This window comes from Impatiens glandulifera, chromosome 5 (genome assembly GCF_907164915.1).
Source record: "Impatiens glandulifera chromosome 5, dImpGla2.1, whole genome shotgun sequence".
Taxonomy (NCBI): domain Eukaryota; kingdom Viridiplantae; phylum Streptophyta; class Magnoliopsida; order Ericales; family Balsaminaceae; genus Impatiens; species Impatiens glandulifera.
In genome coordinates, this window is record NC_061866.1 from 41,306,112 (window position 1) to 41,371,577 (window position 65,466).

Below are 65,466 nucleotides of genomic sequence, written 5' to 3' on the forward strand. Positions count from 1 at the left end.
TATGAACATTTTATCGTTCAATTTGAGTGCAAGTATGAAAAATAGAAAAACATGAAAGGATACTTACATATAAATTCTCATGTTTATACAATCAAACATACATACATAAAATTAAATTTATAAAAAAAACAAAAAACTAAAACAAACAATTAAATCACCACAATCTAAACTAAAAAAATATGTTAAATAGAACAAGACAAGCCAAATTTTGTTAAACAGACTAAAAAAAGTATTAAATTAGTCAAAATATGTTAAACAAGTAAAAAACATGTTAATTGATATATAACTAGTCAAATATTTTTTAAATGAGTTTAAAAAAATTGTATTAAATAAGTCAAAAATATGTTAAACAAATAAAATAGGTGTTAAACAGAAAAAAAAAATTAAAAAATAGTTTGAGTTATTCATCCCATATCTGACACAATTCATACTCAAACCATATTATTGGGTTGAGTAAATTTAATTTGGGTTGAGTATTGTTTGGATAATATATGTTGGGTTTACCCATTTGCACCATGCCCGTAATAATGTATTAACATATAATCTTTAGCTCGGTGAAAAAAATAATTTGGATTCGCCATTGCCGTGAACTTACCCTAGACCAACCCTGCCATCAAACGTTGCTTTATTTGAAATAAAACATTATCCCATTTGCAGCTATAGAAAAATATGTGGGTCTTCATTAAAGAATGAACAACTAACTTCTGAATTGGAAATCCAAACACCTAGCTTCATTAATAACAAGAACTTTGTCGCAAATAATGTGTTGTGAAAAAATAATGAAAGGAAGAGAATGCATCATTTATAGCTTGTTTAATCTTTGGTTTTGGATAAAAAAATATTGTTAGATGAAAAATGAAGTCATTTGAGTTTTTAATTAATAAAATATATTTTTATATTTATAATTAATAAAAATAAAGTAATGTATTGTAGTATATTAGTTGATAAAAATGATTTATTTAATTATTAGAATAATAGTATATGAAAATGATTTTTTTAATAAAAAAAATTAGTAAAAATTTAAGAGAAAATAATATCAAACAAATTCAAAAAATAAAATGCCCGAATTGTCAAATTTCAAATTTGAGGGCAATTGAGATTTTAGACAATTTTTTTAAATCTTACAATTTGTGGTATTTATGTATGGTTAAAGTTATATAAAACGAGAGATTGTATTAACAATTTTAAACGTTTTTGACTTATTATTTACATGACATTTATAAATAAATAAATAAAATACTTATGTCACTAATTTAACTACCGAATTTCAGCGAATTGAGAGTTTTGACTATTTATTTTTTGAATTTCGGTAGTCAAAATTCACAATACGCTAAATTTGGTAGTTAAATTAGTGGAATAATTTATTTTTATTTAGTTATAAATGAAATTTAAATAATAAGTCAACGACGTTAAAAATCGTTAAGACAAAACAATCGTATAACTTTAACAATAAAGAACTTCAAATTATGAGGTTCAGAAGAAGATGGCTGAAATTCCAATTGATTCCCAATAAATAGTCTCAATTGACTTTAGGGTGTATTTGGTAACCATGAAATTGGAATTGGAACGGTAGTTGGAGCAGTAATTTCAATTTTAAGATTAAGAATTAGAATCGAATGGAATTCAATCTAATATGTTTTTACAATTCTCAATTTCATCCTTTTTAGTTCGGAATTATAATTTCAAATATGTTTTTTATATTTTTTAAATATAACATCTTATTATTTTATCATTTATAACAAAGTTAACCATTCTAATTATAATTTCAATAAAAAAAAACGTCACTCATTCAAAAATTAACACCTACTCGTCTTTTTATAGGATGAAATTGAAATTGAAATTGAAATTCTAATTCTATTTTTAATTTAAAAAAATTTAAAATTCAATTATTATGTTTGAAAATATTATTATAAAATTCTAATTCAATTTTAATTTGTATGTTTGAAAAAACTATAATAAAAATAATTTAAAATATATTATCTGTATTATTAATATATTTGTTTGACAAAACTAATTAGGATAACTTAATTGTTATTTAGAGATCGATTATCATTAACAAAAAAAAATATCGTTTCGACATTTTAACTTACTAAATAAATACAAAAATCAGTTCGGTATATCAACTTTTAAATTAAAAAAAAATATCGGTTCAACATGTTAATTTTCTAAATAAATAAAAAATAGTTCGAAATGTTAATTTACTACATTTTTAAAAACAAATATAAGTTCGATATTTTAATTTCTTTCATTCAAAAAATAAATTATCGGTTCAACACCTTAACCGTGTTTTAAATGATAAAATAATAAGATATTTTTATTCAGACAATATAAAAAAAATATTTGAAATTAAAATTCCAAATTTAAAAGAATAAAATTGATAATTATAAAAATAAGATAGTTTGAATTTCATTGAAATTTTCTTAATCTTAAATAATTTATCAACTTAATTTTAATGGTTATAAAAAAAAAAAAAAAAGCTAAAAATATTCTTAACAATGATTTACTCTACTTATCATCACCTCCCAATTCTCATTATTTCAATTTAAATAAGAATATTTTTATTTTTAAGTAAAAGTAGAATTTAAATTTGGTAAGACTTTGAATTTAACCTTTTTTTTCCCTTCAATTAATAATTATATTTATAACTTTATGAATAAACTTCTAGATATTTTCTTAACAATTTTTCAGCATAAAATGAAATATAATAATATTTTTGTGTACCACACAATGGCACATGTGAAGTGATGGTAACTAATTTGGCACATCTGTCACACCACCGTTATGTCTTCTTCAATTGTCATATAGTTTTGCAAGTTGAAAATATTAAATTTGATATCTACAAAATTGCATGAAAAATATGTATAAAGTGTTTTTGATTTGTTGGAAAATAAGTTGCAATTATAGGCATCTAAACTTGGATGGAAAGTAATTTGTTATTTTTTATTGAAGTATGACGTGAGTCGTTTTTGTTACATGAGTTTCAAACGTTACATCGTGTTATTTTATAATCGAACTTTGACATATTATAATTTTTGTTTGTGTTTTAAAAGTAATGACATATAATATATTTTGCTAGATGAAAAATAAAACAAACCAATAGTGTCCATGTCCCTATTATCTTACAGCCAACCACATAAAACCAGTCAAGTCTTGCTTTTTTTTCTTCCTTTTTATTGCTTCTCTATGGACGTACCATTTGAGTGGATGCATGAAATTTAATGGAGATTGTTTTCTTCTAAAAGAACAAATCAGCCACAAGTTATTTAGATATTGTTACCATATATTTAAAAAAATATAGATTTTCTTTGTTTCTTTTAAATTAAATAGGGGAATGTATGAACACAAGTAAAAGGTATAAAAAAAAATTAAAATCAAAGTTCAATTGGTTGAAAAAGCTAGTACTATCGTACAACGACATGCATATATATGAATATCGACACAATTCGAATGGCAAACCATATTACTCACATTGACTATAGGGCTAAATATAAAAATCTCGATATATTATGGTCGGATGAGTTTATTTAAATAATCAAGTAAATTTGTCCCGGAATCAGGGGAGGAGCCAAGTACAAGCCGGCCGGCTACAGGGTAGCCCTAATTATCTTGTATATATTTATCAATAACGACGGTAAATCACCGTTGTTGATTATTTTTTGTCGTTAAAAAACACTATTGACAATAAACTTAGTTTATTTTGTTTGTTTATTTGATATTATTATAAAGTAACCCGGATAGATTTTTTTATAAAAAATTAATCCGGGTAGGTTTCAAATCCTGGTTCCGCCCCTGTCCGCAATAAAAATATAATAATTAATATTACAATTAACGAATAAGATCCACAAAAAAAAGTTATTAAGTCCATAACTTCTCAACTGAAATTATACATTCACAACTTAATTTATAATAGAAACATTAATTAATTACACATTAGTCTATACTTAAACCGACCCGGCCGGTTCAAATTCAATTAACACCATTAGTAAATTGAACCCCATGTCTATTCGAATCATTCTCATCTTCATAATAAGCATAAGCAAACCCGCCATGCCTAGTAAGATCCATACCCGCCATCTCATCTTCGGCCGAGATCCGAAGAAGTTTCAATTTCTTAAGAATCAAAAAAAGCGGACCCATCGTAACACTAACCCACCCGAATATAACCAAAATCTCGACCACATTCGCCCCCAAAAGCCCCCACCCACCACCCATCAATAACCCAAACGGCCGACCCACCTGACCCGGATACACTTCATTAACATACTTCTCTTCAGCAAACAAACCAGTAAATATAACACCCCAAGTACCACACCCGCCATGAAGTTGGGCTGCCTCAAGCGGGTCATCAAATTTAAACCGCTCCGCCAATTTATTAAACCCGATTAAAACAAGAGACGCTATAAACCCACATATAATAGCTGCCCATGGGTCAACCACGGAGCAACCGGCGGTTATCGCCGCGAAACCGCCTAGTAAACCGTTACAGACGTCGGTTACGTTCCAGTGGCCGGAGAGTAACCGTTTTATGAAGAGAGTTGTTAATCCGGCGGTGGATCCGGCTAGGGTTGTTGTCACGGCGGTTCTTCCGATCGCACTCCATTGACCGTAGGAAGATGGATTTGGATTTGATGTGTATTTCTTCAGGATTTGATTGAATGAACCTGGATTGAATCCATACCAACCGAACCAGAGAAGGAATGTACCAAGAACAACGAGTGAAGCGCTATGTCCACGGAGAGCGATTGATCGACCGCTGCGATCGAATCGGCCGATTCTCGGTCCTTCAATTAGGGCACCGTATAAACCTGCGATTCCACCAACCATATGAACAACACCTGAGCCTGCGAAATCGATTACTCCAGATTTGAAAAGTAAGTTATCTGATTTGAAAGGGGAAGCCCAACCGGTTTCAGACCAGAACCAATGAGAAACTAAAGGATATACAAATCCAGTTAAGAACGATGAGTAAATCAAATAAGCAACGAATTGAGTTCTTTCAGCTATAGATCCACTTGTTATACCCGCAGCGGCGATAGCAAACGCCCATTGATATAAGAAATTGCTGTAATCTAGTTTCTCGTTAGGAAATGAATGTAGAGCGAAGTTATGATGACCGATGAACTCATTTGCTGTTCCGTTTGATTGAACGCCGAACGCGAAGGCGAAACCGAAGAGGTAGTATGAGATTGCTCCGGTGGCGGCGTCGAGGACGTTTGTGAGCATGATGTTCATTGTGTTTTTTGCTCGGACGGAGCCGGCGCAGAGCATTGCGAAGCCGAGTTGCATTGAGAATACGAGGTAGGCGGAGAAAAGGAGATAGGTTGAATCTACGGCGTAGGTTGTGTCAGTGAAACGACTTGAAAAGGAATCTAGTCGATTGCAGATATAGGCGGCGGCGGCGACGGCGCCGGAAGAGTCAGTTGTGTTGGTGCTGAATAATCCGGCGAGTTTTTCCGGCGAGCATGTTGAGAGCTCCATTGATATTTTCAGTCTGTTGCAGGTGGGTGGTAGTGAGCAAAAGAGATGAAGTAGAATCCTATTTGAATGAATGGTTGAAGTAACATTTTATAAATTATTTTTAAATTATTAAAATATTTTCACTTTATTTTCTATAGTATTTTTAAAATTTTAGGTATCACATAATTTAAAAAATCAAATCGAAACAATTAATATATATTTTTTTAAGTAAAATGTTCAAAAATTTAAGATTTGACTTTTTAAGTCATTAATATTTATTCTTTATAACTATATATTAAATATTTTGTTTATATAGTCACATGTTATTAATGATGATATTAATTCTGATTACATTTAATTTTAATAATATTTTAATAAATAAAATAAAATATTTTATTTTATTTAATTAATAAAATATTGAAAAATATAATTTGTTTAAAGACAACGAAAAGAAATTAACCTCAGACAAAATTAAAATATAGAAAGACAAACAAAGAAAATAAATTTCAAAAACAAAATATAAATTGCACTTAAATTTTTAAGAAAGACTATACAACCTTCTCAAACAATAATGAGATAGATTTTTAAGTTTTAAATAATGTCATAATAATGGATTATATGCATTGGTTGATATAATTACTAAAAGTGGGACAATATATTTATAGTTAAATAGTCGAACAAAAAATAATAAAAATAATAATTCAGACACGTCAAATATAATGTCTCAATTCAAACCTCTCAATAACTATCAAGAGACTGAGACATCATTCATTGAATTTCCACTCATGCTCTAAAAAGACTGTAAGTCGTTCCACGACAATGATGCAGAAGAAAGTGAGACGTCGTTTCAACCTCTATATAAAACACATTAGACAATGAATAAAGTTATCCCATCTTTTAGCCTATCGACAACAAGAGTTGAATATTCTCAACCTCCTTAAGAGGTCCTGAGTTCGAGCTCGCGAAAAGACAAGTTCTGCATTTTGTTAATTAGTTAAATGTGTTTGCGGATTATGTGTTTAACCCTATTGTGGTCACATTTTTTACCCCACCAAGGTAGCCTAGTGGTAAACGTTGGCTTAAAGACCAAAAGATCACGAGTTCAAATTTATCTAGAAGCGTTTTGAGTTTAAACGGAAGATTATGGTTGTGGAATGTCATGTTAGTTCTTCTTTAATTTCAAAAAAAATTTTATTAAAATTTTCAATTTTTTCTCCCTTTAAGGATTTCAAACTTTTTTTAATCATAATTCTATCATATTTTTAGTATTAAGAGATTTCTAATAATAAAATAAAATGTATTATAAAATAGAAAAGAGGAGTATTAGTTTAAATATATATATATATATATATATATATATATATATATTTTTTGATTAAAAATTATAATTTAATATACAAATTAAAAAAATATTAGTATTTATTTTAATTACTTTTTATTTAATATTGAATATATTAAATTTATTAATTAATTATATCAAACAATTTTAAATACTAAGTATTTAAAATTTAAATATTCTTATTTGTTAATTCAATTTTTATCTCTAAATATATAAGTTATTAAATACTTAAAAATTATATATTAATTTTTAATTTCATCCTACACTGTCTTAGTTTATAATAAAATAATAAAAATTTATTTAATAAAAAACATTTATAAATTCAAAGGCTGTATTACTTATTTTCTCTATCAACTTTAATTCCTATCTCTCCACTGGAAATAATTTAAAAACAAATTATTGTGATACAGCCAATTCTAATATATTTTTTGTAATAAAATGTTCAGAAGATAAGAGTTTGACTTTTCTATATGCCATTAATAGTTAATTCTTTATAACCATATATTAAATATTTTGTTTATATAGTTGCATGTTATTAATGATGCTATAAATACTAATTACATTAAATAGATAATTTAAAAAATATAATATTTTAGTTATTTTAAAAGATAATAATAAAATATATAAACAAATGCAATTAATACTTAATTTTAATTTATTTGATTTGGTGGTTAATTTATTTTATATTGTGTAATCTTACAAAAACAAATATAACCTTTTAACCAAATAAACTAATAAAATTAGAATTCTGGATCCGATTTCATAAATAGAGTATAGAAAGTAGATGAAATTTCAATAAAAATTATCATTTATTATATAATAATATAACATTATGTTTCCCTCCATTAAAAATTAAATACTAATAAAGCATATTAAGTGAACCATCACTATACAATTTGTATAATTTATTCATATAGGAAAAATAAATATTCATAAGTCAATTTTGGAAAATTTGATTAAATGCCCATCATTATACGCCTAATTTAAAAAGTAGCCCGTCCTATATTTCTACCCCTTAATTAACTCCAAAATTACTTATTTATTCTATCACTTTTATATATTTACCTTTCTTATTATATTTATTTTATTTATTTATTTTAGTTAATTATTAATTTTTTTTATTAAATATGATTAATTAATTAATTTTTAATAAGTTTTTTAACTTTATTTATTTAATTAAAAATACAAAAAATATTATTATTTTTATATTATAATTATTTAAAATATATTAAATATTGAAATGTGTACTAATTTAATAAAATATAAATATTTAATATTTTATTATATTAATTATATATATATATATTTTAAAATACTTATAAAAATTAATTTTTTTATAAATAAAATTATCTAACAAATAAATAAGATAAAGTCTTTAATATATTATATATTAATAATTAGTCAAATTAAATATAATGTTTTACTTAATAATATATACGATAACATTGCATAATATTTTTAATAATATTTTTTATTAAAATATTTCATATCTAATTTTTTAAAATATTTATTTTATATAAAATTATTATTTTATTTTAATTAATTTATTATAATTTTATTATTAATATATTATATTTAAAATTAATTATATATCTTTTAGATTTCTTATCTTTTAATTTCTTAATATTAAGTATTTTAATATATATATATATATTAAAATATAATAAAATATTAAATATTTATATTTTATTAAATTAAGACACATATTTTATATATTTTAAACAATTATAATATAAAAATAATTATATTTTGTATTTTTAACTAAATAAATAAAATAGAAAAAAATATTTAAAATTAATTAATTATATTTAATGATAAAAACTTAATAATTAAATAAAATAAATAAAATAAATAAGATAAGAAAATAAATATATAAAAATGATAGAGATACATAAGTAATTTTGGAGTTAATTAAAGATTGGAGCGGGGGTGGGAAAACTAATTTGCTTTAAAAAAAGGCCCACGGATAAACCTTGCAAAAAGGGCCTTTTGCCATGTGAAATGTCGTTCATACCCCGATAACACATTTACGGTTGATGTGCGAACATTACAAATGCGAGAATCATGTAATACTCGCACATCATCATGCGAGAATTACAAGATTCTCGCACATCATCATGCGAGCATTACACGATTCTCACACATCGTATAATGATTGCACATCAGAGTATAAATTCTAATTCTAATTTTACCCTCATTTTAATACGTTTCAAATTCGATTTCTCCACTCTCCATGACTCCACTCTCCAACGTCTCATTTCAACCTGCACCACTTCAATCGAGAATCGTCCGTCCGTTCGTCCGTCTCGTTTCATCATCGGTCGTCAGTCTGTCCTTCCGTCCGTGTCGTCGTTCTATTACAGGTCAGTTTAGGGTTGTGTAATGTTCTTATTAATGGATAACTTAAATGTATGCTTATATATTGATGAATAATCCTTACTCTTTAGGGTATTTGTAGCTTTTAGGATTTATCTGTTTATATTGATTGTATATGGTATATGTATCCGCATCAGTTCACTCACGAGCATTGTATATTCACGAGCATTGTATATTCACGAACATTGTATATTCTAATGTTGCTTAGTTTTTCCAATGTTGGGTTTATGTGTAATATTATGGTTATTGTTAACTTACGATTATTGTATATTCTCAACTCTATTCGTTCAAGTTAAGCAGCTGAAGACCCATGACTCTTCGTTCTCAAATCGGTTCTCAAATGGTACGTTTATTTTATGTGAACCAATAACAGAACATTTCAATACGCATATAATCATTGAAATGTTTTCAATTGCAGCTCAAGTACTTCTTTACCTTGATGGAGAGTGGAAAATTACGGATTGTAATACTCATTTTGTTCCAAAGTCAACCAGAGGTTTGAATGTTCCCCTAAATTTTACATATGCTAAATTAGTTGATATGATCTATTCTGCTACTAATGTTGATAAATCTAGATATGATTTATTGCTTCAAACCAAGTATAATACTCCGGGTATGGATGACAAATTTTCCTATATAACTGATACCAAACAAGATATGGATGTGAAGTTCTTTTTACTTGAAACCTCGATATCACTCCACCATCGCATTGCATTGTGTGTATCTTTAGTAGAGAATTCACTACCTAGAAACCCAACAAACCCAACTCAAGAAAAGTGTAGTGGTTCCAGCAATTGATGATCCTGACGTATTCCTAAAGTTTCAGCAGCAGGAGACTGTCTTTGAAACTCAAAATGACATAAAAGAAGACCCATGTTTGCGTCTGAATGAGGGGGTTGATGATTGGGTTCCTAGTACACAACCAAACAATGCTTGGGTTGCTAGTACCCAATAAAGCTGCAGTGATTAGGTTGCTAATAACATACCAAGTAGTGAAAATCCGATACTTGAGGCATTAACTTGCAAAATCGGATTGGAAGTCAGTAAGTTGTTTGAGAATAAAAAAGAACTTCAACCGAGGTTACATAAATATGCGATGAATAATCATTTTGAATTCAAAGTTGAGAAGTCAAAAAAAATATTTGGGTGGTTAGATGTTTGGATCAGAATTGCAAGTGGAGATTGCGTGTTGTGAAAGGAAAATCCTCGGAAATGTTTGAGATTCGGAAATTTGTGAAAGATCATACATGTTCAATTGTGACGAGGCAAGAAAATAAAAGGCAAGCAGCATCATGGGTTTTAAGAGAATGCATGAAGAGCAAGTACATGGACCATCACCATGACCACATGCCCAAAAAAATAATGGAAGACATGCAGAGAACTTATGGAATAAAGATGACTTATAACAAACTTGGAGGTCCAAGGAAAAGGCCCTAATGGCGGTGCGAAGAACTGTAGAGGATTCCTATGGTAAATTGCCATCATACTTGTACATATTGGAGAAGAATAACCTGGGTATCATAACAGACATCAAGACGGATGAGCTTGGCCATTTCAGGTATATGTTCATGTCCCTAGCTAAGCCTCTCAATTAGGGGTTTCAAAGCCTCTTGTTGTCCGATATTGTGCGTTGATGTCAGTTATCTTAAGCACAATGTTGGAGGTCAGCTATTGGTGGCGATAACATTAGATGCAAATGAACAACTACATCATGTTGCATTCAGCGTTGTTGATTAAGAGAATAACAACTCCTGGACTTATTTCATGCAAAAACTTAGAGATGCAATTGAATTAGTTGATGATTTCGTCTTCGTATCCGATAAAAACCCAAGCATCGCCAATGCCTTGTGCTTAGTTTTTCCAGAAGCATATCACGGTGCATGTACATATCACATAAATATGAATATTATGGCCAAATTTAAAACTGATCACTACCACTTAGAATTTGATTTGACTTCTCGTGTATACACAATCTCGCAGTTTAATCGGCATTTTGACAAGATCAATGCTAAGGACCCTCGTATTTTCATGTATTTGGAAGATATTGGGTTGGAGAGATGGAGTCGTGCCTTTTTCCCCGGTAAACGATACAATCAAATGACAAGCAATTATGCCGAGAGCTTTAATAGTCAAAGTAGGGAGGCTAGAAAGTATCCCATAACAACCTTAGATAATTATTTAAGATTCACAATACAAGAATGATTTAATAATTGAAGAGAAAAAACGTCCAATCATAAGGAACGTTTATCTCATTATTATAAAAAGTTCTTACGTGATCAAGCTGAGAAGACCAAATTATATAACGTCAATCCATTTAACCGATTCGAGTTTATGTGCATGACGGTGAATCTGATTTTAAAGTTGACTTCAAAGGATTGACTTGTAGTTGTAGGGTATTTGATGTATCTGGTCTTCCTTGCACTCATGCCCTGGCTGCTGCCCGTACCCGTAAATTGGATGCTTATAAATTCTGCTCAAGGTAACGATTTGCTGTTGAATCTATCTAACTAACTAACAAATTGCTCACATGTTCAATTATTATCTTTTTCAGGTATTACTCAATTGAATCGTGGATCAATGCATATGCGGAGACATGCATTAATGTTCATCGTCTCATCAACATCATGTAAGAAAATTCATCTCCATATATCTACTCAATTGAATTAACTCATCTCATAAATTTCTAATTACATTCAAAATATTAAAGAACAATTAAGTCATTCCTCAAATTTTAAACACGATTCAAGGTCATCCAAGTATAATTATGTCAAGATTCAAATCGAGCTAAGAATTATAGAAAACAAACTTACAGATGTTCACGACAAACAAATTTTAGGTGGAATAGCTTCTAGATTTTCTCGCTTGTGGATAGAAAATCCGGTTCTTCGACAATGGATAGGCCGATCTATCAAACGTGGGTCTTTATTCGAATTTGACCTATTATGAGGGCCATTTGATCAAATTTCAGAAAACCAACTGAATGGGAAATCGATAAGAATATTACACATAAAACCAAACCCTAAACCCTAAAATCTACAAATACCCTAAAGACTAAGGATTATCCATATATAAGCATACATTGGAGTTATACATAATATCCAGACTAAATAAGAACATTACACAACCCTAAACTCAAACCCACACCCAAATCCTAAATTGACCTGTAATGGAACGACGACACGGACGAAAGGACGAACGATTCCTGGTTGAAGTGGTGCGGGTTGAAATGAGACTTTGGGCGACTTTGGAGAGTGGAGTCGTGGAGAGTGGAGAAATGTAATTTGAAACGTTTTAAAACGAGGTCAAAATTAGAATTAGAATTTATATACTCTGATGTGCGAGCATTAGACAATGTGCGAGAATCGTGTAATGCTCGTGCGAGCATTACAGACGCGAGAATTGTGTAATGTTCACACGAGAATCGTGTAATATTCGCATGATGATGTGCGAACACTACACGATTCTTGCATCTGTAATGCTCGCACATCAACGATAATGTGTTATTGGAGACATGACCGTCATTTCATATGGTGATCAACCGTGGGCTTTAGACAACTTGTTTAAATTTTTATATTAAATAAAACTATTGTTTTGAAAGTGAATATTGATTGACTTTCATTTCTTATAAAGTTTGGTAGGATAGTACAAATTATATAAGATACTTTTATAAAAATATAAATTATAATTAGGTATAAATAGTTATGTTTATTGATTTAAATTATAAGAAAGTGTATAAGTTGTTATAATTTTGTTTTTGAAGATATAGTATAAAATAAAATGACAATTTTATTATTTTAATTTATTTAATTAAAAATATGAATTTAAAATTAAATTTATATAATGAATATTTTATTTATTCTCTTAATTTATTTATTATTATAAATTATTGTACTATTATTATTTAATATTATTATTATTATACTAATGTAATTTTATTTAAAATATAAAAATTAGCTATAATACAAACTTTAAATTATAATTATATTATTTAAAATTTGTATTTTTTAATTATAATATTTAACTATTTTAAAAATATATATAATATTAAAATTATTATATATAATAATAATAATATTAAAATTAAATAAAATATATTTAATTTATTAGATAATAATAAGTTGTATATAATATTAATAAAAGGTATACTGAAAAATTAAATTTAATAATATAAAAAAAATATGTATGTAACTAGATGAACTAGTTACAATTTTATAATATAAAAAGTATATAAATTTATATCAATGTTAAAAACTTAACTAGCATTATATTAAAACACTGTATAAATTTTACTATACAATTAGTGTTATAATAGAGTACCATATGAAATTCCACCTTAAAAGACTAGTTGTCTTGTAAGTATGTTGATTTCATTTATATTATAAAAAGTATTATAGAAAGTAAGATACTCAAATTCATCATTGTAAAAATCTCATAATTAAACCTTATTTTATTGTTTCAAAATTTCATAAAAATTCTTGTGATATATTTTTAAAATATAAAATGTTACTAATTTAATTTCACGTGTAATATCTTTATTTACAAATTCTTCACAAGTGTAAAAACAACCGAAAAAAAAAATGAATGAGTCATTGACCAAGTCAAATTTGTTTTTATTATCATTCATGCCAACTTACAGTTTTTAATTTTAACTATAAGAGCCCAGAATAGATATCTAGTTTAATTCTAATATTTTTAAAAGACCTCTTTTAACATTATAATTTATTGATATATTTATTTATACATTTAGTAAATTTTAATATTATATATATATATATATAAATCTTTTAAAATAATAAATCAAATTGTTAGAAACTGCCTAATATTGGAACAAAATAATTATATACAAATGCACTTTTTAGGGTTTTTGCATGTTGGGTTGTGCTTTCTTTTGTCCTTTTTTCAGACTTATGCATAAATAAAATGAATAAAAATATATTTTAAATATATTGGTGGAGGTCCAGTTATTTTGGCCCAGGCATTATTGGGCTGATAAATTTTAATCAAATTCGAAGCTATGACGAAAAGTTCCAATATTATTTTGGTCTAAATATTTTTAAATATGGCCCAATCCGGCTAAATTTATTTTAATTATTATTATTTTTAATTTAAATTATTTAAATAACTAAAACTAATCCAACATCTTAATCTTTATTCTTTATTGTAAATTTAATAATTCTCTCTTATTATATTATTTCTTTACAATTTTTTTATCATATATTTCCACTCTAACATTTCTTTTATAGTAAATTTCATCATTCAATTTACATATTTTTTTAATTTTATTTTTTTTATTATATATTAATATTTTATATCTTTTCACTAATAATATATATATATATGGAAAAAAAAACCACTTAGATCTGATTAGCTTAAAAAAATAATAAAATTTTTTCTATCTACTCTTTTTCTTATATTTTTTTTTTCAAACAATAATAACGTGATTCAATATTTCTCCAATTTCCTCTCCATTTCCACTCAATTATTCTCAAAATTACACATATCATTACTATTTTATTAACCCAACTTTTTGAAAAACTGAACAGGCTTTGCCTTTAAATTATAATTTTATTTAATTTTTCAGAAAACTTAACACAATGCACACAATACATAGTCTAACCCTCCTCCAATCCGTTTAAACAAATAATTTTTCATAAAATTAAGCAAAATGAAAAAATAAATTCAACTAAATAAGGTAAAACCTATGACTTTCTATTTATAAAACACACTTTATCTACTAAAGTTACATGTATTTTTAAATGACCCGACTCATATATAGCATGTAGATGCATAGAACAAACATATGAGTTAAGATTTATCGCAAAAGAAACAAAGGGTTCCCCATTAATCGAATATACCACTACTATATAATCGAAACAAATGTGTCATTTGGTTGTGACATATATATAAAAGAGGTAAAATTAGATATCATTTCTCATATTTGTATTAGATAACAATGTGACAGAAGAACACAATTTGTTATTTGAAAAGAAATTCAAATTAGCCCATTTCAATTCATCATGATATATGCATATATATACTTACCAAGATTCAAGAACCCTTTTGTTTAAGTTTGCGATGTTATGAAGCTGTTGTTGCATTCTTTCCCATTCGTTGTCTAGCTCGTTCCATCTTCCTTTTCCGCCATTCTTCCAAAGCTGAAACCAAAATCATTGACGATAAAACAACACATCCATCGTCAATTCAACCAACCAACCAAGTTCGAATCATCAATTGTTATGATCTAGCATTTGCAAAATAAGGTTTCATCACCTCAATTTTTATACCTTTTAGGCTATCATTGTCTGAATAAGATCTGAAATTATTCAATCTCATCATTACATCAACAGCAGCGGTCTGTTTTGTATCCTTTTGCTGCTGAACTATGCCTTGTTCTAACCTTCCTTCTTGTTCAATTTCCCTTACCTATTATCAGAACTCAAAAGCATTGCCTTTTCAATGTCAATGAAAACTAATAGTCTGAATTTGATAAACAAGAAAAGAAAAAGAGGGATCTGACTCTTTTTATTAATTCTACAGGCTCCATTGAACGGCGTAACTCTTCAGATTCCTTTTTGTATCTAAGATTGACTGTATATAAATAGATAAAATTGAATCAGAATATAAACCCTAATCGAGAAAAGTAGAAAAATGTCTGTTGTTGTTAGCTAGAATCAACATAATTGAGGATGATAGATCAGATATGTGTTTATGAAATACTGGAAAGGAATGAAAAAAGGAGAAGAAATTGAAGGGGACGAACCTGAATTAGCGTAGTTGGGATAGAATTTGCGATTGGAAGCGGCGGAGAGAAAACCCTGTAGCAATATTATCGCAGTAATGAGATTGAATAAGCAAACCGCTATCGTCGCGTTCTTGAAAGAGAATCTCTTCTTCCACCATTGCTGCTGCTCCTTTTCCATCGCCATTTCTCTCTCTCTCTTTCAGACCAACTTTGGAGAAAAACTTAAAAAAAATCAAAACAATGAAATGAGAATTTACATTTTTATATAGTAGAATCAAGATTTAGGTATTAGTTACTTAAAATTTAAACTCATTTGAGTTTCACAACGATAAAGGCCTGGAGCGAAATTGGGTTCTATAGGAAATCATATATTTTTAGTTTTCGACATCATTGTCACATTGTCGATGAGTTGGTAAACAATATCTAAAAATGTTAGGTCAAGTGATAACAAACTATTTACCTATATATATTCGAGAAAACTTTACCAAATAATTTTAGAGTGTGTTTGGTAACCCTGGAATTGGCATTGGAATTGGAATTGTAGGGTCCAATTCTAATTCTTATGTTGGTTAGACACTTTAATATTAAGAATTTGAATTAGAATTATCTCAATTCTAATCTTTTTAGGTCGAAATTGTAATTCCAAATTAACATGTTTTTCACGTTCTTGACATATTTAACACGTTTTCACACATTAAACACGTTTAACACGTTTTTAATACGTTTTTAACACGTTTTTCACACGTTTAACATGTTTTCATGTTTGGCACGTTTAACACATTTTTGGCACGTTTAACACGTTTTGGCACGTTTAACACGTTTTTGACCACATTTAACATGTTTTCACGTCTTAACACGTTTAACACAATTTTCACGTTTTTGACACGTTTAACACGTTTTTGACACATTTAACATATTTTTCATATTTTGGCACATTTTGCACGTTTTGACACGTTTAACAAGTTTTTCACTATATTTGGCACGTTTAACACATTTTTGATACGTTTAACAAGTTTTTCACGTTTTTGACACATTTAACACGTTTTAATAACTTTAAAACGTTTATCATGTTTTTGGCACGTTAAACACGTTTTGACACGTTAACACGTTTTTTTTTTTTTTTACGTTTTTTGACACGTTACCATATTTTTGACACGTTTAACAAGTTTTTTCACATATTTGGCACGTTTAAACACGTTTTTTTGACACGTTTTCATATTTTTAACACGTTTAAAATATTTTTAACACATTAAACACGTTCTAACACGTTTGTTGACACGTTTCACATATTTTTTTTATGTTTTTTGACAGTTTCACAATTTTTAACATTTTTAACACGTTTTGACTACGTTTAACACGTTTTTTTTAACATGTTTTGACGAAGGTGAACATGTTTTTCACAGTTTTATTTTACGTTTTTGACAATTTAACACATTTTTGACACAGTTTAACACATTTTGACACGTTTTTCACGTTTTCACATTTTTGGTACGTTTTACACGATTAACACGTTTTCATGTTTTTGACACATTTAATACGTTTTTAACAAGTTTAACATGTTTTTGACACGTTCAAACAATTTTAACACGTTTTGACATGTTTTAACACGTTTTAATACGCTTAATACGTTTTCACATTTTTGACACATTTAACACATTATTGATACGTTTAACATGTTTTTCATTATTTTGGTACGTTTAACACGTTTTGACATAATTAACATGTTTAACACATTTTGACAAATCTAACACGTTTAAGACATTTTGACACATCTAACACATTTTTATCACGTTTAAACGTTTTGGCATGTTTAAAACGTTTTTGGCACGTTTAATGAATATTTAACACATTTAACACGTTTGACACGTTTAAACATACCAAAAACGTGTTTAATCGTGCCAAAATGTAAAAAACATGTTATATGTGTCTAACGTGTATAACATGTCAAAAACGTGTAAACGTGCTAAAAACGTAAAATGTGTGTAAATGTGGTCAAAATGTGTTAAACGTATCAATAATGTGTTAAACGTACCAAAAATATGAAAACGTATTACCATGTCAAAACATGAAAAACTTGTTAAACATGTTTAAAAAGTGTTAAACATGTAAAAAAAACGTTGAAAAACATGCCAAATGTGTCAACGTGTTGTATTTGTAAAAAAATAGTTAAACTTGTCAAAACATGTATAATGTGCCAAAACGTGTAAAATGTCAAAAACATATTTTTTTTTTTGGAAACAACTGTCAAAAAATGTTAAATGTGCAAAAACGTGTTAAACGGTGTTGAAATGTCAAAAATGTGTTAAACATGGCAAAAACGTGAAAACATGTTAATATAATAAAACATGTTAATGTGCTAAAAATGTGTTAAATGTGCCAAAAACTTATTAAACTTGTCAAAACCTGTTAAACAATGTTAAAACGTGTTAAATGTGTCAAAAACGTGAAAAATGTGTTATAAGTGTGAAAGATGTCAAAAACGTGTTAAATGTTCCAAAAACTTGCTAAACTTATCAAAAACGTGTTCGATTGTAATTGAGATCAACGTAGTAAAAATCAATAGAATATATTAAAGTTGAAAGATGGTTAGTTTATATTAGATTAATAAGAGAGAATTAAATTAAATTTAGGTAATTTGGGTAACCCTAACCTAACCAAACCCAAATAAACTCAACGCAACCCAAATTAAACTCAACCCAACCCAAATTAATATTTTAGGTATGGGTTAGAGTTAGGAATTGGGCTCAACCCTATTTATATCTTGTTTGATTACCTGATTAGTTTAATTGGGTTGGTGTAATTATTAGGTTAGTTTAATTGGGTTGTTTAGTTGACTAGATATACAGGGGAACACATTAAAAAAACGCGTACGTCGTACGCGTCGTGATTAAGATGGCGGGAAAATAAGTAATTGGAATGTTGTTATTATTAGGTTAGTTTAATTGGGTTGTTTAATTTATTAGGTTAGTTTAAATGCAAATAAACGTAATAAGAAAAGCTATTATGAAGTTGATATAGCTCCTCTACTCTCCACGTAAGTACATGAAGGATCGATCGGAAATGGTGAAAGCTTGTCCGTCGACGTTGAAGAACATGAAAAAGAAAACTATGGAATTATCGACGCTGTGTAGCGTTGATGTGTGCATCTTATCTTTCTCGGTCGACGGAAGACAAGTGGAGACTTGGCCGAAAAATCCTAACTAACTCAAACCCATTCTCAGGCGATACAAGGAACACCGATCCAAATTACTTAATAATAATAAGAGTGGAGTTGTAGTCGAAGTCGTAGGAACAACTGATCAATTTCGACGACGAACAAGTCCCCGGCCCTGTTCTTGGAATAGAGATTCTATTTTATCGTTGGTTAATGGATTGTCCTCAAATTCTTTAAAGATTTTTTTCGACCAAATCGCAGCAAAGTTTCAGATCATTAATTCCAAAATGGAGTTCCTCAAATCGCAGCAGCAAAGCTTCTCGAATCTTTATAATTTAGAAAATAATGATGGTTATCAACCATTTACAACTATTTTTATTCCGACATTGATTCTAGAAATAATATCACTTCTTGATGGATTCTACCCATCGTGTCAGAAACTATTTGCGTTCCTCCTGTTGTTTCTGATGATCTGTCGTCATTGCCCTGGGCAGGGGACATTATTAATGGTGATTGGCAGATGCACATGAATCAATATCTCAATTTCAATCCTCAAGTCCCCTCCTTCTCAAATACAATAATAAACTAAGCATCATCAAACTAGCTTTTGTCATCTCTTTGTTTTGATGATCAGATGCAATTTGCACCGCCCGCGCAACAATCACAACAGGTCTCTGCATTAATGGACGAGTTTTTGCGCGAATGTTCTTAAGGCGCACCATCCAACTCTTCCATGTTATTAACTTGAATGAGGATCCAAGTTTGATTTTTTTCCCTTATGTACGTTGATTGTTGTATGTATGCTTTAAGGCATTGTAATTTTTCTTCTAATCATAGTTTTCTTATTTGTATTAATATGTTGTAAACGCGTTTAACTAATCAATTGCTACCGGAAATTGGGTTCTACCGGAAATCATATATTTTTTAGTTTTCGCCATCATTGTCGCATTGTCGATGAGTTGGTAAACAATATCTAAAAATGTTAGGTCAAGTGATAACAGACTATTTACCTACATATACTCGAGAAATCTTTGCCAAAATAATCTTACGGATATGAACAAAAACTACCCATCAAAAATTGAAAATATTATTCGAAATATAAAACTTAAAAACGAAAATTACGATCCGGTTAACAAATTAAGAACGAAAAATAAGATTCGATTAAACAATATATTGAATCAAACAAAATACACCATATACTCAAATATGAATAATTGAAGAAAAAAGGAGACACTTTCTCATACTAAAAATTCAAAAACATTATGATTTTCTCGTTTATTGATAAATCAGAAAAACTATTAAGAAGTTGATATAGCTCCTCTACTCTCTACGTACGTACATGAAGGATCGATCGAAAATGGTGAAAGCTTGTCCGTCGACGTTGAAGAACATGAAGAAGAAAACTATAGAATTATCGACGCTGTGTAGCGTTGATGTGTGCATCTTATCTTTCTCGGCCGACGGAAGAGAAGTTGAGACTTGGCCGAAAAATCCTAACCAACTCAAACCCATTCTCATGCGGTACAAGGAAAATCGATCCAAATTACTTAATAATAATAATATAAGCGGAGTTGGAGTCGGAGTCGTAGGAACAACTGATCAATTTCGACGACGAACAAGTCCCCGGCCTTGTTCTTGGAATAGAGATTCTATTTTATCGTTGGTTAATGGATTGTACTCAAATTCTTTAAAGATTTTTTCCGACCAAATTGTAGGAAACTTCAGATCATCAATTCCAAAATGGAGTTCCTCAAATCGCAGCAGCAAAGCTTCTCGAATCTTTATAATTTAGAAAATAATGCTGGTTATCAACCATTTACTCTCGATTCGCCGCCGGTGACATCTCATTTTTATTCCGACATTGATTCTGATGAAATAATATCACTTCTTGATTATCTACCCATCGTGTCAAAAACTATTTGCGTTCCTCATGTTTTTTCTGATGATCTGCCGTCATTACCCTGTGCAAGGGACATTATTAATGGTGATTGGCAGATGCAAATGAATCAATATCTCAATTTGAATCCTCAAGTCCCCTCCTCCTCAAATACAATAATAAACGAATCATCATTAGACTGACTTTTGTCATCTCTTTGTTCTGATGATCAGATGCAATTTGCATCGCCCGCGCAGCAATCGCAACAGTTCTCTGCATTAATGGACGAGTTTCTACGCGAATATTTTTAAGGCGCACCATCCATCTTCCATGTTATTAACTTGAAGGAGGATTCAAGTTTGATTTTTTTTCCTTATGTACGTTGATTGTTGTATGTATGTTTTAAGGCATTGTGATTTTTCTTCTAATCATAGTTTTATTATTTGTATTAATATGTTGTAAACGCGTTTAACTAATCAATTGCTACCGGAAATTGGGTTTTATCGGAAATCATATATTTTTTAGTTTTCGCCATCATTGTCGATGAGTTGGTAAACAATATCTAAAAAATGTTAGGTCAAGTGATAACATACTATTTACCTACATATACTCGAGAAAACTTTACAAAAATAATCTTACGGATATGAACAAAAACTACCCATCAAAAATTGAAAATATTATTCGAAATATAAAACTTAAAAACGAAAAATACTATCCGGTTAAACAAATTAAGAACGAAATATAAGATTCGACTAAACAATATAATGAATCAAACAAAATACATCATATACTCAAATATGAGTAATTGAAGAAAAAAGGATACACTTTCTCATACTAAAAATTCAAAAACATATGATTTTCTCGTTATTGATAAAGCTCATCTACTCTCTACGTACGTACAGGAAGGATCGATCGGAAATAGTGAAAGCAGGTCCATCGACCGTTGAAGAACATGAATAAGAAAACTATGGAATTATCGACGTTGTGTAGCGTTGATGTGTGCATCTTATCTTTTTTGGACGATGGAAGAGAAGTTGAGACTTAGCCGGAAAATTCTAACCAACTCAAACTCATTCTCAGGCGATAAAAGGAACACTGGTCCAAATTACTTAATAATAATAATAAGAGCGGAGTTGTAGTCGGAGTCGTAAGAACAACTAATCAATTTCGACGACGAACAAGTCCCCGACCTTGTTCTTAGAATATAGATTCTATTTTATCGTTGGTTAATGGATTTTACTCAAATTCTTTAAAGATTTTTTCCAACCAAATTGCAGCAAAACTTCAGATCATCAATTCCAAAATGGAGTTCCTCAAATCGCAGCAGCAAAGCTTCTCGAATCTTTATAATTCAGAAAATAATGCTGGTTATCAACTCTTTACTCTCGATCCGCCGCCGACGACATCTCATTTTTATTCCGACATTGATTCTGATGAAATAATATCACTTCTTGATAATTTACCCATCGTGTTAGAAACTATTTGCGTTCCACCTAATATTTCTAATGATCTACTGTCATTGCCCTGGCAGAGGACATTATTAATGGTGATTATGAGATGTAGATGAATCAATATCTCATTTTCAATCATCAAGTCCCCTCCTCCTCAAATACAATAATAAACTAAGCATCATCATACTAGCTTTTGTCATCTCTTTGTTTTGATAATCAGATGCAATTTGCACCGCCCGCGCATCAATCGCAACAACTCTCTGCATTAATGGACGAGTTTCTACGCGAATGTTCTTAAGGCGCACCATCCATCTCTTCCATGTTATTAACTTGAAGGAGGATCCAAGTTTGATTTTTTTTCCTTCTGTACGTTGATTGTTGTATGTATGCTTTAAGGCATTATAATTTTTCTTCTAATCATAGTTTTATTATTTGTATTAATATGTTGTAAACGCGTTTAACTAATCAATTGCTACCGGAAATTGGGTTTTACCGGAAATCATATATTTTTTAGTTTTCGCCATCATTGTCGCATTGTCGATGAGTTGGTAAACAATATCTAAAAATGTTAGGTCAAGTGATAACAGACTATTTATCTACATATACTCGAGAAAACTTTACCAAAATAATCTTACGAATATGAACAAAAACTACCCATCAAAAATTGAAAATATTATTCGAAATATAAAACTTAAAAACGAAAAATATGATCCGGCTAAACAAATTAAGAACGAAAAATAAGATTCGACTAACAATATATTGAATCAAACAAAATACATCATATACTCAAATATGAGTAATTGAAGAAAAAAGGAGACAATTTCTCATACTAAAAATTCAAAAACATTAAGATTTTCTCGTTTATTGATAAATCAGAAAAACTATTAAGAAGTTGATATAGCTCCTCTACTCTCTACGTACGTACATGAAGGATCGATCGAAAATGGTGAAAGCTTGTCCGTCGACGTTGAAGAACATGAATAAGAAAACTATGGAATTATCGACGTTGTGTAGCATTGATGTGTGCATCTTATCTTTCTCGGCCGACGGAAGAGAAGTGGAGACTTGGCCGAAAAATCCTAACCAACTCAAACCCATTCTTAGGCGATACAAGGAACACCGATCCAAATTACTTAATAATAATAATAAGAGCGGAGTTGTAGTCGGAGTCGTAGGAACAACTGATCAATTTCGACGACGAACAAGTCCTCGACCTTGTTCTTGGAATAGAGATTCTATTTTATCGTTGGTTAATAGATTGTACTCAAATTTTTTAAAGATTTTTTTCCGACCATATTGCAGCAAAGCTTCAGATCATCAATTCCAAAATGGAGTTCCTCAAATCGCAGCAGCAAAGCTTCTCAAATCTTTATAATTCAAAAAATAATGATGGTTATCAACCATTTACTCTCGATTCGCCGCCAGCGACATCTCATTTTTATTCCGACATTGATTCTAATGAAATAATATCCCTTCTTGATGATCTACCCATCGCGTCAGAAATTATTTGCGTTCCACCTATTATTTCTGATGATTTGTCGTCATTGCCCTAGGCATGGGACATTATTAATGGTGATTGGTAGATGCAGATGGATCAATATCTAAATTTCAATCCTCAAGTCCCCTCCTCCTCAAATACAATAATAAATGAAGCATCATCTGACTGGCTTTTGTCATCTCTTTATTCTGATGATCAGATGCAATTTGCATCGCTCGCGCAGCAATCGCAACAGCTCTCTACATTAATGGACGAGTTTCTGCGCGAATGTTTTTAAGGCGCACCATCCATCTCTTCCATGTTATTAAGTTGAAGGAGGATCCAAGTTTGATTTTTTTTTTCCTTCTGTAAGTTGATTGTTGTATGTATGTTTAAGGTATTATAATTTTTCTTCTAATCATAGTTTTATTATTTGTATTAATATGTTTTAAACGTGTTTAACTAATCAATTGCTACCGGAAATTGGGTTCTACCGGAAATCATATATTTTTTTGTTTTCGCCATCATTATCGCATTGTCGATGAGTTGGTAAACAATATCTAAAAAATTTAGGTCAAGTGATAACAGACTATTTACCTACATATACTCGAGAAAACTTTACCAAAATAATCTTACGGATATGAACAAAAACTATCCCTCAAAAATTGAAAATATTATTCGAAATATAAAACTTAAAAACGAAAATACGATCCGGCTAAACAAATTAAGAACGGAAATATGATTCGACTAAACAATATATTGAATCAAATAAAATACACCATATACTCAAATATGAGTAATTGAAAAAAAAGAGACACTTTCTCATACTAAAAATACAAAAACATTATGATTTTCTCGTTTATTGATAAATCAGAAAAGCTATTAAGAAGTTGATATAGCTCATCTACTCTCTACGTACGTACATGAAGGATCGATCAGAAATGGTGAAGCTTGTCCGTCGACGTTGAAGAACATGAAGAAGAAAACTATTAAATTATCGACGCTGTGTAGCGTTGATGTGTGCATCTTATTTTTCTTGGCCGGCGGAAGAGGAGTGGAGAAATCATAAAAGCTATTAAGAAGTTGATATAGCTCCTCTACTCTCTACGTATGTACATGAATGATCGATCGAAAATGTTGAAAACTTGTACGTCGACGTTGAAGAACATGAAGAAGAAAAATATGGAATTATCGACGTTGTGTAGCGTTGATGTGTTCATCTTATCTTTCTCGGCCGACGAAAGAGAAATGGAGACTTGGCCTAAAAATCCTAACCAACGCAAACCAATTCTTAGGCGATACAAGGAACACCGATCCAAATTACTTAAATAATAATAATAAGAGCGGAGTTGTAGTCGGAGTCGTAGGAACAACTGATCAATTTCGACGACGAACAAGTCCCCGGCCTTGTTCAAAAAATAGTGATTCTATTTTATCGTTGGTTAATAGATTGTACTCAAATTCTTTAAAAGATTTTTTCCGACCAAATTGCAGCAAAGCTTCAGTTCATCAATTCCAAAATGGAGTTCCTCAAATCGCAGCAGCAAATCTTCTCGAATCTTTATAATTCAGAAAATAATGCTGGTTATCAACCATTTACTCTCGATCCGCCGTCGCCGACATCTCATTTTTATTCCGACATTAATTCTGATGAAATAATATCACTTCTTGATGATCTACCCATCGTGTCATAAATTATTTGCGTTCCTCCTGTTGTTTCTGATGATCTGCCGTCATTGCCCTAGGCAAGGGACATTATTAATGGTGATTTACAGATGTAGATGAATCAATATCTCAATTTCAATCATCAAGTCCCCTCCTCCTCAAATAAAATAATAAACGAAGCATTATCAGACTAGCTTTTGTCATCTCTTTGTTCTGATGATCAGATGCAATTTGCACCGCCCGCGCAGCAATCGCAACAGTTCTCTACATTAATGGACGAGTTTCTGCGCGAATGTTTTAAGGCGCACCATCCATCTCTTCCATGTTATTAATTTGAAAGAGTATCCAAGTTTGATTTTTTTTTCTTCTGTACGTTGATTACTGTATGTATGCTTTAAGGATTGTAATTTTTCTTCTAATCATAGTTTTATTATTTGTATTAATATGTTGTAAACGCTTTTAACTAATCAATTGCTATCGGAAATCATATATTTTTTAGTTTTCGCTATCATTGTCGCATTGTCGCATTGTCAATGAGTTGTTAAACAATATCTAAAAATGTTAGGTCAAGTGATAACAGACTATTTACCTACAAATACTCGAGAAAGCTTTACCAAAATAATCTTACGGATATGAACAAAAACTACCCATCAAAAATTAAAAATATTATCAAAATATAAAACTTAAGAACGAAAAATACGATCCGGCTAAACAAATTAAGAACGAAAAATAAGATTCGACTTTTAAACAATATATTGAATCAGACAAAATACATCATATACTCAAATATGAGTAATTGAAGAAAAAAGGAGACACTTTCTCATACTAAAAATTCAAAAACATTATGATTTTCTCGTTTATTGATAAATCAGAAAAGTTATTAAGAAGTTGATAAAGCTCCTCTACTCTTTACGTACGTACATGAAGGATTAATCGGAAATAGTGAAAGCTTGTCCGTCAACGTTGAAGAACATGAATAAGAAAACTATAGATTTATCGACGTTGTGTAGCGTTGATGTGTGCATCTTATCTTTCTCGGCCGATGGAAGAGAAGTTGAGACTTAGCCGAAAAATCATAAACAACTCAAACCCATTCTCAGGCGATACAAGGAAAACCAATCCAAATTACTTAATAATAATAATATAAGCGCAGTTGGAGTCGGAGTCGTAGGAACAACTAATCAATTTCGACGACGAACAAGTCCCCGACCCTGTTCTTGGATTAGAGATTCTATTTTATCGTTGGTTAATGGATTGTCCTCAAATTCTTTAAAGATTTTTTCCGACCAAATCGCAGCAAAGCTTCATATCATCAATTCCAAAATGGAGTTCCTCAAATCGCAACAGCAAAACTTCTCGAATCTTTATAATTCAGAAAATAATGTTGGTTAGCAACCCTTTACTCTCGATCCGCCGCCGACGACATCTCATTTTTATTCCGACATTGATTTCAATGAAATAATATCACTTCTTGATGATCTACCCATCGTGTCAGAACTATTTGCGTTCCTCCTATTGTTTCTGATGATCTGTCGTCATTGCCCTGGGCAGGGGACATTATTAATGGTGATTGGTAGATGCAGATGGATCAATATCTCAATTTCAATCTTCAAGTGCCCTCCTCCTCAAATACAATAATAAACTAAGCATCATCAGACTAGCTTTTGTCATCTCTTTGTTTTGATGATCAGATGCAATTTGCACCGCCCGCGCAGCAATCACAACAGGTCTCTGCATTAATGGACGAGTTTTTGTGCGAATGTTCTTAAGGCGCACCATCCATCTCTTCCATGTTATTAACTTGAATGAGGATCCAAGTTTGATTTTTTTTCCCCTTTTGTACGTTGATTGTTGTATGTATACTTTAAGGCATTGTAATTTTTCTTCTAATCATAGTTTTCTTATTTGTATTAATATGTTGTAAACGCGTTTAACTAATCAATTTCTACCGGAAATTGGGTTCTACCGGAAATCATATATTTTTTAATTTTCGCCATCATTGTCGCATTGTCGATGAGTTGGTAAACAATATCTAAAAATGTTAGGTCAAGTGATAACAGACTATTTACCTACATATACTCGAAATATTATTCGAAATATAAAACTTAAAAACGAAAATTATGATCCGGTTAACAAATTAAGAACGAAAAATAAGATTCGATTAAACAATATATTGAATCAAACAAAATACACCATATACTCAAATATGAGTAATTGAAGAAAAAAGGAGACACTTTCTCATACTAAAAATTCAAAAACATTATGATTTTCTCGTTTATTGATAAATCAGAAAAACTATTAAGAAGTTGATATAGCTCCTCTACTCTCTACGTACGTACATGAAGGATCGATCGAAAATGGTGAAAGCTTGTCCGTTGACGTTGAAGAACATGAAGAAGAAAACTATGGAATTATTGACGTTGTGTAGCGTTGATGTGTGCATCTTATCTTTCTCGGCCGACGGAAGAGAAGTGATGACTTGGCCGAAAAATCCTAACCAACTCAAACCCATTCTCAGGCGATTCAAGGAAAACCGATCCAAATTACTTAATAATAATAATATAAGCGGAGATGGAGTCGGAGTCGTAGGAACAACTGATCAATTTCGACGACGACGAACAAGTCCCCGGCCTTGTTCTTGGAATAGAGATTCTATTTTATCGTTGGTTAATGGATTGTACTCAAATTCTTTAAAGATTTTTTCCGACCAAATTGTAGGAAAGCTTCAAATCATCAATCCAAAATGGAGTTCCTCAAATCGCAGCAGCAAAGCTTCTCGAATCTTTATAATTTAGAAAATAATGCTGGTTATCAACCATTTACTCTCGATTCGTCGCCGGCGACATCTCATTTTTATTCCGACATTGATTCTGATGAAATAATATCATTTCTTAATTATCTACCCATCGTGTCAGAAACTATTTGCGTTCCTCATGTTGTTTCTGATGATCTGCCGTCATTACTCTGGGCAAGGGACATTATTAATGGTGATTGATAGATGCAGATGAATCAATATCTCAATTTGAATCCTCAATTCACCTCCTCCTCAAATACAATAATAAACGAATCATCATCAAACTGACTTTTTTCATCTCTTTGTTCTGATGATCAGATGCAATTTGCACCGCCCGCGCAGCAATCGCAACAGTTCTCTGCATTAATGAACGAGTTCCTGCGCGAATGTCCTTAAGGTGCTTTATCCATCTCTTCCATGTTATTAACTTGAAGGAGGATCCAAGTTTGATTTTTTTTTTCTTCTATACGTTGATTGTTGTATGTATGCTTTATTTAAGGCATTATAATTTTTCTTCTAATCATAGTTTTATTATTTGTATTAATATGTTTTAAACGTGTTTAACTAATCAATTGCTACCGGAAATTGGGTTCTACCGGAAATCATATATTTTTTAGTTTTCGCCATCATTGTCGCATTGTTGATGAGTTGGTAAACAATATCTAAAAATGTTAGGTCAAGTGATAACAGACTAATTACCTACATATACTCGAGAAAACTTTACCAAAATAATCTTACGAATATGAACAAAAACTACCCATCAAAAATTGAAAATATTATTCGAAATATAAAACTTGAAAACGAAAATTATGATCCGGCTAAACAAATTAAGAACGAAAAATAAGATTCGACTAAACAATATATTGAATCAAACAAAATACATCATATACTCAAATATGAGTAATTGAAGAAAAAAGGAGACACTTTCTCATACTAAAAATTCAAAAACATTATGATTTTCTCGTTTATTGATAATTAGAAAAGCTATTAAGAAGTTGATAAAGCTCATTTACTCTCTACGTACGTACAGGAAGGATCAATCGGAAATAATAAAAGTTTGTCCGTCGACGTCGAAGAACATGAATAAGAAAACTATGGAATTATCGACGTTGTGTAGCGTTGATGTGTGCATCTTATCTTTCTCGGCCGATGGAAGAGAAGTTGAGACTTGGCCGGAAAATCCTAACCAACTCAAACCCATTCTCAGGCGATACAAGGAACATCGATCCAAATTACTTAATAATAATAATAAAAGCGGAGTTGGAGTTGGAGTCGTAGGAACAACTGATCAATTTCGACGACGAACAAGTCCCCGGCCCTGTTCTTGGAATAGAGATTCTATTTTATCGTTGGTTAATGGATTGTCCTCAAATTCTTTAAAGATATTTTCCGACCAAATCGCAGCAAAGTTTCATATCATTGATTCCAAAATGGAGTTCCTCAAATCGCAGCAACTAAGCTTCTCGAATCTTTATAATTCAGAAAATAATGTTGGTTATCAACCCTTTACTCCCGATCCACCGTCGGCGACATCTATTTTTATTCCGACATTGATTCTGATGAAATAATATCACTTCTTGATGATCTACCCATCGTGTCAGAAACTATTTGCGTTCCTCCTGTTATTTCTGATGATTTGTCGTCATTGCCCTGGGCAGGGGACATTATTAATGGTGATTGGTAGATGTAGATTGATCAATATCTCAATTTCAATCCTCAAGTCCCCTCCTTCTCAAATACAATAATAAATGGGAAGAATGTCAATTTTATTTATAAAGTTGGAGGGAGGTGTCAAATTTATTTACAAAGTTGTAAAATTCTATTTATGTATACAAACTTGTCAAAATGTGTCAAAATTATTTGACATAACGAAATGTTTTAAACGGAGTTAATTTTTTATCCACGTGGATATTTATTTTATATTTTGTTTTAACTTTTTTTTTCAATTCAAACAGACTTTTTCTTTACATTTAATAAATAAATAAATAATAATTTTATTCTCTCTCCTCCTTCACCCGATTCATATTCTTCTCATTTAAATCTTAATCTCCAAAATCTCATCCACCATTTCTAAGACCCACTTTGTCTTCTCTCTCTGAATTTCACCCTATGTTCTTCTCAATTGATGTCAAAGTAATAGGTTATATATTCAATGCGAAACATCAAACTAGAAATTCTAGATTTCATTTGAATAATTTGCCTGCAACTAGAGGATTAGAACAATAAGTTTTTAGCGGATGGTTAGAATTTTGAAAAATAAAATTGAGATTTTGATAAGTTAAATGTGATATGTCACTTGTTTGTCATTGTTTCTGATTGTTCTTTGTGAAGGAAAAACTAGTTCCAAGATCGCTTCAGCTAGGGTTTTTAAACTCATTTAGTTAGATCCTCAATCACAGAGTTCAATCGCAGATAAACAAGGTTTATTACAGATATTATATTGTTTGATCGAAAATGGTCCATTCGATGATCAGATCACGAAACAAATCTGTATTATCAGGCCTAACAGTAATATCAAAGTCTATGAATGATCTAGTTAAAAAAGGAATAGCAAAAACAGCCTGCGACATCCTCTGGAGATTGAGATTCGATTTGTTGAGTTCTTGAATGTGAATAGATTGGTTGCGGCGGCTGTGAAAGAGAGGGGATGAAGATGATGGTAGGTAGAAGAAGGAAAATTTTATTTATTTAATTTTATATATTAAATAGAAAAAGAAGGTCTGTTTGAAACCTAAAAAATAGGTTAAAAAAATATAAAAAAATAAATATCCACGTGGATAAAATTTAACGCCGTTTGAGACATTCCGTTATGTTAAATAATTTTGACACATTTTGACAAGTTTATATACATAAATAGAATTTTACAACTTTGTAAATAAATTTGACACCTCGTTCCAACTTTATAAATAAAATTGACATTCTTCCCAATAATAAATGAAGCATCATCAGACTGGCTTTTGTCATCTCTTTATTCTGATGATCAGATGCAATTTGCATCGCTCGCGCAGCAATCGCAACAGCTGCATTAATGGACGAGTTCATGCACGAATGTCCTTAAGGTGCTCCATCCATCTCTTCCATGTTATTAACTTGAAGAAGGATCCAAGTTTGATTTTTTTATTTTTTTTTTTCATCTGTACGTTGATTGTTGTATGTATGCTTTAAGGCATTGTAATTTTTCTTCTAATCATAGTTTTATTATTTGTATTAATATGTTGTAAACGCGTTTAACTAATTAATTTCTACCGGAAATTGGGTTCTACCGGAAATCATATATTTTTTAGTTTTCGCCATCATTGTCGCATTGTCGATGAGTTGGTAAACAATATCTAAAAATGTTAGGTCAAGTGATAACAGACTATTTATCTGCAAATACTCGAGAAAGCTTTACCAAAATAATTTTATGGATATGAACAAAACTACCCATCAAAAATTAAAAATATTATCAAAATATAAAATATAAAAACGAAAAATACGATCCGGCTAAACAAATTAAGAACGAAAAATAAGATTCGACTTTTAAACAATATATTGAATCAAACAAAATACACCATATACTCAAATATTAATTGAAGAAAAAAGGAGACACTTTCTCAAACTAAAAATTCAAATCATTAAGATTTTTTCGTTTATTGATAAATCAGAAATGAGTTATAAGGATTTATGAAGAGAATTAAATTAAATATTAATTTAAATAAAACAATCTTATCAATCTTACATTAATATATATTCACATTTAAATTAAGGATGAAAACAATTGTGTACATTGTGTTTTAAGAAAAAATAAACTTTATTCTCTGGGTTTAAAATATACCCAAAAAAAATTACAACATGAAGTCTCATCTATTGATTAGTAGAGAGAATTCACATATGAAAACAAAAATTGTGGTTGGAAAAAAATATTATAGTTTCAGATATGAAGAACAAATATACTTTGAGATAAAGGTCGAACATAATAAGATCGTTGTCAAAAACGTTAACCGACGCAAAACTCACCCCTTCGATAAAAAAAAATTAAATTGTCATGGATCATGAATGATCTAAATATAAAGAAAATATCATATACTGCTTTTTTAGAATCCATGTAATAAGTCATTATTGTCTAATAAAGAAATAGATGAAAATCATCTTATTATAAAAGTTTATTATAAAAGTTACGGAAATATATTTATAAAAATGAAGAAAATAGATTGAGAGTATGTCGATTAATTTGTCAAATCATCTTCCAAATGTAATTGAACTCGTGACATTTTGGTCTCTTAAGCCGACTCTTACCACTGAGCTACCTTGGTGGAATATATATATAGTTACAATTGCAAATAATTTATAGACGATATAAACAAATGATATAAACTGTGTATGAAGTGAAAATTGAAATCGCAAGGTAAGGTAATACGAATTTACCAGTAAGACTCCAACAAGAATTTCAAAAGAATTGTCAAACTTCTCAGAACTAGGATATACAACAAGACTCCAACAAGAATTTCAAAAGAATTGTCAAACTTCTCAGAACTAGGATATACCAACTCATATTAATCAGTTCGTTCTCTAAAAAATTGTTAAAGTGTGTAATTTGGCCGAAGATAAAAACATATATATATTTAAATATTTTTTAAACGCATAATAAAATGTCGATCACTTAAAACACAAATTACTCAAATATCTTTATCCCTAAAATTAATAACATATGTTAAACTTTAGATTTAAGTTAAATGTTTGAACTAGGTGAAACATAAAAGAAATCAATGTGAATAATTTTATATTTATTAAAGTTGGTGAAAAAAATACCACTTTAACTAATTAAATATCAGAAGATATTTAACACATTTACAGTCATCTTCTTCTCTAGAGAGAAAGAGACCTGAATGGCTCTATCTTATCCATCTCTTCTACTCCCATTGGACAAAATCTCTCCACATCATCTCAATTCGATCTTCCATGCCCACTTTTGTTTTTAGTTTTTACAGACTAAGGCCCCTCCTTCCCATCATGTTCCATCCATAACCCAACAACTTTAACACTCACTCCCACCGCCCGGCGACCTGAAATCCGATTCTCAGGTGAAATGGCCGCCGCAGCAGGTTCCTCATTCTCCACCTCCATGCATATCCGTTCCAACAAAACCTCTGCAATCGATCCCCTCCTACTCAAAATGGCATCTTTCCCACCCATCTCAACTTCACACGCTTCCCGGAGATGGAAGATAGGCCGAAGAATAGTAGCAGCAGTAGAGCTGGAACAAACATCAATAGACCAAATTTCATCTCAACAACAAGAACAAGATGAAGAAGAAGAAGAGTCTTCAACTGGCGGCAGTGTTAACACGAAGCTTTACTTTGGTAATTTGCCTTACAACTGTGATAGTGCTCAACTCGCCGGAATTATTCAAAATTACGCCAGCCCTGAACTGATTGAGGTACCAATCAAAGCAAAGCTTCATCCTTTATGCTTATGATTGATTTTTCCTGATTAAGTAAACTTACAGGTTCTGTACAATAGAGACACGGGAAGAAGTAGAGGATTTGCTTTCGTGACTATGAGTAATATCCAAGACTGTAATGAAGTAATCCAGAATCTAGATGGATCTGTAATAACCCATTTTACACTGTTTCTATTTTCTTTCTTTTTTACATTACATTGTTAATTAAACATGAAAGAATCTAACTTGACAGCAGCAATATGGAGGAAGAACATTGAGGGTGAACTTCTCAGACAAACCGAAACCCAAAGAGCCATTATACCCAGAAACAGAGTACAAGCTCTTTGTCGGAAACTTAGCATGGTCAGTTACATCTGAAACATTGACTAAAGCATTCCAAGAATACGGAAACCTGGTTGGAGCTAGAGTCTTGATCGATGGCGAAACAGGAAGATCGCGAGGTTATGGATTTGTCAGTTACTCCACCAAATCTGAGATGGATGCTGCTCTTGAGGCTATGAACGAAGTGGTAAAATTTGATACTATTTTCTCTACTACATCATCTTATCCTATTGTCTATCTTCAATTTTGATATATTTTTTAAAATTTTGTTCAGGAACTAGAAGGGCGAGCGATTAGGGTCAGTCCAGCAGAAGGTAAGAAGGCAGTAACAAACTAAAATAATATGCAATGTAATCGATACGGGCTAATAGATTGAATCATATCAATACATGTTGGTTTCGTCGAATGTTTGAGTTGAGTTAACAAATGGTTGTTCTGGTTACATGTTCAAGACTTTGTATAAACATTATTTGTTAACCTTACCTCAAAATTCAAAATACAGTTTCCATGCAACGAAATTCTATGGGAGTCAATTATAACATAAGAATATTCATTGAATTTGCTAAATACACATTAGATAACTTCTTCACATTCTAAACAAACAAAAAATAATCTTCCTACTAAGTGAGCAAATCCAATACACTTTCATGAATGAGAGCTGATAGGATCTAACCTCTCACAAAGAAGTAAGAACATTGCCCTCCTTTAGAATCGAATCCACCTTCATATTTCAATAATCTGCAACAAAAACGGGCTAATATGAATCAAAAATTGAATTGAATGACCAAATGTGGCATATTACCCAATTACTTACCATCATGCTTCTTCTTCACAGCATTCTTGAGAACAAGTAACAAAATGACTAATAACCCAACTCCAGCTAATGAACCCAAAATAATAGCTACAGTCTTCTTTGCATCTGTCCCTGACCCTACAAATATCAAATACATAATCAAATATTATAAGGTCTTTATCTTTCATTTCTAAAATGTCCCTATTTGGAAACAGTTAACCATAAATTTAAGACAAAAAAAAGTGGAATTCTTTCATTAAATACAAAAGAAAGACAACAAGTGGGTCTAATTAATAATACACTATGGTAGCAAGCTTACAAAGGAAAAACATAATTTATAGTTTAATTCACTAACCCTAATTCCTTTAAGAAATGATAAAAAAAATAAAAGAAAGCAAACCTGATGAGGAGGAAGATGAAGAATCAGATCTCTTTGGGGCCCCATTAGGATAATAGCTATAGCTAATAAAGCATTTATGAAGATAAACCTGTCCTGATATAGAACTTCCACATTCAACCTGAGAAGTCTGTACAGCACTCTTAACACAATCCCCACAATCCCCACTTCCCAAATCACCTTCACATTGACCTAAAACATACACAGATTCATAGCTGGTCATGTAAAATCCATTCCCATTTACACTTACAATCCCATTCTCAAGAGATGAAAGTGCAGTGTCCCTTCTCTCCTCAAATCCACTCCCCTCTACGTTTTTCCCACTGCATGTCTTGTAAAGCATCTTCATGCCTGAAATCTGAGGAAACCCAGAAACTTCGTAGAGCATATAGCAACCCAAAAGCTGAATTCTAGCGGAAACTTGCTTTCCACATAGTTTGTCGGTTAGGGTTGGAAGTTTACTCACACAGTTGTAACAATCCATGTTGGTTAGGTCACCTCTGCACTGAAATAGACCGGAAATGGTGGATTGAGCGTTACCTGCAGTGGTTTGGAAGAATTTGGTCTTTGAAGACTGAGAAACTAATGAACCGAAAAGGGTTGAGAGGGATTGAGAGTAAACCCCAGATGGGTCTGATAAGGGTTGGCTAGAACAGCCTTTGTAAACCAAGGAAGTGTAGTCAGAGTCGGATTTAGACATGGGGATGAGCTCGAGGTTGGTGAAGAAGGCTAGGAGAAGAGAGATGAGGGTAAAGGGTTTTGAAAAGAAACCCATTTGGTGAAATGAACTGAAGACGACACACGGCAGAGGAGAATCAAACCATTCTTTTTATGGGTTTTAGGTGATGTTTTCTCTTGTCTAGAAATTGGCGAGCTTTGCTCATTTTATCAACTTTTTTTCTCAATACAGAAGGTTTGATATATTGTTGGTTCTCATTTGTATTAATGAAATAAATTTTTTTTTAGCATATTTATTGTTCATTTTTATAGTATTATTTTCACTTTAACATAAGACAGTTTTAATAAGAATATCAGTGTTCTATTAAACTATTAAATTTAACTCATTTCAAATTTATTTATTTTGAATATATATTAAATATGTAGAATATAATAAAATAATGAATTTATTCACGGTGAAATTCTTATGAATTATATGTGTATGAAGAAAATTGTATTATGGTTAGTCATTCTCGTTTGTGTTACGAATGACTAATCGGCAACTCACTTATTTTTGTATTGTTGAGGGTGACTAGTATTTGAATTTTTTTTTGTAGAATATTACTGAGATTTATTGGGTGATGCATGAGTTTTTGGATTGATGCGAATGATATGACAAACTTTCATATTTATGTTATCCAGAGCCGGCCCCAAGTTTTGGGCTGCCCCAGCCCCAATAGAAAAAAGTCAATATATTTTTTGTTAACCTAGGTCAAGTTTAAAAAATTGATAAAAAAATGTTCTTGGTGAGGTTTGAGCCCATAATCATATAAAATTTAAGTTTGCATATTAAACTACTAAGCTACACCATTTTACATTTAAAATTACAATGGATTTTAGTAAATACCTTAATATTTTTAACAAGTGGGCTGCCCTGGGGAGTGGGTTGCCCTAGCCCGAGGGCTTGTCGGGCTTACCTCAGGGCCGACCCTGAGGTTATCATCCTAATTAGTTTATGGTGGTTTATCTCGTTTGAGAGAAATCTTCAAATTTTAAATGATCGTAGTCGTCTAATGCGTATGGTTCATAATTATATTATTATAACGTTTTCTGAGATTCGTTTCGGAATCGAAAATTTAAGAGTTCGATAACTTATTGAGTACCAATTTTTTTTTCATTTTAAGTCATGTTTTTGTTATTTTTTACTTAAACGATTTTTTTAATATGAACATAGACCTCTTTCAAAAAAAATTACAAATAAATATGCAATTACATATAATTAATAAAGTTTCAAATGGATATATTTGAAGTTTGGATACTAATGTATAAATATTTATATTTTTGGTCAAATAGTCAATGGAGATAAAATATATTTAAAATGTAGATTGAGTTGGGAATGTTCGGAGTGGCCTTTAGTGCATCTATATTATTCTTTATATGGCAACATTGTAATTAAGATAAAAGAACGAAGGCAATATTGTAATTGAAATAGCTGGATTGTGATTTTCAAATAAAATGGGACTATTCCCATTACATTCCCAATACATTCATTTAATAATTTGCTATTAATTGTTTACTCTAAAGATCTGGTTTAATGTTGGTTATTTGGATTTTTTCATTAGATTTAAAAAAATAATAATAAGTTATTTAGATTTTTAATTAGTTAAAATTTTTAATGTTTATTTTTATTTATAATTTAAATTTATAAAAAATTAAATAAAAATATTTGATTACTAAAAAATATAAAATTATTATTATTTTTTGTAAAATTCATTTTTCTCACTTTATTTAACAAAAACAAATTATTTAAAATTATTATAAATATGTTAAGTATTGGTGTACTTTGAATAACTATTAAAAAAAATAACTTTGTGGAACCCAATTTAAAGTTTGAACACAATAAATAAGAATTTTAATCTAAAAGTCAATATTTATGATCAAAATTTTATAACCAATTAAAAACAAAAATAATAGAAATAAAAACACTGAGTTCACTTAAAATCTCTTTTGGTTGTAAACTCTTAAAATTATAAAAATTAGTTTTAAAAAATATTAATTATATATTATTATTATTTATATATATAATTAAATATTTTTATTTATATATATTTATAATTAAATATTTTATACATTAATAATTTAAAAATAAATATGATAAAAAATTATTAATAATAATAATAATAAATAAATTACATTATAAAAGGTTATGTTTTCAATATTAATTTATTTATTTGAATAAATAAATCAAAAATTATAAATTTAAATTTAAAAATTATGTAAAATCATAAAATCAAAATTATTTTATAAACTCGTAAAATTTTATTATCGTAAATTTAAAATTATAAGAATTTTATCATATCATTTTATAAAATCATAAGATTATTATATGTACCTAATAAATTCGAAAAAAATCATCCCTACAGATAACACAAAATAATGATCAAGAAAACATCCTCGTCACTACTAGGCTTTTGACCAGGATCCCCTCTGTTAGAAAACTATTATGTAAGTTAATGACGAATGAAGCAAAAATCTTCATTATTAATATATATCTTTTGCTAAAATTATTAAATATTAAATAAATAAAATTGTCTTTTGATAATATCGTGTTTTTTTTTGGAAATTGATAAAATCATGTTAAATAAGTCACTAAAATAAAACAAGCTTAAATTAAATGGGTGTAACATATAAATCAAAGTGTTAACTAATTTAAAAAAAATAGTTTGAACATTTGACAAAATAAAAATACAATAATAATAATAATCAACAAATATTAGCAGTAATGCAGTATAAAGACAATAAAGAAACAAAAGTTTTCTAGTCAACATACAAATCATAGAATTTGATAAACAAAAAATAGTGTGTTGTTCCATTATAACCTCCTACAGAAAAACCAAGAGAAAAAAAGACAAATGTTATGTATGTTCTTCTACTCTATTCACCTCATATAATAATAATAATAATAATAAGCTGTTAAAACAAAATCAAATTTATGTATGTTTTCGAATAACCTCTTCTTCTTCTCTATTATCTCCCGTATAAGCACACGAAAAACGAAAGAGAGCAGCAGGCTACTTACTTACTTACTACAAGGAACTTCTTCTTACAGTTTGGATTAGTCAATTCAAATTCTAGCTCTCTTCTGATGGAGCCTCCCCTCCTTCTGGAAGGCCAAATATGCGAAGATTTCGGTCCATTGATCCAACAGCTATGTACTTTCCGTCATCCCCAAACTTAACACAAGTTGCCTTGCCTGTAAAGAAGACAGACCAGACCATCCATCATGCCCACCGTAAAAAATAATAATCAGAAAGAATGAAAACCAAATTAAATCTACAAAAGAAAGAAAGAAAGAGTGAGCACCTGTGCCAGACAAATCAGGGAATGTTTTTATGCAATTCCACTCGGATTTCACATTTGCAACTTGATAAACCCTGAAAATGTTCATGAATGAAGCTTTCACTATTAAATGCCAAAGGCTTGTCTGTTATCGGGTTATTTCAAAATAATCAAGCTTCTTGTTTGACATAAAATAAGTGATTTTAGTTTATTTGGATTACTTTGGTTAAATGATAAAGTATTAGATAGAAGAAGTGACTAATTGTTGATGGGAGAGTGGTTAAATCCAAATAAACCACCATATGAAAAAAGCCCTTAATTTGTTACCTTGTGTCTGCGCCAGCAATTGCAAGATAGCTTCCGCTGTGGTCAAAATCCACTGCAAAATCAAGGAAAATACCTCTCATTGTAAATTGAAGAATTACATAGTTTAACCAAGAAAAGAAAGTGAAATTGATAATGAGAATGAGAATGGAGCAGAATACCAGACTGAGTTGGCGTGTTCTCATCATACAATGAAAATGTTCGGAAGTTCCTTAATTTCCGCAAGTCCCACAGTTTAACTCCATCATGGGCAGCTGTCTGAGCTTATAAACAAATAGTATATAATTCATCTCTATAATACCCAGTCTTAAACAGTCGAGTGGATTAAAAGGCATACCGCTAAGAAGTAACCATTCTCCGAGAAAGATATAGCAGTAACCGCTCCAACATGGCCATCAAAAGTGGCAGCAACCGTCTGCAAACTCTCCCCGAAGGGGGAACTAGATAAGCAGAATAAAAGATGGGGCTGTTTTTTTCTTAAAAAAAATAATGCCGGTCCAAAATCATTTGCTATGTTTGCCAACAATTGCAGTAATTTTAGAAATAATTAGAACATGATCCAAAAATTAATTTGATCATGTTCGAGAAAAGATATAGTCAATAAAAAATGAAGCAAAACATTACACTAAAATTAAGAACATCATATAGAAAATAATTTGTATATCAAATGAAGCAACAAAAATCACATTATAATCTGGATCATGAGCCAAAAAATAATATGATCATAATATAGAAAAATATCTTATACCAAGCGAAAGAACACTTAGAATTTTAGATTTGACGATTTCTCAATAAGGTCCTTATTGTGACAAAGATTGACAAAATACTAGTTTCCAAATAGGCTCAATATGCAAGTACTACTCAAGAACTTCAATCAAAGGTTCAGATTTATACCTGTGATTTTACATCCCAAATTTTAACACTTGCATCTGAGGTGCCAGTTCCAAGGATAAGACCATCAGGGTGAAAAGATGCAGCTGTGTAACCTCCGGATCCAGGACTTTCAACCTACAGGTAGTTATACAGAAAATAATAATAATATATCTATGTATATATAATCGTCTCAATTCCATGAATAAACAAACAAATATGCATACACAAAGAAGCAAAGGGAAAGAAGGGATACCTGAGTAAGGCATAAACCAGAAGAAAGGTCATAGAAGCACCATGTATTATCAAGAGAGGCCGTCACAAAGTAGCTGTTCGTGGCATGAACAGTGACTGCTTGAACCTGACAGAATTAAACAGACGTCATAACAAATAATAATAGGTAGCAATAGCTGGTGAACTAACGACACAACAAACTCCCATCCAAATACATGCAAATTATCACAAAATGTTTGTAAACCCATTACAGAAATGTATGAATTTCCTAAGATCACTAAAAGAAAGATGAAAATATTTGTCCTACGGTTTCCTTAAAATAAAACTTCATTTTTAAGACCAGGGACTTTCTTTTCCTAGAGGAGGCTAGTAGAGCATCTCAACCCCACCACTTCAATCAAGGTGCTTTCATTGGGAATCAAACTTGAGACCTCCTAAAAAGGCTTTTTACAAGGCTCGCAGCAAATATAATCACCCATGCTTCCCAATAGAGTTAATGCCAATGTGTGAGGACAATTATAACTTCATTACAACAGAAATTCCTTGTAATTAGCACCTCTAATACACAACATATAAACAAAAAAAAAGTTGGTAACCTAAAGTTAAGCTTAGAAGATAACAGAAAACAACATGAGCTTGTTTGATGTAGGGTTCTTTTGAAATATTCGACTTTTTGAAAGAAACTAGTTTGAAGTGGAGTATTTGAGGTTATTTGGGCTAAATGACTCAAAAATATCTTTTGTATTTAATATTTGAAAATGTTATGAAGATAAAAGTAAGGGTATTTTAGTTGATGATTTGAAATGATGATGAAATAAAGGGTTATTCTTCATCAAACACATGTTTGTCAACTGCATTTACCATTTTCCGCTAATGACTAGAAGTCTATCCCTCTCATCATGTGGTGGACGATTTGGAAAGAAAGGAAATGTTCAAGGGAAAAATTATGGCATTGAAAGAATCAAAGCTTTATTCTTCATGTTTTCCTTCAGTTCGAGAAAGAAGGTTTCGTATGGAATGAGATTTTTTTTATCTTATTGCCATCTAGCTTTTTGTGTTCTCGCTTCCTTGTTTTGTTCTTTCCCCTCATCCACCATCTTTTTGTTCCAACTCTCCTTGCGTTCCTTTTTGTTCTATTGAAAGTTGACCGTTTTTAAAAAAAAATAAATGAATGATGGTCTTTCACTTTATATACCCAAATACAGGCAATGTTTGCCAAGGTGATATTAGCTCACTTTGCTGATTTAAAACTCATACTGAAGTCAAAGTGCTTGAGATTTCTATATGTCCAGAACATTGCAATCATGACAATTGATATTTGGTCTTTGGTAGTTCTTGAGAACTAGTAGAGCACATAAAAGGATGATTAATAGAAAATTATAAGAAAACGTATTGAAGCTAATCTTGTCGTCAAGCCAATATATTTCTGGTAGTCTAACAAACAAAATTACCTCTGCAGTATGATCCTTCAAGACATGCCTGCAATCATAGTTCCCTTGTTCAGATTCTTTCCACACACGAACAGTCTGTGAGGTCACCATTTAACAGTAAACAGTAAAGACTAAAGGCAAGCAAACCAATAAACTTATTCAAATTAATGTTAAACCTAATTGCATACAAGGAAATACAAATATTAATCGATGGGTCATATGTCAAGCACAATTCTAAGGAACAAAATTCAACTACCAATAAATAAAGGAATCTAAAATATATTTTCATGATGCAGAACATAAGCACACTTTCTTTTATACCCCCAAACAAAAGTTTCCTCAATCTTAATCATTGCTTTGATCATCGGTATGCAGAACAAGATAGTAGGTAATCAAAGTGAACACTGTACTTCAATCTTTGCAGATAATATTCATGATTCAGGTGTATTCATCGTTCATCTTTTCTTAGGTCCTATTGACTTTTGTTAGACATGTCAACCAATCAGTTATCTTCTTCTTTGAGGTTTGACCTTTGACATTCCAATTCTGCAATAGGTACTGATGCACTTTTTTTAAATGCATTCAGTAATCCACCTTTCTTCTGGTAAAAGTTTGATCTTTCATTTCAATACCCTCCAATAAGTCGCTTAATATCGAAAATCAACTGTCTAAAATTTTCTGATATTTTACAGCATTTATCACACTTTAAGTGATTCAAACATGATTCTTTATGTTCCAAAATATATAGAGAAAAAATTACTAATGTAGAATATTTTCTAATGTAGCTTTTATACAGGCTTCACCTTAAACACGTGAATCCCAAACATGTTTCATAAAACAGGAGGGAAGGATTACCCATTCCCAACAAGCATAGACATACCCGCATCTACTTCAAGATATGATAACATCAGTTACTGTATTTCAGCAAACAACTCATACGTATACCAGACTAACTACATTCATCTGATTTACCTCAGGCAGAACAAGCATTGATAACATAATAATAATGTTCTAGTTATTTATTCTGGTGAGATAAGGAATAATAATCATAATATTTTCAAACCACAAGTCAAATTTTCAGCTCTTACAGCTAGCTAACCTTATCTGCTGAGCCAGTAACAACTAAATCAGCCCGAGACACAAATTTAACACTTGTAACCTGCAAAAGTAGTAAATGCATAACTGAGAAAATGGGATCAAGTGGAATAACTCGTATACTAAAACCATATCAGCAAGAAAACAATAAAAATACCTTCTTTGAGTGACCGCTAAGTGTTGATAAGACAGTCCCTGAAGGTCTATCAAAGATTACTGCATTTGCATCAATACCAGCTGTTGCAATAATATCCTGCACAAAATAAATAAATAAATAAATAAATAAGCAACTCTAGATAGCAGCATCCAGGAATCTGGAACCATCTTTATCACAAATATATTAATTAATCAAGAGTATCCAAAATTGATGCAAATTTTTAAAAGAAAAAAATGTGAACTAAAGTCTAACTCCATCTACATTCTACATGCATGATTTGGAAAGTAAAACGTGCTAGGTCTATACAACTTCCATGAACATTTGCATGGAGGAAATTAAGTGATGGGTGAGCAAATTTCATTATTATAATGTGGCAACAGAACCTAATGGAAAAAAAACGAACAATTACAGATCTATGGATGTTATACAAGCTCATATTTTAAGAATATTAGCATAATAAAATAATTCAAGTGACATATAATTTGATAGAATAAAAAGAACCAAGAGATCTGAACACATCTTATACTATTGGCTTACCTTTGAGGAAAGAATATCAAGAGCTAAAATGCCAGGTTTGCTGGTCTTGTGAAGAGGATGACTATTGAGCTGTGTGTATCTCTCTATAGAATCAGCAGTAGCCAACGTCGGTGAAATCTGAAGGCAAGACAGAAATGGAAAATGCAAGAAATATTTACTCTCATTCAATATCATGAGTATCATAGTCAAAGGAACATTAAAAAGACAACAGGTCAAAAACACAGATGGCATAAAAGAAGATATCATGGTGAAAAAAAAAATCACCTGTCGCTTTTTGCGCTGCTGAGAGAGTGCTGAATTGCAATCAGTAAGCTCTCCTATAATAGAAGTTGAAATTCCAGCGCGTATTTTCTTTCCTGCAGGTCCCAGATCCTCATCTCCTGGAGCTAAAATGACAACACATATAATGATTAAGGCGTCAAGCACATAAACATATACATGAATATAACCCAGCAGTAGATGAATGTTTACCTCGTTTCCCATTGGTTAAACCAGGAGCATTAACAGTAGCTTCAGCTGATGCTGGCATCGGCATTGTCCTATCTGCCTGGACCAAAAACTCTCTTGCTTCATCTCTCTCTTTCTTAAGCCTAGCAATAACTCTGCAAGCAGCATCATGCTGCCAATAATAGATGCGTAATAAGGTAATGTAGCTACTTCATTAAAAAAAATCATAACATCAAACTTCTCAATGCAGGAGACTATAAAGAATTTTGACCATTAACTATTAGAACCATGATGCAGTCTAATGCATGATGATAACACGACAACACAAAATTACAAAGGAAAACTGACATAGCAATCATTATACTAAATGTTAGCACATACGGTAGAGAAAATAAGAAGTTAAAATACAAGGTGCCCAAAATAAGCGTCCAATGACAACATAGAGAGGGAAGATGACAAACCAATAAAGATCAAGTACCTGGTATAAAGCATGACTTAGTTCTTGCCTAGCTGTATGAAGCTGTTGTTCCAATGCAAAATTGGAGAGCATTAAGCTATCCCATTCCTGAGAAAAAAGTGCAAAATATGTGAGAATTAACATACAAAACATGCACTTGCATTGCATCAATAAAGAATTAAGACAAAGACATACTGTCTGGAACATTCCAAGCATTCCAGGTATACTGGCAGCCTGCATAGGTCTTGGCTTCACAATCTGCATACAATTCATACTACAATAAGCTTCCACGAGCTATAAACTGCAATATGGGAGCCAATAACAAACAGTATAGCCTACCTTGCCAGTTTTAAGAGGAACTATGTCATCCATAGATAGAGGCTCCCCAGTAATAGGGCATTTTCCATAATCCTAGCAAATAAGAAAGGGAGCTAATAACAGTCATGAACAAGTAAAGAGATTCGGTTTCAAGCAAATGGACGATTTATTTTTTCATTCACTATTCTGCTGCTCCAAAGTAGTGTACTGAAAGTGGATTTGAATATGCAACTCTAATAAATAAACCCTAGAGTAAAAAGACGAATCAAACTTACAATAATATGTCTTTCAATGAGTCGTTTCTCGTAGAGCAGACCAGATATCTTAGAAACAACCGGCACCTCCGGCACTTCACCGGTAACTGTGCGGAAAGAAAGAGTAAATAATACGGACATTAAGCATGAACCAAAGAATGATACAGATGAATACAGAATGATTGTAATAAGGAAAGTGAGAGAGAGAGAGAGAAGAGAAATACTTGAGCAATTCATGGAGCCGAGAAGTTGGTTGAGTTCTCCGGAGGGTCGCCGTTGACGGAGATGGAGAAGAGAGAGAGAGTGAAAGAGTGAAGAGAGAAAGGGTTTAGGGGCGAAACCAGAGTTGAGAAATCCCTCCCTTCCAATCCCCGACCGCTGATTCAAAAATGGACCGGATCCGATCGCTTCTATACAAGTCGGGTTGAGGAGGTTTCCCCATAACCCAACCAAATTTGACCTTTTTTCTAGATAAAAAAAAATGATGTATCTTATTATTATTATTATTTTAACTATAGTGTATATATGGTTTATTTTCTTAATTTATATCATGTATAACATATAGTTTTGTTTATTCAAGTAAAATTATATAACATGCAACAAAAATTTAACAATCATATCTAAGACCACGCAATTTTCGATATGAATTGTCACATTATTATGGGTCGATTGACCTGGTTTGACCGTTAGTTGATCGGGAATGGAGGGTGATGATATTTGTGTATTCCTCTCTATTCCGTCTCGAACACTAATAAATATAATTAAATATATAACATTATCAATGGATTTATTTATTTTTTATATTTTATAAAAAAAATTAAGTTTATCTTTATAATAATATAAAATTTCAATATATATAATATTAAAAAATACATTTATAAATTTTATAAAAAAAAATCATGTATTTATTTAGAGTATAGTATAACGGTCTCCCCATATCCCAAAACTAAAGACAAGATGTTCTAGTTTATGGTAAAGAGTGACCATCATAATCCTTATTATATAATCATTGAACTCATCTAAACCAAGTGTTTTCACATTTTCAAAAAAATATTATTCACATCACTTTTCTTCCTTAAAATAAGAGTTTATTTACACTAGTGAAAAAAGGTCATTACAGGGAGTATAATATATCGGTAATGGTCCAATAGTTGTCGATATAGTCATAATATCGAAAGTTTGGATAACTATCGGCATTTGTCGGTATTACCACTTTCGGTAAATCTAATTGGGTATTTACCGAGAGATTTCGTGAATCTCTCAATTTATACACCAAAGAGAAAACCTGAAAGTTATTTAAAAAACTCTCGACTATTCCCTTGTAATAAAAACCGAGAGACAATAGATAATTTCTCAGTTTTTCTTGCGAGGGAAAAAAACGAAAGTTATTTGAAAAACTCTTAGTTTTTCCTCGCAAGAAAACCCGAGAGATAATAAATAATCTTTCATTTTTTCTTACGAGGCAAAAACCGAAAGTTATTTGAAAATTTCTCGATTTTTCCCTCGCAAGAAAAAACGAGAGATTATCTATTATCTCTCGGTTTTTCTTATAAGGAAAAACCGAGTATTTTTCAAATAACTTTCGGTTTCCCATCGAGAAAAAAAACCCGAAAGTTATTTGAAAATTTTTTGGTATTCTAAGAGAAAAACGAGAGATTATCCATTATCTCTCGGTATTGTCCCTTAAAATGGCTCAAATATACCGTTCGTTTTTTAGTTAACCAAAACTTGTTATCAGCCAAATAAAACATATACAATACCATTTATAAACAAAAATATCATTATAATTTCAAAATTCTAAACCAAACCCTGTTATCAGCCAAACCAAAAACTTTTACAAATGTTCAAAAAAACAACTGCAATGTACTAACTAGCTAGGAGGTTGAAACATGCTCATTAGGAATGCTATTTGTTGTTTATATTCCTCCATTGCGCATCCCTTTCCACATCTTTCCTTTTAATTTCCTCCATTGTCGACGCCATTTCTCTGATTTCCGCCCGAAGCTTTTCATTCTCCTCCAACAACAACCGACCAGTGGGTTGTTGAGAATTGTTTCCACTCCGACGATCATCTCGAAAGTGTTGGAATTAAACTAATTCCATTAATTAAATGGAAATGATATTTGGGCTAATGAAATTCACACCAAATTCAAATGTGAATTAAGTGTGAAATTAATCCAAATGAAATTCACATGAAATTCAAATGTGAATTAAAGTGAAATTAATCCAAATGAAATTCACATGAAATTCAAATGTGAATTAAAGTGAAATTAATCCAAATGAAATTCACATGAAATTCAAATGTGAATTAAAGTGAAATTAATCCAAATGAAATTCACATGAAATTCAAATGTGAATTAAGGTGAAATTTCATCCAAATGAAATTCACATCAAATTCATTGTGAATTAAATTTGTTAATTGTTACAATTAACATAAATGTCTTGAATGAGGCAATTAACAAATGATGTTAATTGCCATTGTAACTACAAAATATTTATTGTAGGATGTAACTTGCAAAGATAATGAAAAGGCAAGCAACGATAACCCTTGGATGAATGGATGATGGATTAGTGACCGTTGGATTAAATAATTGATTATGAGTTTAATTTTCAACTATAAATATCCCTTCACATTGTATTCTTCTCTATACATTATCTTATCACTTCTCTCTCTAGAATTATAAAGTCTTTCCTTGTTCTTGTGAGTTTTCTTGTGAGTGTTCTTGTGAGCGTTCTTCGAGTTTCTTGACTCGATCATTTCTGTGCGAAACCCGGTGATTGTGATTTAGGTACTTTTGTCTAGTTCGCTGTTGTAGTGGTTTTTCTGTGCTAAATCATTGCAGGTTCCGTTGTACCCTGGGAAGCAGCCGCCGACGAAACTCTCCAGCACAAACGGGAGACGGTGAAACTGTTTTAAGGGAACTGTGTTTCACAGGCCTCGGAGCAAACGAGAAGACATTTTTACATAATCTATTGTATCTGTTGTATTATCCTTTTATTGTATTCATATATTATTTACGTGTAATTTTTTACGAGATAATATTACCAACAATCTTAAAACAGTTAGCAAATATTACTTATCTCAGATTCTTACACGTTTCTGGTTTTGTGATTTAGAAATGACTACCGAAACACCTGCTTCTAACATGAGGATGCCAGTTCCAGCTAACCATCTGGATAAGCCAGAAAAGTTTGATGGATCAAACTTTAAGAGATGGCAACAAAAGATGTTCTTCTACCTTACGACCTTAAGTCTTGCGCGATTCCTCACGGAGGATCCTCCCACTCCCAAAATCGATGAGCCAAACGTGGCTTCATCGTCGGATGCAAACGTGCATCCGAAAGTTGATGTGCAAGCGGCTTCGGCCATTGATGCTTGGCACCATTCAGATTTCTTATATAAAAATTACGTGTTGAATGGCTTATCAGATTCATTGTACAATGTGTACAGTGAAAAGAATACGGCCAAAGAACTATGGCAATCTCTTGAACGTAAGTACAAAACAGAAGATGCGGGTGCAAAAAAGTTTATGGTCGGTCGATTTTTGGACTACAAAATGGTAGATTCAAGACCGGTCATTAAACAAGTTCAAGAGATTCAAGTTATTTTGCACGAAATTCATGCTGAGGGCATGATTTTGGGAGAAACCTTCCAAGTGGCTGCTATTATTGAGAAGTTGCCACCGTCTTGGAACGATTTCAAGAACTACCTTAAGCATAAGCGAAAGGAGATGAACGTAGAAGAATTGGTGATTCGTCTACGCATTGAAGAGGAAAATAAAAGCGCCTCAAAGAAATACTTTAGTCAACATCTGGCTAAAGCAAATGTGGTTGAGCATAGTAAAGACAAGAAGAAACACAATTCTTTTGTCAAAAACCGGAGCCTTAATCCTAAAGGAGGAATCTCTAAGAAGTTCACTAGCAAGTGTTTCAATTGCAATGGCATGGGCCATAGATCTTCCGAGTGCAAGAAGCCGAGAAGAGTTCGAGAGGCTAACTTGACTCAAGGATTATCGGACATGGATCTATGTGCGATGATATCTGAGGTTAACTTGGTGGGGTCTAATCCACGAGAGTGGTGGGTTGACACAGGAGCTACAAGACATGTTTGCTCCAACAAAGATGTATTTTCAAGTCTCGAAGAAGTGAAGAATGGTGAAAAGCTGTTCATGGGGAATTCTGCCACTTCTGACATACAAGGTGAAGGAAAAGTGGTGTTAAGGTTGTCTTCAGGGAAAGATTTAACATTGACTAATGTGTTGTATGTTCCGGAGATTCGGAAAAATTTGATATCCGGATCTCTTCTAAGTAAGCATGGTTTTAGAATTGTGATTGAGTCGGATAAAATTATTTTATCCAAAGGTGGAATGTTTGTAGGTAGAGGTTATGCTACTGATGGGCTTTTTAAGCTAAATGTAATGGCAGTTAAGCCAAAAATGAATGAAAAGAATAAGTCTTCTATTTATTTGTTGGAGTCCTCCATTTTATGGCATGGTAGACTAGGTCATATTAATTATGATTCGATGCATCGATTAATAAAATTGAATAGTATACCTACATTCGAAATTAATAAGAAACACAAGTGTGAAATTTGTGTTGAAGCGAAATTGACGAGATCATCCTTTCGAAACGTTGAAAGAAGTAATAGACCGCTTGATTTAATTCATACAGATGTGTGTGATTTAAAAGGAACACCAACACGTGGTGGAGGAAAATATTTCATTACTTTTATTGATGATAACACAAAATATTGTTATGTGTATATTCTTAAAAGTAAAGATGAAGCCATAGAAAAATTCACTCTTTATAAAAATGAGGTTGAAAACCAACTTGGTAAAAAGATCAAGGTGTTAAGAAGTGATAGAGGAGGTGAATATGAATCACCTTTTGCCGAGCTATGTGCTCAACATGGTATAATCCATGAGACGACAGCACCTTATTCTCCTCAGCAAAATGGTACGGCTGAGAGAAAAAATAGAACATTAAAAGAAATGATGAATTCACTTCTATTAAGTTCTGGTCTACCACATAACATGTGGGGAGAAGCTATTTTGACAGCTAATTACCTTTTAAATAAGGTTCCACGAAAGAAGCTAGATAAGAGTCCATATGAATTATGGCATGAAAGAAAACCATCATATGAATACTTACGAATGTGGGGGTGTCTAGCTAAGGTAGCCGTACCATTACCTAAAAAGGTGAAAGTTGGACCAAAAACTGTTGATTGTATATTTATTGGATATGCACATAACAGTAGTGCTTATCGTTTTCTTGTATTTAAATCGGACATTCCGGATATTCATAAGAATACGATAATGGAATCGAGAAATGCATCGTTCTTTGAACATGTACTCCATATAAGTCTAATGAAGAACAACGTTCTCCAAAAAGATTTCTTGAACTAGATGAACAAGAAAAGGAGAATGAAGTTGAGGTTGAACTTAGACGAAGTAAACGAGCTAGAACCGAAAAATCATTTGGTCCAGATTTTATTACTTTCATGATGGAAAGTGAACCTCAAACGTATAATGAGGCAATTAACTCGTCTGAAGGGCCTCAATGGAAAGAGGCAATTAATAGTGAGATATAATCTATCTTGCAAAACCATACATGGGAACTAGTGGATCTTCCTCCGGGAAATAAACCACTAGGTTGCCGATGGATTTTCAAAAGGAAAATGAAAGCTGATGGATCAATTGATAAATATAAGGCAAGACTGGTGGTAAAAGGATATCGCCAACGAGAAGGTCTTGATTATTTTGATACATATTCTCCAGTTACGAGAATAACTTCTATTCGATTGATTCTTGCGATTGCTTCTTTGCGCAATCTAGAAGTTCATCAAATGGACGTAAAAACAGCTTTCTTAAATGGAGACTTGGAAGAAGAAATTTACATAGATCAACCTCAAGGGTTTTCTTCTCAAGGGCAAGAAAATAAAGTTTGTAAATTAGTTAAGTCATTGTATGGCTTAAAACAAGCTCCAAAACAATGGCATGAGAAATTTGATCATGCTATGATCTCAAGTGGATTTAAGATCAATGAATGTGATAAATGTATTTATATTAAAGACACAAAAAATGGTTACGTCATTTTATGTCTTTATGTAGATGACATACTTATCATTGGAAGTGATGATAAAATGGTTAAATCCACTAAAGATATGTTAAATTCAAAATTTGACATGAAAGATATGGGATTGGCTGATGTGATTCTTGGAATCAAAGTGATTAGAACATCGGAAGGGATAGTTCTAAGTCAGTCACATTATGTAGATAAAATCCTCGAAAAATTTAACAATGATGATTCTGCATTGGCTAAGACTCCGATAGATACGAGTCAACATCTATCTAAAAATCGCGGAGAGAGTGTATCTCAATTAGAATATTCTCGAATAATTGGGAGTCTAATGTACTTAATGAGTTGTACAAGACCAGATATAGCCTATGTAGTAAGCAAACTAAGTAGATACACGAGTAATCCGGGTAATAATCATTGGAAAGCCATTGTACGATTACTTAGGTATTTAAGAAATACTCGTGATTATGGTCTGCACTACACGAGACATCCTGCTGTTATCGAAGGGTACACTGATGCTAATTGGATTTCAGATATGAAAGACTCTAAGTCAACAAGTGGATATGTATTTACACTTGGAGGTGCAGCTATATCTTGGAAATCTTCTAAACAAACTGTTATTGCAAGATCCACGATGGAATCTGAATTTATAGCTCTTGACAAATGTGGTGAAGAAGCTGAATGGCTACGTCTATTCTTAGTAGATATTCCAATATGGTCTAAGCCCGTACCAGCAATTTCTATTCATTGTGATAGTCAATCTGCGATTGGACGAGCTAAGAGTCATATGTATAATGGTAAGTCTAGACATATACGTCGTAGACATAATACCATTAGACAATTACTCTCTACTGGAATTATCTCAATTGATTACGTAAAATCAAAAGATAATATTGCGGATCCGCTAACCAAAGGGTTAAATAGAGAGTTGGTGTTAAAGTCCTCACAAGGAATGGGACTTAAGCCTACAATAAGTTAGTATGAAGGGAAACCCAACCTATGATGACTGGAAATCCCAAGAACTAGGTTCAATGGGACAACCTAATTGTACTAAACTTGGTAAATTGCTATGGGTAAAAATCCTACGATAAAATAGCATTTCGGGAAAGGATAAGCACACAGGCTTTTAATGATTCTTTATGAATAAAGAGATCACCTATGTGAGAGAGAAGTGGGGCCGCTTCGAAAGAATTGCACGGCTCAATTCTAGACCCTCTCACTGAACCAGGCGAGTGTTCATGGCCAAAACGAACACAATCATGAGAACTGACATGTATCAGGAAGAATTTTATGTGAAAGTGTGTAATCGTTTACACAAAAGGCAGAATAGTTCAAGGACATCGAGTCTACTAATCGGCTAGTAAAGTTATATACTTTCATAAGGGAAGGTTCAAAGGGTTACACCTACCTATCCTATGTAAAATTCAACTGTTGAACCTTTCACCGGGTTAATCTTTCAATTTCCATTAATGTGGGGGATTGTTGGAATTAAACTAATTCCATTAATTAAATGGAAATGATATTTGGGCTAATGAAATTCACACCAAATTCAAATGTGAATTAAGTGTGAAATTAATCCAAATGAAATTCACATGAAATTCAAATGTGAATTAAAGTGAAATTAATCCAAATGAAATTCACATGAAATTCAAATGTGAATTAAAGTGAAATTAATCCAAATGAAATTCACATGAAATTCAAATGTGAATTAAAGTGAAATTAATCCAAATGAAATTCACATGAAATTCAAATGTGAATTAAGGTGAAATTTCATCCAAATGAAATTCACATCAAATTCATTGTGAATTAAATTTGTTAATTGTTACAATTAACATAAATGTCTTGAATGAGGCAATTAACAAATGATGTTAATTGCCATTGTAACTACAAAATATTTATTGTAGGATGTAACTTGCAAAGATAATGAAAAGGCAAGCAACGATAACCCTTGGATGAATGGATGATGGATTAGTGACCGTTGGATTAAATAATTGATTATGAGTTTAATTTTCAACTATAAATATCCCTTCACATTGTATTCTTCTCTATACATTATCTTATCACTTCTCTCTCTAGAATTATAAAGTCTTTCTTTGTTCTTGTGAGTTTTCTTGTGAGTGTTCTTGTGAGCGTTCTTCGAGTTTCTTGACTCGATCATTTCTGTGCGAAACCCGGTGATTGTGATTTAGGTACTTTTGTCTAGTTCGCTGTTGTAGTGGTTTTTCTGTGCTAAATCATTGCAGGTTCCGTTGTACCCTGGGAAGCAGCCGCCGACGAAACTCTCCAGCACAAACGGGAGACGGTGAAACTGTTTTAAGGGAACTGTGTTTCACAGGCCTCGGAGCAAACGAGAAGACATTTTTACATAATTTATTGTATCTGTTGTATTATCCTTTTATTGTATTCATATATTATTTACGTGTAATTTTTTATGAGATAATATTACCAACAGAAAGTGTGTGGGTCGGACGTTAGATCTCATACCGATCACTGTCCCATGCATTTTGCGTCTGAACACTTTCTCCGTCAAGTCGAAGTCGGATCGGAGATATCTGGTTCGTTGTTTCTTACTTCTTCCATCTCCGCCTGCACATTTGAAATTAATTTTTATTTATAAAAGTTATATATAATTTTATGAAATTTTCAATTAAAGTCATTTAACTTACAATGTTCTCTTGCGCTCGTTCGTCTAGAATCGGGTTGAGGTTTTCTTTTATGGCTTTCGGGGTACGGATTCTCTTAAAAAACTTTAACAACAATGGGGGCCCATCCTATTTCAACCGCCTGTTGAAATAAATGATTTATAAAATTAATAACATTCTTTATATTAAATTATTTAAAATAATGTACATACCAAATCTTCCTCCACTTGTGAAAACGACATACTTCCCGTATGATGCGGGAATTTTAATTTATGAATGTTCACAACATTGATAGCACTGTTTCTCTGCATTTAAAATAAAAAAATAAAGTTAGAAGAAGTGTTGTAAGTTTTTATTTCAATTATAAACCACACCTTAAATTTATATGTGAAGTAATGGTTCCGACACACGAACTCCCAATTAGTTGGATCGTAGTCTTGTGGGAGATTGACAAGTACCGTTGCCTCATCTCCATAATAAATTCGGATATAACCCCTATTCAAATCAAAGCTCTACTTATCCCATATATGTCTAGCGTGTGTCAATACGGTCGCTCGATCGATATTGACCAATAGGACCATTTGTACTCTCGAATGGATCCTGAAAAATAAAACATTCAAATGTTATAAAAAAAATTGAATTATAAATGTATAAGTATTTTATCACCGTCATAGCAAGTCAAAGTGAATCCAATTGGTCATCACTTAATGCATTTCACTTCAGTAGATAGTGTGAGATGGATGAGGGGGCCTGCACCACCAACCTCAAATGTCTAGATCACATGCGTCTGCCATCGCCGCTAGGCCTCCCATCTACCTCTCTAAAAGTCAGAGAAATCTTTGACCCCGGTGGCCTCCTAGATAGAACGATATTCTTGTTCTTCCCTCGTCTCTTCCGGACAAAAGATTTTGCAAAAATAACAAATTCAATATTAGGTGTAAATCAATACAAACAATAAATATGTGTAAAAATGTTACCTGTCGATGATGGGTCATGAGTGGACTGATGCTCATGATCCTCCTCCTCCTCCTGATCCTCTAGATCCTTCGCCTGATCCTCCACCTAACACTCCTGATTAGCAAACGCACTCTCAATAAATTCTTGAGCCGCATCATCCTCGTGTGTACCACCTGTTGGGTCAGCAATAGCTAACGGGTCCACGACATACACTGTCTCTAGAAGACTCTCCTCGGATCTTAATGTGATCTGCCTGTGCAAGTAAGTTCTTGAATGTCATGTCTAGTTTCTTCGGTGTTTTTCATATACCCTTCCAAATAGTTTGTTGGCCACCACCATTCATTTTGCATGCATATCATTAATATACTGGAGAATAATTAAAGTAAAAACATTAAAGTAAAAACATAAATCTAGCTAATTAATCTTAACTATATATTTGTAAACCGTGGGTTTATTTTTGTCGCAATCTTCCAACCGGGTCGTGATGACGTATCAGAGGCGTAGAATACTTGTTTTGCTTGACTCGCCAATATATACGGGTCTTGACTTTGGGTTTTCAAAATCCGGTTTACATTGATACTTACGAAGCCATATTTATCCACTTTCACTCCTCGTTCCCCAGAATATGTATCAAACCACTTACACTTGAATAAAACAACTCGTTTGTGAGAAAAGTATTGTACTTGGATTATATCCGTTAAAACTTCGTAGTATGACATAGTATCTGACTCGTTGTACCATTCAACAAACACTCCACTATTTTGAGTGGTTAAACATTCGTCGTGTTTTTCTGTACATTTGTATCTGTTTATTTTACACCAAACATACATACATGAGTACATAGTTAGACCTTCGCCTAAGATCTTAAGATCTCTTGATATATCATTATCTTCTGCTAATTTAGCGACATATATATACATTCCCGAACATTCGTTAATTGTAAATCAAAATAAAGTTATAAGATGTGGTTTTGAATCTACTCACTCTATGCTTAAAATAGGTGGCATACGTTTCTCCACGAGACTCATTGTTATTACAATACTGCATATACTCACTGTAAATAGATCAAATATTAAATAGCATACTCTTTAATGTTAATTAATAAGACGTACTATAATAAAAAAAATATTGTATCTTACATGTAAAAAGCGTCTGATTCGGGACAATTTTTTAAAATGTATGAATGAGCCGTCACTCGATCGCTATAATCCAAGTTGTATATTTTTCCGTTGGATAGGTCTTCCAACGATGAAAATATTGAAAGACACGCGATTGAAGTTTGTGCATGTTCTTGGTCTTCCTCCTCCATATACCTGGCACATAAGTCAATACTCTCATTTACAAGATAACTCTCGCTTATTGAGGCTTCAGGGTGGTTTTTATTTTACAAATATCTTTTTATTGTACTCATGTGATGTTCTATCGGATACATCCATCGATACTAGATAGGCCCCCAAGTGAACCGGGAGATGCATCATGATGTCGAAGATTTATGATGAGAAAATCATTTCAAATTTGCAAAGTGTCGTTATAATATCCAAGTACAATTGTTTGAGTTCCGTTGCAATCAACTCTTTGGAGCATAATAAATGAAAAATTGGGACAAATTTACTTGTTTGAGTTCCGTTGCAATCAACTCTTTGGAGCATAACAAATGAAAAATTGGGACAAATTTACTATAACATCATATACATGATTGGGAAGTAATCCAAGGGTTGCTAAAGGAATAAGATATATTTCAATAAAATGTGATAATCATGACTCTTTAATTTCGTAAACTTCTTCTTTTCCAAATTTACACAACCTCCAATATTTGAGCAAAAACCATCAGACAACTTAAGATCTTTCAAGAACTTACAAACACGTTTTTTATGATCAGAGGACAAAGTGAAAGACGCTTCTGAATAATGAACCACTCCTCCATTATTTACAGGATGTAACCATTGTTTTATGCCCAATAGTTATAAATCTTTACGACTTTATGACCATCCTTAGTCTTCTCTTTCATATTCATCATTTTTCTCACCACGCTATCACAAATATTTTTCTCAGTATGTATCACATCCAAATTATGTCTCAATAATAGTGATTTTCAATGAGACAAACAGAAGAAAATACTAAGTTTATTCAATTGTCTCCCCATATTTCATGATAAATCCCCCTATTTCATGATAAATCCCCCTATTTCATGATAAATCCCCCTATTTCATGATAAATCTTGTTTTCTTACTCTGATTACTCTAATCCTTACGTAGTAAGGAGTTGATACATTGCAAATAAAACTACAAATTGTGGTGAGTTACTAATTAATCATTAACAATTGATTTATTATATTAATTTAAACTTTTTGACATTTTTCTTTACAAACTGAATGCATTAATTATATATATATATTGACTTCAATGGTGTCATATAGGAATGTAAAGCAATATTTACTACATACAAATAATAGTATATATCAAGTTGAGGGAGCCTACATTAATATAAGCTAGGGATTTTATTGCATGGTTTTCTCAAAATATCCCTAGTGTATGAATTAGGGGTTTGATGTATTTATTTTGAAAGCATACATAATATTTAATTAAGGTTTTGTTTGGAAAAACACACCTAGTCTAGAACTCAATAATCAAAATATGTTTTTTTATTAATTTTAATTAATTCGTTTGATTTTGAGTTTATTTCAATATTGTTTTTGTATTGGTCCTATAAATTAATGAATATAGTATAAATTAAACAATATAGTATTGTATTATTCTAGTCATAATTTAAGTATTATAATGTTATTTAATAATAAAAAAAATAATTATGTTCACTATTTTATAAATTATAATATTTTTTAAAGATATAAATATTGATTTTTTTAGATGATAAGTTAATAACAAAATATAAATCATAATGTTTTATTAAAATTTGTCTTTCAAACTTTGACTTATAGTACATAGTATGTTAACTTTATTTTCAATAAATATTTATTTTGCATATAAAGAATCTATTTTATCTAAATTGTAAATATAATTGAATTTTAAGATTTTATTGGCTTAATCTTAAACTTTTTTTTTTCTTTTCGTCATCGTCTAAGTTTCATGTTTCTTTATTTCATTTATTAAGAAATAAATATTTTTAAAATTAATTTTTGTGTAACATATTTAGTCCATATATATATATATATATATATATATATATATATATATATATATAAAATGTTATTTATAAAATGTGTGCATCTTAATCTTAATAATAATGCAAAAGACAATAGTTTATAAAATAACATAAATGTCAATTTAACAAATTGAACGTACGCATTATTTAATTGAGTTATGTGACTGTAAAAAATTTGTTATTATAAATTGTTCTTTTGTTATTAGTATACTAAATAATCATTTAAATTGTTTAATCTAAAAAATGAGAATTGTAATTCTGAGAATCCCATAACAGGCAGGCGTACTAGTGGGCACATGTTAATGTGGTCCGAAGTGGCTCAAGGTTCGATGAATTCAACATTGATTTGCGTGTTAGACATTGTTTTAAAATAAAATATTATTTTAAAATATTTTAATAATATCTCGCAACTTTTAAAATTAATTATGTACAATAATTAATTTTATTCAAATTTTTAATAATATGAGAATTTGTTATAATTAAGTGACGATTATGAAATCCGATTTAAATTAATTAAACATAATTAATTTAAGAAATATTATTCATTTAAAATGTAGAGTCGCAAATTATTTTAAGATATCAATAAAAGAGTGTACGTGTACAAACGTATTTTACACCAAGTTTCGTTTGGTTCGAAGTTTGGTAATATTCGGGAAAGGGCTTCCGCGCTATGTTCTCCGTACCCGTAAAAAACGATTTTACTTTATAAACTTGACTTTTTGAAAATTGATTGTATAACGTTTGAGTTTAAACTAATTATTCTTCCGGTCCTAGTCATTCTTCTAGATTTTAGCATTATTTGAAATATTGAAACAATAATATTAAAATGTTGGTACATATTGCGGATGATCGTTAGGGAGGATTATACCTAGAGAATTTCAGTCATTTTTAAGGGTGTTAAGGTTTAGAAATAAACGCTAGTCATAATATTTGTTTGGGAAACATCCTGGAAATATTTTAAAGTCATTTTTCAACCTCTCGAAATTTTTAGAAAATGGACTGGATCCTAAAATTACAAAAATAATTTTGGATTTTGAAAATTGGAACCAAATAGGCCTTGCAATCAGAGTCCTATGGTTTGGATCTAATTTTATCGGTCAGGGTCCGGAGACCCTCGGTCGAGGCTTAGGAGCTCTCGGTCTAAGTACCGGAGTCCCTCAGTTAGGGTGTTAAGGACTTGGTCCTTGCCTAGGTTTTATCAGTCCTGGACTAACCTTGGGCTAGGTTTCTAGATCGAGGTGTAAAAATCTCTCGGTTTGGGGTTAGCTTTGGGATAAGTCCCTCGGTTCTATGCTCGAGAGCTCTCGGTCCTAAACTTGAGATTCTCGATCCCAATGTTAGACCTCTCGGTCATGGGTCCTCGGACCTCTCAATCCTGGGTTGGACCTCTCAGTCTAGGATGAAAATCCTCGGTCCTAGCTCAAGAACTTCGGTCTTAGGTCTCAGTCTTAAGTTAAATTTTCTCGGTCCTAAGTCTCGTCCAAGACTGAATATTCTCGGTCGGATCTCTCGGTCCTCATGAACACCAAAACACAGTTTTGGTAATTAATTTTTTAGCTCTGATTCTTTGATCTAAGAGTTTGGGTAGCTTTACAAAGCTCCCATGAATATTTTGATCATCATCTCAAGGTATCAATCGACCTAAATGATGATCAATTTCTTAAAAACAATTTGTGATCTAAATTTGGGTTTTTTATTTTTAAAGTTGTTTTGAAGTATAAGGAGCTATCCAATAGCTTCCTTTATCACATATACTTGATTGATATCAAAATAAGAACACTAGTTGTTCGTTTTGATCAATTCAAGAACTCAAAATTTTCATTTTATTTGATTTTTTTTATTTTGATCAAACATGATCCAAATAGTTTTCCAACATGTTTATAATCATGATGAGAAGCTTTTTAGGCTATGATTCAACAAAATTAATCCAAGAACAACAAACCTGATTTTTGGATTTTAAAAAATTTAAATTTTGGTTTTTGTTTATTAGATCGATTGATCGGTTCTATTATATCCAGATAGTTTCTAAATGATCCTAAAAATGATTTTCATCCATAAAACATTATTAACAACAAGCATACAAACTTTTATAATTTGAAATATAAAAATTTCAATTTCAAATTCAAACTAGAAATATGAATTAGAGGGTGATTGGAATCATACCAATGATTGAAGAACACTCCTTAGACCTTAAGAAAGTTTTTAGGATGTCGGGATCCAAGTTTTAAGGTCTCAAGCGGATTTTAAAAAAATCTAGAAGCTTTGAGCTTCATTGGCAGATTTCTATAATCTTCCGATTTGAAGGTGGAGATTGGATTCTCTGCCTTCGAAATTACTTATGGAAGCTATTTATAGCATTCCTAAGTCAGTTGGAGGCGTATAATGGCCTAGATCGGCCAAAAGTTATTAATGGCTTTTGGTTGTTCTTGGCTGAAGTCGCCGAAATAGGGATGAGTCATCCCTATTTTCGTAGGGGAAAATGATCACCATCGTAGGGTGATCATTCTGAGCTTTGAATCAGTTGTTTTCATTGACTATCGATTGAGTTCCAAGTTGGAAAAATCATCCATGGATCTTCAAGCTTATCTGCTCGGTGTTGCGATGAAGACGAAGACCGGAGGCCAAAACGACATCATTTTAGGCGTGTTTAGGCGTTTCATTAGGCTTCTAGCATTCCGTCAACGTCTGGAGGAACGGAGCTAAAGGCTCGTTAGTTGTTCCGCCGCGACCCGGATTTGCCCTACTTTCGCTACAACGGGCTACGCTGAGCGCTTCTAGGCGTTGGATGAGTATACGATGCTCATTTTTCGGCTGTAGCTTCCTTCGGGAGTTTCGGCCAAACTCGATTATGAGTTTATTTTTTTATTAAATCTTAAGGGTTTGTTTGAAATTGATTTTTCTTTCACCCTTTTAGCTTTAATTTTGATCTTTGTAAATACACAAAATATTAAAATAAATATGACAAATATTTTACCATTATATTTTATTTATTTATTTATTTTTATATTTTTAGAAATTAAATAAATAATTCTTTTAAATAAAACGATACAACAATTCATTCTAAATTATTTGTTTTTGTCATTTATTTATTTTTAAATATTTTAAGATAAAATGGGTATAACATTTATCCCAAATAATTTTATTTTCTGTTTTTGGCTTTAATAATTAATTTATTTAATTAATTAACACAATAATTATTCTTAATTAATTGTTTTAAATGAGTTTTTGTTATGGGTTAATTATTTTGATTTTATTTATTTAAAATTAATTCAAAATAAATATTTTAATATTATAAATTGGAGTGTCAATTTTTAGTGCTTATAAGAATATATAAATTTTAATAAAAAATTGAAAATATCTACACTATTAGTACCAAATGTAACCAAAACACAAAAAAAATCAAACTCATCTCCAACTTGTTATTGAGAGGGGTTTTAAAATAGTTCAATATGTTCAAATACAAATAAAGATGAGCTGAAACATAGATATATATGTGACAAGATGATTTAAAAGAAGAAAAATATTTATACGAACCATCTTTATTACAATGAAAATTAATTCTACCATCGCAAAGTAATTAATAAATTTGTTTTTAAAAGTTTGAATTTACTATTACTTAAAACTTTACATAAAATGCAGGTTATATTTTAAAAAATCATTATATCCATATAATGTTATGTCACATTTTGCAACTTCATATTTTTTATTTTAGAAAATAATTAGAGTAGTTTTTATTTTTAAATTATGAGCTACCCAGCCAATTGCTTAAATAAAATATACATACAAATTATTATTGAAAACTTTAGTTGGGGGTCTCTTTAATTGTTCATTAGAAACTTTTTAGTTTGGGATCTCCTTAATTGTTTTTATATTAGTAAAGTTATTCATCTAAATGTATTCCAAAATTTCATTTTCCATTCCGTTTTTATATTGAAAGAATTTAGATAACAACCTTATTTGGCGCCTACAGATTTGATCTAAATGAATTACGCAAAACATATCTTAAACATTTTAAACATGTAGCCTCTCCCGATTTAGATGAGTTGATATTTATGGATAATAAAACACTTATTATATAGTTTAATTAAATATAAGTTATATATATATATTAAGAGAACCTTGCATTCAAAGATGGTGCTGAAGGCCCATGCGCTTAGGGTTGGGCCGAAGTAGGCTCACACGAATATGGGAAAGAAAACCCTAATATTGCCTATATAAATGTGTGTTTAATTTATTCTAAGAACATTCACAACATCTTTGTTAACATGTGTTTAAGCCTCATCTTTTCTCTCTAGAAACACTATATAGTGAAGGAGTCTCTAGAGTCTGAATCACGTGGTTTTACATGTATACTATTAGATATATCATGGTTTTGGTGCTCATTCTAAGAATTAACATATTAATGAATTATCTTAAGAATCTACAGAAATTTAATAGTGTGTATATTCCAAGACTAAATCAAAGGATAGAAGGTATATCACACGTGTGTATTTTTTCATATTTTTTTATGTTTATGTTCTATTTGGTTATACATGAGTTCCATAATAATAACAAAGTATTGGATGATTTGTTATAGGTATTCTCCAAAATGTGAGTGTTCAAATTCAATACCAACGTCAATACCAAGTTCTAGTTAAGGACGGTTGGAGATGCATCTTCGACATACCATCACAATTTTCCCTCTTCCTATCATCAGGATTCTAACTAGGGCAGCCATTGATGCAAAGTGCAAATGAGAAGTATATGAGAAATGTATAATAGAGTGACGTACAAGTATAAAGGAGATTAGAGAAAGCTAGAATTGTACTACATTTATTATTATTATTTTAATCAAAGAAAAATCTGCTGATATATATTTTGAGACAAGATCCTGAGTGAAGAAATATGGTGGCGATCGGTAGAGAAAAAAAAAATTAAATTCGTTTTTACACTTTTTTTTTTCTTTTCAAGTCAATGACTTCGTGACATTAGTCTCTCTTAAATTTTATTTATTTATATATATATATATATAATATAATGTTAAATGTTCTTAATATATTTTAAATTAAATTTCATTTTTAAATATTTTAATAAATTTTTTATACATAATATATAAATATAAAAATATCTATTTTTAAAACAAATAGTGAACAGTATCTTGTACTATAACCATGTCCCAGCAATTGGTATAGATAGGTATTCAATATTCGATTTCTATATTTTAAATTGGATTCGAGGTTGAATATGGGAAAAGAGATAAGTTACCTAGTTGGTACATGGTCAGAGACGGGAAATAAGGAATTTACCAAACTCAAATCCAATACTCAACTAAATTAATATAAAAAATAAAATACTTTTTTTTTATTATTAAAACTTAAGTTGATTTTTCAAATGTCACTTTATTACCAATATCATTATACATACATAATTTAATTTGTTCTTATCCGCACTTATACCAACTTTAATAAATTTATATTTCTAAAAAAATATTTTCTACATTAATATTCAACTTTATCTTTATAATAAAATATTATTTCTAACTCATCATTTTTATATTTAATATTTAATATTTTTTCAATCTCCATTCAAAATTTTCAAGATCTATAAAATAAGTATATAGCTAAGTAATATTTTAATTTTTTATTTTAACATTTCGATATTACAAATTTTAAAATTATTATGTTTCTTTTTCTTCCAGTTCTACCATCTTATAAGTTTTTAAATCGAGTAATGGGGTACCCGATGAATCGGGAATGTGATAAAAATAGAGATATCTATCGGGTTTGGGGTTGGGTACTATAATGCAAATCGGGTTCGGAGATGGGTACTACACTACCCGTTGGGTAGGGTACCCGTTGTCATCAATATCCCTATTTTCATCACATACCAGTCGGGGATCGGATATCGACGAATCGGGGATGGGATAAAAATAGAAATACATGTCGGGTTTGGGGTTATGGTCGGGTAGTATAATGCAAATCGGGTTCGAAGATGGTTACTTTACTACCCGTCAAATAAGGTACCCGTTGTCATCCTTGTCTCTGTTCCTATCCATAATCTCTCTCATAGTAAAATTAAATATGTCATATATATATATATATATTATATATATATATATGTATTATATATATATATATATATATTATCATCATTAGAGGACATATGATAACTAGGGATGATTAAGGATGACAATGGGACACTTTGGGACGGAAAATGCATTAATCTTACCTGCCCCATTTTTTATTTTGAATTTTTTTAATACTATTCTTGTCCCGTTTTATTTTGAGGAATCTCCGCGGAATACCGTTTATAAAATATTTTTAAAAATAAAAAATCAAAGAATAAAATTATACAAACGAATTTTTTAATATATTATATATATAATAATATATCTAAATTTTATATTATTATAAGGAAATAAACTTATAATTCTTATAAAATATAATCAATAAATAAATATATTTGTGATTTTATATATTTAATTGTGCTTATAATATTCGGAGAAGAATTGGGGTGAGATTGGGGCGGGGGACACAATTATCATTCCCGCCCCATCTCCATTCGGTTTTGAGAAAAAAACCGCCCAAAATGGGGCAATTCAATTAGGTTACTGTGTGACGATATCAAATTGACATTTTTACTTGGGGTTAGTTCGATGCTATCTATACATGTAATGCATATATCCATTAAAACACCGCTACCTATACAAAGAGAAAAAAAAATCAACAAATGATGTGGTTGATGCTTTATTTTTATTTTTATTTTTATTTTTATGTACATGTGTTTATTAGTGGAATTCAGGCAACAATCCTTACTAGGATCTATCTCCTTTATCAACTAATTATTTAATTTTTTTTATATACTTTTTTTTTTAGTAATTAATGAAAAAAATATGACTATATTAAATGATTTAATATTTTAATAAATATATAATTTATTATTTCAAAACACATTAACAATAATATATATATAATAAATAAATATAATAGATAATTTGATAAATATAAAAGAAATATTTAAAAATATATATATATATATAAATAATTAAAAAAAACATGTGATAATAAAATTGTTGTAGAAGTGAATTAAAAAGAATTAAACGATCCCTAAACTTTTATACTAATTTATAAGATTTCTTTAATTGTGTTTGGCAACATGAAATTTTGACATTGAAATTAAAATTGGAGTCCAATTTTAAACCTTATAATATTAAGAATTAAAATTAGAATTCAATTTAATATAATTTTATA

The 65,466-nt window shown here is 31.0% G+C and overlaps 5 protein-coding genes across 8 annotated transcripts; 1 reads left to right on the forward strand and 4 right to left on the reverse strand.

Moving 5' to 3' along the window:
• Positions 1-3,836: 3,836 nt before the first annotated feature.
• Positions 3,837-5,520, reverse strand: LOC124940134 (ammonium transporter 1 member 1-like). The gene has a single exon (XM_047480618.1). It carries the CDS (start codon positions 5,476-5,478, stop codon positions 3,967-3,969), a length of 1,512 nt encoding a protein of 503 aa, XP_047336574.1. The 5' UTR covers positions 5,479-5,520; the 3' UTR covers positions 3,837-3,966.
• A 9,554-nt stretch (positions 5,521-15,074) lies between these two features.
• On the reverse strand, positions 15,075-16,128 carry LOC124940229. The gene is made up of 4 exons (XM_047480720.1): positions 15,933-16,128; positions 15,690-15,760; positions 15,457-15,595; positions 15,075-15,327 (listed from the first exon to the last, which is right to left on the reverse strand). The coding sequence occupies exons 1-4, from the start codon at positions 16,096-16,098 to the stop codon at positions 15,251-15,253; spliced, it is 453 nt and encodes a 150-aa protein (XP_047336676.1). The 5' UTR covers positions 16,099-16,128; the 3' UTR covers positions 15,075-15,250.
• Positions 16,129-33,284: 17,156 nt separating this feature from the next.
• LOC124940770 (28 kDa ribonucleoprotein, chloroplastic-like) lies at positions 33,285-34,532 on the forward strand. 2 transcript variants are annotated; one of them, XM_047481310.1, is made up of 4 exons: positions 33,285-33,747; positions 33,817-33,918; positions 34,007-34,279; positions 34,367-34,532. In XM_047481310.1, exons 1-4 carry the CDS (start codon positions 33,397-33,399, stop codon positions 34,427-34,429), a joined length of 789 nt encoding a protein of 262 aa, XP_047337266.1. In that variant the 5' UTR covers positions 33,285-33,396; the 3' UTR covers positions 34,430-34,532. The 2 variants fall into 2 exon arrangements, with proteins under 2 accessions (XP_047337266.1, XP_047337265.1); XM_047481309.1 differs by having other exon boundaries at positions 33,288-33,747; positions 34,004-34,279.
• An 88-nt stretch (positions 34,533-34,620) lies between these two features.
• Positions 34,621-36,122, reverse strand: LOC124940769 (plasmodesmata-located protein 2-like). Its single transcript, XM_047481308.1, has 3 exons — positions 35,286-36,122; positions 34,907-35,023; positions 34,621-34,830 (listed from the first exon to the last, which is right to left on the reverse strand). The coding sequence occupies exons 1-3, from the start codon at positions 36,055-36,057 to the stop codon at positions 34,823-34,825; spliced, it is 897 nt and encodes a 298-aa protein (XP_047337264.1). The 5' UTR covers positions 36,058-36,122; the 3' UTR covers positions 34,621-34,822.
• A 2,582-nt stretch (positions 36,123-38,704) lies between these two features.
• Positions 38,705-45,787, reverse strand: LOC124940768 (pre-mRNA-processing factor 19 homolog 1-like). 3 transcript variants are annotated; one of them, XR_007099511.1, is made up of 19 exons: positions 45,626-45,787; positions 45,423-45,508; positions 45,169-45,240; positions 45,025-45,087; positions 44,851-44,937; positions 44,397-44,544; positions 44,190-44,311; positions 43,926-44,042; positions 43,389-43,484; positions 43,236-43,295; positions 42,158-42,232; positions 40,729-40,833; positions 40,497-40,610; positions 39,940-40,017; positions 39,764-39,860; positions 39,606-39,657; positions 39,303-39,373; positions 39,019-39,192; positions 38,705-38,821 (listed from the first exon to the last, which is right to left on the reverse strand). XR_007099511.1 is itself a non-coding variant. In XM_047481305.1 (18 exons), exons 1-18 carry the CDS (start codon positions 45,636-45,638, stop codon positions 39,071-39,073), a joined length of 1,578 nt encoding a protein of 525 aa, XP_047337261.1. In that variant the 5' UTR covers positions 45,639-45,787; the 3' UTR covers positions 38,705-39,070. The 3 variants fall into 3 exon arrangements, 1 of the variants encoding a protein (XP_047337261.1); XR_007099512.1 differs by having other exon boundaries at positions 39,015-39,192; XM_047481305.1 differs by having other exon boundaries at positions 38,705-39,192.
• Positions 45,788-65,466: the final 19,679 nt, after the last annotated feature.

Coding starts and splice junctions, on each gene's coding strand:
- LOC124940229 (XM_047480720.1), bottom strand. CDS start 16,098: ATGGCGATGGAAAAGGAGCAGCAGCAATGGTGGAAGAAGAGATTCTCT. Junction 15,596..15,689: donor CTGTAGAATTAATAAAAAGA/GTCAGATCCCTC, acceptor TTCTGATAATAG/GTAAGGGAAATTGAACAAGA. Junction 15,328..15,456: donor AGACAATGATAGCCTAAAAG/GTATAAAAATTG, acceptor TTTTGGTTTCAG/CTTTGGAAGAATGGCGGAAA.
- LOC124940768 (XM_047481305.1), bottom strand. Junction 44,545..44,850: donor TAAGTCATGCTTTATACCAG/GTACTTGATCTT, acceptor TATTATTGGCAG/CATGATGCTGCTTGCAGAGT. Junction 39,374..39,605: donor ATTGCTGGCGCAGACACAAG/GTAACAAATTAA, acceptor GAACATTTTCAG/GGTTTATCAAGTTGCAAATG.
- LOC124940134 (XM_047480618.1), bottom strand. CDS start 5,478: ATGGAGCTCTCAACATGCTCGCCGGAAAAACTCGCCGGATTATTCAGC.
- LOC124940770 (XM_047481309.1), top strand. CDS start 33,397: ATGGCCGCCGCAGCAGGTTCCTCATTCTCCACCTCCATGCATATCCGT. Junction 33,748..33,816: donor CCAGCCCTGAACTGATTGAG/GTACCAATCAAA, acceptor GTAAACTTACAG/GTTCTGTACAATAGAGACAC. Junction 33,919..34,003: donor TCCAGAATCTAGATGGATCT/GTAATAACCCAT, acceptor CTAACTTGACAG/CAGCAATATGGAGGAAGAAC.
- LOC124940769 (XM_047481308.1), bottom strand. CDS start 36,057: ATGGGTTTCTTTTCAAAACCCTTTACCCTCATCTCTCTTCTCCTAGCC. Junction 35,024..35,285: donor TTCATCTTCCTCCTCATCAG/GTTTGCTTTCTT, acceptor TGATATTTGTAG/GGTCAGGGACAGATGCAAAG.